Here is a 72,089-nt window from a genome sequence, read left to right as displayed (position 1 = left end):
CAAGGCACTTTACAGGACATATCCAGTATACATGCAGAAATATGTAATCTAGTCAATCCAATCCTGAAGATTTAAATTCACTCCCATACATTTCAATTCAACCAGGGTTGTAATGCAATGCAGTCAAATTCAGGTTTTATAGCCAGTTGGTACAAAGTTTTAACTTTGGAGAATTCCCTCATACTGAGCATGGATGTGGCAGTAGCGGAAAGGACTGACTCCCTATTAACAGGAAAAAGCCTCCATCAGACACCTTGCTTAGTCTGAGCAGACTTCTGCTGTGACGAACTAAGGGTTTTAAGAAGACAGAACAGACACACAAAAAACACAGACACATTGATTGGGGGGTACTTTGTATGTTAAAGAAACAATAAAATGTTTTAGAGGCAGCAGTAGCTCAGTTAGTGGCTTCCTCTGTGAGAGAAACACAGTTAAACAAACAGCCTCTTAGCCAGCAGTAAAATCTATGGGATCATAAACAGAGTACATAAAGTTAGTCACAGTAGTTATTCCTTCAATGGCTTTGTCTAGCAGAGAGGCAAGGTTAAACATGAGAAAGCCTGGCCCAACTGTATCATTTATAGAACGAGAACATAAAGTCATTGCAGCAATAAAACAAACAATAGTTCCCTCAAAGTCATATCAACAATCTATGGAGGGGCTTTGATTGGAACTAAGGGTTGGAATGTCAATGGACCAGCTAAACTCTTTCTAAACTCTGTCTATACTGCAGAACATGTCTTGGTCTGTCCAATATCTTGAGGCCCAATATTATTCATTTATTTATCATTTCTGAGTAAGACACCACGGCACTTAAACATTCATATGCTCTTGGCAATATTTTAACAGCTTTGGAAAGGAGCATCCCCTTCTTTGGACTGAAAAACATTACATTTGAATTAGAGGAGCTGATTCTGACATCTAGTAAACATCTATTCTGTTCTTAGAATACAGCATTCCACCAGACACAGGTACTAAAATGCCCTAAGAGCCCTGCCATTTATGGGACAATGTCTGTGTTAAACCTCTTTTGATCTTGTTGTAACAATTAGACATTCAATAGTGTTTAATGAAGACTACCAAGGACAATTGAACTTTCTTCAGTATTGCTGGAACTTGAGGTGCTCTATGTGGATCTATGAAAGAGCAACAAACCACCCTCCATTCTACTATTTTTGATCTGTTTATCCCCCCCTTGTCACGTTGTGGTTTTGGATCGGACCAAAGTGCAGACAAGAGCTCGGCAGGATCATCTTTGTAATTCAAAGATTTATTTTACAAGGTCAAAAACGTAGCAAAAACACTGCAGGAAACGAACCAGAGCCTAGATACAAAGCTTACAAAAAATCACTGCAGGTTTTTCAAGGCAAGGCGTGGCAAAAGATCCCAAGGCAAGGTAATGCAAAAAAACAAAGCATAATCATGGACAAGAACGAGGTGTGACGAACACAAGGAACCAGCACTGAACAAAGGCACAAAACCAACTAATATACTGAGGGATAACAAAGGGCAGGTAATCAGAGAAAACAGGGAACAGGTGTGACAAGGAGGCAGGGAAGCAGAAGGAACAGGTGAAACAAATACAAAGGCTGAGGATGGGCAAAGTAACTAATAAACAATAAACAGAAACACAGACCAAGCAAACCTATAGACAAAGATAAATAATCAAATGGGGAATAAGAAAACTAGAACAATCATGACTAAAGTAAACAGAGAAACTAGAGGGAACATATGAACAACAACAACAACCTGAGAACAAACAAAGAACCCATAAAGAAAACCTGAATACAAAAGTAAACAAACCTAACCACACTGACTGAATTAACTGGAAAGGAAACAGAAAATAAACTAGTAAACAAGAAGAGCGCAAAGGAACAAATAAAACACAATTAACCACAAAGATACTAAAGAGAAATAAAACTAGAGAATCCAGGGAAGACCAAGAACTATAATAATTACAATAATAATAATAATAATAATAATAATCCATACAAAGTAATAAGAAAACAACCATAAAAGAACTTAAGTAGTAAACACTAGGAGGCGGAAGAAGGAGAAAAGAAAAACATGATACAAAAACCAAAATATAAAAATCTAAGCAACAGGTAAACAAACACAAAGCCACAAACGGAGTCCAAAAATGTCACTCCGTGACAACCCTCATTTATTTTGATTATAGCACAACTACAAGAATAATATTTCAGCTGTGTCTGTAAAGCTATCCATTGCTTGAGGGTTTTACAGGACAGATTATTTTAGAGAAAGACATTTTAGCATTACTTCGGAATTAGAGAGCACTGTTCCCACTTTCTTTAACCTCTGAAATTCAACAGTCATGGACCTACTCAGAGAAGCAGAATGTCAATTCTATAATGAACAGGATAGTCGGAATGAATGATTCCATTATATGCAATTTATTGCAGAGAGTACATTAATATAAATAGCCCAAACAAAAATCACCAGTCCATGTAACAATTCTCCTTGCTATGTAGTACTTAGGTTCAAACTGGGGTCTGTGAGAGAGGGAAGTATGTTACTGCATTAGAGAATGTGGAGTAGATGGGAACGAAATTTAGACAAAACTAGTCAACCAGCTAAGACTGATAAAACATAAAGAACGATGATAGAGGAGGAGAGGGCAGTTGTAGAATGCATAGTGAAGCATAGTGCACTTTTCTCTCTCTAAGCTGCCTTGTCAAGAATGCTTGAATGGACCTTTTAAGGGACCCATATCCAACCAGAATCAAGCTGTTTTATTTATACTGGCAAAGGAGTTGAGCTGTAACCATAAATATATTTTCCATAGTAGTGTTCCTCAAAAGAAGGCTCTGGCCACAAGCAATGTAACATTTTGTGAAATCAAGAATGATCTTCTTTATGCTGTCACAACACACATCTAGAAAGAGATTCTGATCAACTTTGACATGTTTGTGGAAGTGTTGCATGTTTTGGATTCTTTGGTTTCATAAATGTATGCATAGTGGAAATGTTACAGTTTTAAATGGTAGGAAAATGTCAAAAAATGTGTATGTCTTTGAGGAAAACATTGCTTCGCCAGGCCTCTGTGAACAGCATGGATGAGCACCGCCATCTCATCCATCTTGTTGGAGGAGATGATACATTTTCTTTTATTTTCTATGACTGGATGATGGGTTTACATCTTTTCCTAAATAGGAATAATTCAAAGTCTTGGAACCACCTGAACCAGTTACCCTTCTGCACCAGAACCACCACAAAAGGAAGACCTAAGTGCCTTGGTGTGATCTGAATGTAGGTGTACCTACACTTAAGGAATCCCCTGGATCTCTTAAGAAGTGTGATTCTGACCCTGTGTCTGACAGTGAAATCTCAGCACAAACAGCTGATCAAATATCCAGAAAGTCACATGGAATCTGACAGGCTCTCAGTTCTGGTTCGGATTGTGTCCCGGAAATGGAAAAAGAGGATTTTACTTTACTACTACTACTTAACTCTGACAATAACCCTGAGCACAAGCCCAAAGTGTGGAGAAAAACTGAAACAATATCTTGTTGGAACAAAGGAGGCAAACATAAAATAGTGTATGATTCAAACAAAAACATTTATCTGTGTAAGGTTTATGATTGTTGATTTTAAATATTTATCAAAAAGTATAATTAAAATTCATAATTTAAAGAAATAAATTCTAACCAAAAATAATTTCTTACGAATAAAGATTAGAGATACACTCAGGTGGTGTGATTATTGGGCTCAGAGCACTTAATAACTACAATTAGTTAATTATCATTAATAATTATCAACCAAAACCATGGCAAATGTCACTGTGTTAACAGCTGTTTCACCGAATGGTGTGGAACACTAACCTTATTTTTACAGATAATCACTCTTACACAGAACAAACATAAACGTTGTCTTTTAATCTTTGTGAAAATGTATTAAACTAATAGTTCCTCTTCTAATCAACTATTCTGGTCTAACAACAGTCTTCTAATTAAGCATACACTATTCTACAAAAAGGGTACACTAATAATCAAAAATAAGGATATGTGTTAGAGGGTAGATGGAGATCAAACCAGCAGTTTATGGACAAATGAGAAGAACGCAACAATTTGGATCAACTTGGATAGTGGAACACAACCACTACACGGTGAAGCCTTTCTTCGTGGGTACATCTCGACAGTGGCTATCAGCTAGTAGAACGATAGGGCCATGCCCCTTAACCACTAACAGCTAATAAGCCCCAAATTTCGAACACAGGGTTGTAAAACTGAGGCGGGATCTCAGTGGAAAAACCCCAAGGGTAATAAAATGATGGAATGAACAATAGAGTGGCCATGCCACGAGGTCCAGACTGCAGTCTCTTTTGAATGGAAAACTTCCTAAGTTCAGCTTTAACTCATGGCTGATTGGCAGTCAGCAGGATGAACGCACCCAAACTTGAGCACAACCACTCTGGTGACGTCACAGCCTCGTTGCCTGTTGAGCTGTGACGTCAGTTGCAGCGGCAAATGCTGCAGTACAGTCGTTTACCTGACCAAAATGGCAGGGGTGACCCCCAACATCTGATAGGAATCTCACAGTTTGATCAGGCTGCTCTAATGCAGTCAGGCAAGACTATTTGACAGGTTCTGGTTCTGTTTCAAAAATGTCAACAAGCTATCACTTTAGACATAATAATACCAGACTCAGGCATTATTATAAGACATGTAATTGCTTTTTTGAGTGCAAAAACAGATTCAAATTCAAGGTTTAACAAAGTCAAAAATCATTATATATATTAAACAGAAACTCGTGAATTATTTAGAAGATTCTAAGGCTTTCAAATTAGCAACAAAAGATCATTCATTTTAGATTAACAAAATATTTCATTTGTCTTCCCTTAGGAGAGACCTTTTGCTCAGCAGTGAACAAAAAAAACAAAGCTACAGTTGTTCAGATATTTAGTTTGGCACTGCTTTAGCTATTCTCTGGATCTTCTTGTTTTGTATTTCGATGTCGTTAATGTCCGCTTTTTGATCGTCTACTGCCTAAATATAGGTATTACAGTGTTTATGACTGAAATCCCAAAAGTGATGTAGAAACAGATTTTTTTAATAACATGAAACAATAATATTTGTAAAAATATATATAAATCTGGAGTAGTGTTGCCTCAGCTGCAGTTTTCCTAATGCATATAACAAGGAAACAAGTTAACCCTAAGTTTGATTTTATGAAGGAAGCTTGTGTGAAAAGTAAACATAAATTACGTATTCATAATAAGGAAGCAATCATATTTGATTTGTTATTTTTTTAAAGAAACCATTTGGTGCCACAGTCATGGAAATTATATTAATTGATATTGATGCTATTCTTTGATTGTTAAATAATCACTGATGATATGCTGCTTCTGCATCAGCTCTTTAGCATTGGCACTGCTAGGCCCAGTCTATCAGCATCCACTTTCACACCACCTGCATACTCAGAAGTGTTTGAACATGGGGACAGAGTTTCTGCAGGATGCCATCACAGCTTTGCCCAAAAGAACACCACTGCAGCCTTGTCAGGTTCAGTTAGTCCTGATTTGTCTCTCTTCTCTCTCTCTCTCTCTGTCCTTTTTTTGGTCAGGTGAAAAAGCCTTGCTGTCTGCATCTGGAGTCCTAACACTCTCTGTCAGCTGACTGTCCCTGCGGTGACAGTGGAGATTCATCGTTCTGCTGATGGCCTGTCTGTGGTGGCACAGAGTTGCCAAGCCCAGCATTCTTGAAGGCCTACCATGGCCTGGAGGCACAGGAGGCAGGTAAACGTTAAGTGTGTCAAAGCAACGCTAATCTGTCTGTTCATGACACGAAGGCCAAATTAAAAAACGGCTCCCGTCTGGATCTGATTCCTGTGCCAATTCATCAAGAAAATTTATGAATATCCACTCACCATGGCGTGCACAAAAACAACAAAATCTTTTTGTTTTCCTTATTTCAGTTTTTCTAATTAATACGGCACGTCTTGGGCACACTCAAGGTAATTAACATTGTTTTTTTGCCAGCAACACACAACAGATGGTGATTGAAAATAGAGGGATGAGTCGCTCAATCAACCACCATTTGTCTGTAGCCATTAATTATCTTGCAAAGAATACATTCAGTCCCCAAAGTTGATCGTTTGGAGGGGAGGGGAAGAAGAATACTGTCCTTCTGTTCCTCATTACTCTTTAACAGCAAAAACTGCTGAAACTAGAATGCTGGATGGGGAGATTGTGATTTTAATAGTACTGTCATTATCTTTCCCCATAAGGTGGCATACGATAGAGGGCTTGTGGAAGAGAATAAAAAATGGAGCTTACAAAGACAGCAGATTCAGTCATTCAGAGGCAAGAAAACATCATCTGGTCAGATCCATCAAAGACCAGTTTCAGGAACAATAAGGACAGAAATGGGTAGTTTAATTCAAGATGGTTGGAAAGTACTGTTGGAAATGTTTATTTCGCCTGATGATCAAATTAAAGCTGGAATTTCATAGCAAAATATGTGAGGGAGCATAACAGGCTGTGTGACTTAACCAATCATCCCTAATAGGTACATGCAGTGTGCCTGCAGCTATTGCTGTAGCTTTTTCCTCCAGTTCTCTAAAAATCCTGCTGATGCTGTTCTCTTACTAGTTTAATTCTGCCTGGCAACAGATAAATACTACTCAGTAAACTTTCATAAAACAACAGCAACAAAAACTACAAGAGACATTCACAGAAAAAAAGGGATCCTTGAAGGGATACTAGGGCAACATCCCACCTTCAGTTCTATGTGTTTCTGTCATTGCCACCAGCACTCTTATTCAACATTTTTGCCACACTTTTGTCTTGTGATTACTCTTTGTGTCAGCCAACTTTAATTATTTTCATGGGAACTCTGATTAATTTTGATTCACTGCCAACTTCTGTCTTTTTAGAATTAGCTCAGTATATTTTATAGAAGGCCCACAATGTTTTATTTTCCCGAAGTATTCATTTACCATGTCTGTTTTCTGGTGAATGTTTCTACGTTAAAACAGGGCTTTTAGGTTCAGCAGACACTCAGTTGTAGCTCCTCCTGCTTTAGCAGTGTCGACCAAGTTCTCACTCAGCAGCGAGTAGTGTGAGATAATACTCCCATCGAGGAATCAAAAGCCAGGATTTTCACCACAAAAACTATAACCAATTCTGTCACACTGACAACATTTTATAACTTATGTAAAGTCACTGCATACTCCATGGCAAGGTATATTTGTATTGATTTCTGAAGGAATTTCGCAAACCTGGACTTGCATGTTCTGTCACTTTTAAGCAAGAGAAGAAGAAAGAAATCCAGTCTGTTATCAAAACCTACTCCTCTAACCACAAACTTGTAATCATTTCACAGCTTTTTCAATGTGATACTAAATTATTATCACTTCAAAATCAGCGGAAGTATTTGATAGTCACTGTTTTTTAACAAATAAAGTCAAGAGAACATAACACAAAATTAAAGCTGCAAGCAGCATTGTAGGCCCTCGCAGCTCAGCACTATTCGGCCTGTGCAGCGACCATGGGAGCCTGGCATAGCCGCCTGCACACCACCAACATGGCCGCCACTCAATTCCACATGTCACCACTAGGTGGCACTGTGAGAGACCTGTCATACAGTCTTTGGTCATGCAGAGCTCTGCTCCGGTGAGAAGCGTTCAAAATTTGGTCGAAATACGAACTTCCCGATAGAAGCTGCACTCACTTACTTGTTACTGGGCGGGGCTAAAATTAAGTCATCAATTGACTGTGCCAACATGTTTAACATTGATCCATGATGGCGTATACTACATTTGAAGAGGATCCGATGATGGACGAGGGAGATAGAGTACTTGAAATGTCCTAAGGGGCGCCGTTGATCCAAATTCCAATGTAATCCAATAGAGCTGTTTGGGGGCTGACAAAGATCAACCATATTTAGTTTGGAGTGAATCGGACTATGCATGTGTAATTTAGAGTCAAACGTATGGCCATGGCTGGGCATCAGACTTCGCCATGCTGCCACGGCGACACCTTCCCTCCAAACCAGTCAGTACTGGATTCTATCTTGGACCATCATGTTATCTGTCACTTGGGACAGTTTCACATTGATTAGGTTAAGGACACCAAATGGAACCCAATGGATTTTTAGTTTGAAACTGGAACATTGTGTCAATAAGTGTGGCTTATTGTCAAAGGTAGGTTTTCTGTTCTTGTCTAGTTTATATGCTAGCAAAACAGATAAAAAAAGAGGATGTTCTCATAAAACACTGACAAAAATATTTAAGTATTTTGCTTTCATGTAACTCTAAACTGCTTGGCCACCAAACCCCTGGCCATTTGCAGACTGCATTACTGGTTCCAATTTCTGGGATTCCACAGAAGCCACCAGGGCAGCTGAAGCTATGTGGCAAATTAAACAGATGCAAAACTCAGTAGTGACATATCAGTGTTTGTCCCACAGAGAGCCCATCCCCATCAGCCCTTATCATCTCCAAAACTACTGCTCACCTCCAACTGGAGAAGGGATAGCTGCTTATCTACTGGTTAACAACAACAAAGACAGACAACAGATAAAGGAAGCTTCCCTATCATGATGGAAAGAGAGGAAAAAAGATGAACAGGGAGCACAGAGATTTCCAGAGACAATTTCATTCTGTGGAAAGGGCAAGCAGAGGGAGACCTCCCGCTGTAATGCGGCATCCGAGCCGAAATGAAAGCCAGCCGCTCTCTTCTCTGGGGCTAAACAGCGGCCTTAATAAAAAACACAATCAGACCCCCAACCTTAAAGTTTAATGTACACTCTTTCCATATTTCGCTTTGCACCTGTAGAAAAAGGATGCGATCCTAGCTTCCAGGCGTGTGTGTGTGTGTGTGTGTGTGTGTGTGTGTGTGTGTGCGTGTGTAAGGGCTATTTAGGTCATAATGAAGCCCCATTGAATATCAAGCACACCATCGAGTTTCTATAGCCTTCTTCACCGCAATAATGAAATTGTTTCCCCCAAGTTAATTAACTTGCACACACATGATGTGGAGTCAAGTCACAAAGATTTTACTGTAGGGTTTTTACTTGAAGAGATAAATGAATCTTTAGTGAATTTCAAAAAGGTGAAACGTAAGTTTTTTTCTTTTAGAAAATAAATTTGGCATTTGTTAAAGTTGAGATTGTGTCAGCCAGCCTTTATTTAACTCTTTTGGCCAGGAGGAGCCCAGGATGAAGGGATTTATTGTGAATTCTCATTGGCAGAAGATCTTCTTTCATCGCTTTTAAATCTTCAGTTCAATAAATGTTCTCTTGGATTTAAATCCTTTAGATATGACCAACCTGATTGAATATCTGTATCAGACTAACCCTGGCATAATTTCTATTGATCCAGACTCCTGCTGGAGGTAGTATTTTCATTCTGAAATTCAGGTTTACTCTTAATGAGATTTTGAATATCTAAATAATAAAATACTGGGGTGTAATGATACTGGTAAACTAATGATTTAGTTCACCAAATGAGTCAGTACATGGTTTTGAGCTCACAAGAACAAGATTTTTGCAATAATTTTGGATAAACTATTCGTTTCTGTGTTTTTTCCACTAACTAAAAACTGTGAAACAGCTCTTTTAGCTTATCTCCAATTGGAAGCTATGTCATTGTCATAAGTGGCTAAAGATTAGCTACTCAACATCTTCTCACAGCACTTGCAAACAGTTTGTATTATGCCTTTCATTCTGTTAATATAAAAAATTTTTTCTACCAAATACCTGAAATGCTGCCACACAAGCAACTGAAAAATGGTGCGGGGTCGCTCAGTGCTTCTGCAACTGGGTGTTGTGAAGGAACCCAAAAAGCTGCCACAACAGGGCTACAGCTCAAGAATTACTTCCTTTATTACTTCAAAATAAGAGCTTTAAATATCAAAACACAGTGTTGCTAGCCTTGGCACTTTCAGGGCATGGGGGGCATTAGAGGGTAATGTTGTGTTGTTGGGGGTGGAAGAACAAGAACGGGAGGTCCAGAGGTTTTTTTTAGCTATGGGCTAGGACAGGGATTAACCTGATGCCAAGCAAGCTGCATCTGTTCTCTGTATTTGTACCTGCTAAAGAAAAATAAATATTCTAAATTTTATCTGACTGCTCTATACGACGTGCTTGTCAGTGGAGTGGGCCAGACACAAGTTTGTTACCAGCAAACGAGCCAAGACCAGCCAGAAGTCTGTTTCAGTAGAGTTAGGGGACATAGCTCTGGATAAAGGAATGGTAACATAGGCTCGTCAGGGATCGCTCTGCTAAAAGACAAAAAAAAAAAAGTGCAAGGGATCAATGAAAGACGGAGAAAGAACTCAAAGATGGCTGCAGCTCACGCCGCTGTTGCTGCTGGAGTATCAACGCACTTTGAGGGAAGGAGCCTAAGAGTAAGCTCAAATCCTTTTTCTAATGGATGTGGAACATAGTATATGGCATATGGACTATTATATAGCGCCATTCCAGTCATACAGACCACTCAAAGCGCTTTACACTAGAGCCGCATTCACTAACGCTCACACATTAATACACCGATACGCAGATTGGTATGCAACTTGAGATTAAGTGCCTTGCCCAGGGGCACATCAATATATGCCAGGAGAAAGCTGGAATGGAACCCACAACCTTCTGATTGCAAGACGACTACTCTTCCTACTGAGCCATAGTCACCTAATGGGGGCTTGTATGACCAAATGAGTAGCGATGGGTGTCGGGAAGACTGGTGGGTAATTGTTGAGTTAGTGTGGAGTTAACACCAACCATGGGTGAAGCTGCCGGATGCGCCCCACTATGGCAGCTCATCCCTTCGCTATCCGCGCACAGTAACCTTTTTACAACGCAGGTGAAACTGCAAGCGACAGCCTGTGGTGAGTCTTTGGCCCATTTCTACTGAGACCATAGTAATGCTGGAACTAAAGCATCCTTGTCCTGTGTGACTGCATGTTATTTGGACCATAAGACTGATAGCTGGGCTGTAGTTGCTGATGGCGGGCTCCCTGTCTCTCCACCCATGGCAACAAATTGTAAATGCTGTGTAGACAATGGCAGGAACAGTGATGATGGGTGTCAAGCATGTAATGAGAGGATCCCCATAATACAGCCAGGCTACTTTGATGGGGCAAGTTCATGGAAAGGCTTCCTTTATCAGTTCAAATGTTGTGTTAAGGCTAATCGCTTGACTGAAAAGACTAAAGCTGTCCAACTAAAGTTCTGCCTCACTGGTTCAGCGGGAGCGATTGTCCATAAAAACCACACATCCACTTATTGGAGCTATCAGCTGATTGTGGAGGTCGAAGCTGCCTATGGGCCCCAATTTGAGCATGCTGCAGCTATAGGCATCGATTTGCGGGAAAGAGAGAGGAAAGCTGGGGAAGCTTTGCATGTACTGAAGGATGACATCTATGAAAAAGGTTCTATCATTTATGCTGGCTGTACAGAAAGAGAGCTAGATCAGTGAGGAGATTTCTAACAATGCTTTAGCAGATCTTGATCTGATTGAAAAGCTGCTAGAGGAGCAACCATGCACTCTTGCCTCAGTGTATGGCATTGCCCAAAGACATTAAGCTACCAGGACAACCACCCTTGCAGTCAGCCAGTTGATGCGGCCCACCACACGCAATTCAGTGACTCAGGGGGCCAGGCTAGCAGTGCTACGTGAGGTCCCCGACCAGCTGGAGTGGGTGCCTCCTGAGAAGCATCAGCAGCAGCCTACTTTGAGTAAGAACAGACACTTAAACCTAAATAATGTTATATGTGATAATTGCTTTGCGATGGGTCAGAGAAACTGCCCTTCTCCACACCAGGCAAAAGCCAAGCTCACAAGCCCCAGAAAGCCACCAGCCCCTGACACTGTGGTTGTCTGTATTAAAAGTCGGAAAGAGGAGATGTGCATCCAAATCCTGGTCCATGGAGTAGGAATTTGTGCCCTCCTTGACTCCGGGGCCTGGAGAAATGTGCTTTAACTCCGTTCCTGCAGAGTGTAGACCGACCATCCGGCTACCAGTCGTACAAATGTTACACCAGACCAAAGAGTCTGCCCGTGCTGGGAGAGGTTGTTTTGCCGATACCACCCTGACAGGAACAGGAAAGTAGATGTAAACTTGATGTAAACCCAATATGATGTTAATCATAGCTGACATAGCTGAGAGCACCAATGTCATCCTGGGTCAACCCTTCTTGCAACAGTCACGTGCCTGTTTGGATTATGGATGTAAAGAAATAACCCTGTCGGGAGAGAAGATTTCCCAATTTGAAACTGACATTGAGTGCATGTTGTGAGAGTGGCCTGGACCACTGTGTTGGAGCCGGGACAGGAGTATGTGGTGCCTGGTAGGGGTGAATACCTTTCACATTTGAACTGATACGGTACCAGTGCTCAGTACATGAGAATCTGTATCAGTACTCAACGGTACCAGTTTTAGGCACTTTTGTGTGTGTTTATGTGGTAATGAATGTTAATTTGTTTTAATAATAAAATCTGAAAAATTTTCAGTTTAGCACATTTATTTCTCAATATATAAACTTTAATGAATTGTAAGGATTATGATTATTGATTAATTAATTTTCATTAAGAATTATAATTTAAAATCATAATTTAAAAAAAAAATTATTTCTTAACCAAAAATTATCACTTACGAATAGAAATCAGAGATGTCCTCTGGTGTTGTGATTATGGGCTCAAAGCTCTTTAATAATTACAAATTATTAACCAAACCACAAAATGTCACTGTCTATTCAACCACTTCACCGAAGGTGGGGGAACTTCGACCTTGTTTTGACAGATAAATCACTCTTGCATGAAATAAACACAAAAGCTTCTTTTAATTATATATATAAAGATTTATTGAAGCCAAATAATCTTGAAATACCATTATTGTGGTCCAAAAACCTTCACCTAACTAACAAGCACTATTCTACACAAAGGGAATAAAAATGACTACCTAACAATAATAATAAAAGAAAAACATATATGCGCATTTAGTGTCTATGAAGATCAAACCAGTAGTTTTATGGACAAAATGTGTAATTTGGGTTAAGTGGAAAAAGAAATCCTCCTGTTGTGTCGATGTCTCGATCGCAGCGATCAGCTGATAAAACGGTGGGGCCACGCCCCTTTAGCCACTACCAGCTGATCACCCCAAATCTTAACAAAGAGTCATAAGCTCTGAGGCGGGAACTCATTGGAAAATCTCCAGCAATAAAACTGGAACAAAGAATGGTCAGGCGAGGCCCAAACTGCAGTTGCTTTGAATGAAAAACTTTTAAAAGTCCAACTTCTAACTCCTGGCTGATTTGGGATCAGCCGGACAAACATTAACCACGCACAATTCAGCAGCGCTTGCGCACCAAATCAAAACACAGCTCGACATAAAACACTTCAATCAGTATTGCATGCAACAAGTTAATACCTGAGACTAACTACTGGTGATTCTAAACCACCTTCACTATGCCTCATCCTGCCCAGACCTCTAAATGCACTTATCCGGTTTAATATGAAAAGAACGAAATTACTTTGACGTTGATTTCTTCTCTCCACCGGTTGAGGAGGGATCAAGTCTGAAGAAAAAGGAGGGAGGGGGACCACGCATCCATCATCAAATTAAAGAAAAAAAAATGGTAATTTCTCATCTGTCCAGGAGGGGAAAAGATAAACCGTTAGTCGACTGCATTACACAAGGAGGGAAACTCATCTCTTTGGACATAGAACCTCTGTGGGTTTCCACCTGCGCCGGGTGTCGGCGTCGTCTTCAATCGGTGAATAAATCCTCTGATCTTCTTGTAGCAGACAGATTTCCAGCTTTCAAGCTCTTCCGGGAATGGTCTTGTGGAGCAAAGGTTCGCCTGCGAGCTTTTGTCTCTCCAGATATGCGCCTCCGTTGCGCTGTCCTGTGAGACAGGCGGGAAATGGCAATGAAACTCTGCATCTCAGCCGGTTTATGCTCCCAGTGACGTCAGAGCTGCGACGTCTGTTGAGCTGCGTGTTTCAAAATGTGCGACCAAAATGGATGGCCCAAACAGAATATATCAAAATAACATGCAGCCTTTAGAAAAATCTTGTGCTTAAGCAGCTGCTTCCTCAGATTAGAAGTATTCCCGCCGTAGGCCTTGCGCTTTGCGTCACAAATATTGTAGCAACCGTAAACTGCATTGCATTTCGAAAATACTTTTAAACACTTTCTTTCATACATGCTTGCTTTGTTTACTGATGTTATTACGCACTTGTGCATGCAATGCTGTGTTCATGTCCAGCATAGAAAGTCGCCCACTCTTCCACTCCCTCAGTGCCACAGTGATGCGTATAGGTACCGAAACATGGCACTGTTTGATTTTACGTGAATCAGTCATTGGAAGTACCAACGGAATTCAGTCAATACCTAAAAATATACCAAGTTTGGTACCCATCCCTAGTGCCTGGTCTCTCCCGTTCCTGCTAAGCTGCCAGCCAGGCTTTCATGTTAAGCCCTGCCAAAGCCTTCATTAAAAAGCATCACTTACCAGTGGATCATGCTGTTATTCGGCAGCAGCAGTCAGCCTGCCATCCCATCCAGATTCTCAACCCTGGCAAAATCCCTGTGAAGGTAAAGAAGGGGGCAGTGGCTGGAGTGCTTCAGCCAGTGCAGACGGTGGGGGAAGAGGAGCTCTGTGGACTTAGTAGCCTGTTGCATCGCTATGGTGAGGTGTACTCCAATGGCCCTAATGACTTGGGCCGCACTGGCATTGTGCAGCACTGGTGTTAACCTTAAAAGACCCACCTTCACATATAAGAGTCATAAAAAAAGAGAAAAATGAATATTATGGTGTTTTATTATTGCAAGATTTTGTAAGCACAAGATCTTCAGGATTACTTTTGGTCTATTTGCTGCCTTTCTGAAAAATGCCCTCTTTACCCGGTCTGGGAGTTTTGGTGGGTGGCCCTCTCTTGGCAGGTTTGTTGTGGTACCATGTGCCAAGATAATGGATTTGATGGTGCTCCAGGAAAACCTCAAAGATTTGAATATTTTTTATACCCCTCCCTGACTTGTATTTCTCAACAACTTTGTTCCTGACTTGTGTGGATAGCTGATTGCTCTAGTGGTGTTGCAGCCTCCGGGGCCTTTCAGAAAAGGTGTGTTTATGCTGACAGATCATATGACACTTGTGGACACAGGTGGACTTCATTTTACTAATTATGTGACTTTTGAGGATAAATGGTTGCACCAGAACCTTTTGGGGGCTTCATAGCAAAGGGAGAGGATACATATGTACATGTGATTTTTCAGTTTATCCATAAAAAAAAATGTTTGTATATATTTTTCCTCATTTTACTTCACCAACTGACACTATTTTGTGCAGACCTATCATATAAAGAAAATATTAAATATATTTAAACTACAGGCTGGAATGTAACAAAATATGGTAAAAAGCCAAGGGAAGTGAATACATTTTCAAACCAGGTTGGTTTAGACAGATGTTTAACCTTAATGAATGGAATAATCATTTGATAACATATTTTTGTTTTAACTGTATTTTGGATCTTCTAGATGTCAACACAACTGGAGATTTAGGCAGACATCACAGCAGTAAAATTTGATATTGCCTCCTTGATTATTTTCATCTTAGCATATACAACACTGTCCAAAACCAAGATGTAAATGTAAAGTAAGAGCATTCTATAAAGCAAAATATCAATATCTGCAAATGTTACATACGGCCATCAGTTCACAACCTGCCCACCCCCCTCAAAAACAAAGCAAGCACAAAACTGGATTGAAGTGTTTCTAATACAATCAAAAGAACATTATGGCATCAACAGAATAAAGATATCAGCCAACACATTCACAGATGGACAGTTTTTCAAACACATTTTCCCTTTATTGGCATGGTGAGGCTAATGAGAATTGCACATAAAAAATAAAAGTCACAAGAAAGTCGTACAATAGGTAGAACCACAAAGGCATTGGTAAGGACTTGGCAGAAGGCAACGTGAATAGGACACAAACAGGTAGCGACAACCCCTAACCCTTTCCCAGAAAACGCACACAAACATACCTTCAATCACACTTTTACACACACACACACACACACACACACACACACACACACACACACTTACCAATGAACATTATCGTCCTTCCAGAAGAAACATGATTACAAAACAAATGTTTAAGCAGTGGCAACAAACTCAACAGCTCCTATTATTAAAAAGCCCGCCAAAGTTTAAATTTGAACCTGGTGGTGTTATATTATATTGCTAATCTAAGCAATTTACAAAGCCTTTTTACTTTTTTTATTACAATGATTAAAGCCACATCTATGAAATGGGACACGACACCATTACCCAAACGCTATACATACAGCAAAAAAAAGTTTAACATTATCATAAAAAAGGTAAAGGGATTTTTTTTTACATCCTTCAATCAATTTTGGCCTTCTTGCATCAAAAAAATTAGCCGTTTCTTGCCTCTGCAGTCAAACTCTATGATCAGCTAAGCTTTTATAGCTGGTTCTCTCATTACTTGGCTCACGCTAAAAACAAGATATTAATTGAACCAGAAACTGCAAGGTTACCTTTCATGTCATGTTGACAGCGCTGTGATATCTGGACTTGGAGAAAGGAGGGTTGAGTTAATGGGGTAGCAGCATGTTAAATAGAGTTTCTTTTGGCTTTTAGAACATTTTTAAAAATCTGCCAGTTCAGACAGCTGACAGGAAAGTATTTAAAGACGTTTAGGCCTTAAACCAGCCGCTGTCCTGAAATAACCATGCAACATACAACAATCAGTGTTGACTGGGCACGTTTTTACACACATGGGGTGGAGTTAAAGAGTCGGTCACGTTTGCACAGATGTCACAAGGTAATGCGTGTGTCACAATCACAGAGACTCAGCTACATGTTGAAGAGGAGGGGGGCGGGGTAGTGGAAGAGTCCTAACTATACCAGCGACTGGGTAATGGGTCAAAGTCCAAAAAATCTCACAACATCAGGAGCTAAAATACAAAAAAAAATAAATTATAATTTATTGCTCTTTTCTTTAATTTTTATCATAATCGGCACTATCCTTTATCATCTTTTTATTAGAGTGAATAATATCAGTGGTATACATGTTTCACATCAAATACAAGATCTTTATAAAATTCAGGTAAAGTAAAATTGTAAACTTTAGTTTAGCATTCACATAATCAAGCATGAGCGGAGTGATGATGGCAATATTTCAGTTTTCACAACAAAATTCCTGCAAAATCATTTTTATTGCTTTATGTTATCTGTAACTTAGTGAAAACAAGCAAACAAAACAAAGTAGATGCTGGAGAAGAATGAGGGGCCTGACTCTCGGACTGAACAGCTTGATTGTTTCGGAAGGCATAGAAGGTAATAACATCTCCACCAAAGTTATTCATTGTACACCCTGTCTAGTGATTGCAAGTTAAATAACACAAATCAATTGACAAGAGACATAAATAGGAAACCAAACAATTATGAGGTACGCCATTGTAAAATGGAGTCCATAAATATCCTTTGATTCAAATATTAAAATAAATACATAAATATATCTGTGCTGATTGACTGTTTTCTCTCTTATTGATGGTAATCAAAGAGCCTTTAACAACAAAAAAACCCAAATATGTCATGTAAGTGATGATTAAAAATGTGGAACAATCATGAATAAAACACCATAAAATGTAATTTAAACTGGTTGTTTTAAGCAAAAACACTGATTGACAAACTTTATAAACACATAAAACTATACATGGTTCGCATTTTTTCCCCCCCAAAACAAAAGAACTTAAAAAAAGAACATTTGTTCACATGCTCTCACAAAATGAGCAATCAGACATGTCTATTTAACTTTTTTCTTTTTTACAATCATGTCATGTCTTCTAAACTTCATGTAGGTGTACAATATGTTTTACAGTATTGTAATTACTACAGATCAACATTCTGAATTAAGAAAATTTCTCTTCTTTTTTAAAAAAAAGGCTGCGTTTTACAGTGCATAGCTGTAACAAATAAAGAACTCTGATATGTATGTACATAAAATAAAAATAGTCTTTTTTTATAGCTTTTGTAAATACACAGCTACATTTCTCCTTTCAAATGTAGACAACAATGTTACTTTCTGATTTTTACCTTCAAGAATTATTTCCCTCACACTTCTCTTTGTAATGTAACACCAGATCCAAAATGCCAGATTTAAAAGAGTAAAGAGAAAAAAAATCAATAGTAAAAGAAACAAATCTGGCTCAACAAACTGCATGTTTATACTTCTTTAGAAAAAATGAATTGTGGGTATTGTAGTGCTTGAAGAAAAGGAAATCAAAAATTTTTTTTCTTCTTTCAACTGGTTTTACAGCAGTAGAGTGCATCCAACTGAGAGAGTTCACTGGCTTTCCCAGGGTGAAATGTTTCTTCCCAGCTCTTCAGCAGCTATGTTCATGTAAACTTTTATTTTTAATATATTCATTTATATCGATATAGGTCTATAGACTTATTCTCAGGTGCACTTTGACAGAGCATCAAACTTCTGGTGGTCTCGTCGTCGAAGGGGAGAGAAACAATGTTGAGGTATAAGAAGTTCCTCTTTGTGACACAGACATCTGGCTCCACTGAGCTGGTTACCTTTTCAGGCTGCACTGGGCTTCTCTCAGCAAACTGTCAAAATCCATGGAGTCATACTTGCTTTTTGTGGAAGTTGGATCAAAGTCGTCTGAATGGGAGTCTGAAAAGGAGGGGGCAAGAAGAAAGGTTGCGGTTAATGTTAAGTAGAAGAGTGAAACTAACAATTCACCTTTAGTTTTGAGCCTTCATCCGACAAAGTTTTTATTGAGTTGAGCTAGCATCTTATTATTCCCCTGTCCTTGGCATTATAGGAACTGAAGCAGTGCCAAACTTCCACAAAATATTAAACAGTAAGATGAAAACCTTACTAAATTGCAGGTTAATGACCAACCTACTACAACTCTATCTGGCCTAAAGGCTCAGACCAGTCCTCTGCTTATGCACTTTTCTAATTTATTTTAAAGACATACAGCTCAGGGTCAACCACACCTTTTGTCCCTTCCTCTTTCCATGTTTTAACCACAAACAAACAATTTCCCATCCATGTGATTAACTCTACATATTTTATTAGTTTATTTTTCTCTGTAGTTTAGTATTTTGATTAATTGTTGAGAGTAATAACCTTAAAAATGCTCACATAAACAAATATTATTTTCTAAAAATTTTGTATTACACCCTGCTTCCACAGATTAGAGCTAACTTACAGAATATGACTGATTTTGACCACTTACCCAAATGAAAGAAATATGAATGCATTCCTACTGTTAATATTTATTAGATTATCATATCCCAATATCCATTGGTCAGGGTAAAGGATTCAGTTTTGGTCCCCTCTGCAAAAAAAGATGTTTTCTCTTATTGTGGTTCTGATCCACATTTAGAGCAGTCGACTTTTGAAATGTGGCAATTATGATCCCTGATCCCATCAAACAACTCTGAACAGCCTCCTACCGGTAGTTTTTCTTTTATTGAAATCAAATAACTACATTTTCTTACAGTTGATCAAGAGCAGATTATAAAAAGTGACTTTAAATTATAAAAGCCGATAAAAGCAGGTATGACATGTCCCCAGTGCGGGTACGAATCAACACAGGATCGGTGTAAAACTACCCGTGGCAGATAAATCCTTACTAAAATCTACTACTATGGTCATAAAAAAGACTGGACTAAAAATTGGTGAAAAAGATAAAATGTTTAATGAAAACCTTGAAATGGGTCAGGAGCAAAAGAAGGTATAAAGAAATTAAGAAAGGTCAGTTAGCAAAAGCTCAGGTAGAAAAATGCAGCTGTTTGTTCTTTGTTTTATATGAAAACTCACTTGTCACAGTTGCTTCACTTATAAATATGTTGAAAAGCAGAACACATGTTGAATATCTAGTCAAAAAGCCTGGAACATTGGACTGAGGCAGCAGTATTAAACTGCGTCCCTCCCTCCGCCGGTCTCCTGTATGTCCTGTTTATCTTGATCGACCTGATAATATATAAAGAGGATCTTATCTGACCCAACAGACAGCTTCATAAATGGGGCCCCTACAGGGCCCAGCAGCACACTCGGCAAGCTTTGAGAAATGGGAATGACCGTGGCAGCTACAAGACACCAGACTTGATCTAATGCATTGGCCGAGGGCTGAATTGTGTCTCACCACACACCTTGAGGGATGAAAAATATCCAAGTGCTCAACTAAACACTAATGGACACTGTCGCAAAGACAAAAAAAAATTAATGGGAAGAAGTTTGGATACCACAGTATTAGAAAACGCTCCTCTCAATCTTTTAACCATGTGCCATCAATATGGGCAGACGAAAATAGTCTGTTCTTGACAATGAAGCAGTTGAATGAAGGCCATTTGAGTAGACTGATTAGTCAATTTCAGCATAATGCCTGTCCTTAAGGCTTTGGGATAAGCAGCTGTTTCTGTTTGTCATGTTCTCTTTAAAAAAGACTAATGGCTGGGAACCATTTATTTAGAAAAATGCTTCTTTTCTTCTTTTCTCAGTGACCTATTGACTGTCTTGAAGCATTGCAATTTAGATTTCTGCCCTCGTGTGTTGCTACTAAAATGTCAATACCTATCTTAGATTTCATCGTCAAATAAAAGGGATGGTCTTTTTGTGCAAACACCTAAAATAGCAGGTCACGTTTCAGATAAGGCTGAAACCAGATATTTAGGTAAGCTGAATAAAAAGAACAATTTTCTCAGTGTCTGACAATAAAACAGGCTAAACCGTTCCTGTTTTATAACCTGTTATTATTACAAAAAAATTTCTGTTTGCTAAATGCCAGAATAATGAAACAGATAATTTTTTTGAATTTTCTTCAAAGTTAGAAGTTTACATAGACTATGAATACTATTTCCTTAAACTGTTAAGGAAAGCCCCGATGACGTCATCATGGCTTTGTAAGCTTCTGATATCCTAATTTAGAACATATCAATTAAATGGAGGCATATCAGAGGATGGAATGTTAAACACACTGCTTCCTTGTGTGACATTCTGGAAAAATCACCTTAAATATCGGGAAGAGGACTGTGGACCTCCACATGCTTGGATCATCCTTGGGTACAATTTCCAGAGGTCTAAATCTGTCAAATTTCTCTGTGCACACCATTTTAGCAAAGAATAAACAGCATGACAATGTGTCAGTCACTACACTGTTCAGGTAGGAGACACCTTCTATTTCCCAGAGAGGAACGTTTTAGTGTGAAATGTGTTTATCAAGACCTGAACAATAGCTAAAGAACATGTCAGAATGTGTGCTGAAGACATCATCATCATTAATGTGAGAGCAAAGGTTACGTGACCTTCTACACTGTGTATGTAAATGTCTGGTTTCAATAGTATAACACCATCTTTAGTTGCTGCAGAACCATCAGAGGAACAAGAGACAACTTGACTTTTTTCACATGTCAAAAGTAGGGCAACATGCTAGAGGGAAAAAGAAAGCCTTGATTTCACTGATTGCTTGCATTATTTATCAAATGTGTCATCAAATGCATCAGTCAACCTTCTATATCCATTCCGGTTGAATCTGTGTTTGAGTGTTTGGATATGTTTACCCCAGGGAGTTAGATGAATATTTCTATACTGCTGTCTGCCATGAGTCCCACACAGCCAGTAAAGGAGGTAGGGTGTGCGTAGGCAGAAGTAGCTCGCTGCTGGAGTGGCTGCGTAAATGAACAGCCGTATCAAGGCTCTTACCTCCAACGGTGGAAAACAGGTGGACTTGAAAACTGCTGAGACCTTCTCTTACATCCATCCTTTTCACCTCAGCTCTTTTATAGTGTTTCTTTTACTTCAATACTTTCCCCTTAATTTGACTCTTTGAAAGTCCTAAAGGGATGCCCATGTTTGCGCATCTATCAGTGCTAGAAGCCACCAATGCTTTTAGGTGCAATCTTTGCTCTCTAACGTCAAGAAAGCAGAAGCATGCATCCCATCTCTGAGTGAGGGATGGAGCATGCCTCAATTTCCTTAAGATACCACAGCTACAAGCAGGGAGGAGATGGTGCTCCATTCTTGGCATGTTCCCAGACTGACCTTCGCCCTCACTTTACAATTTTAAGCCTTGAATGCCTTGTGGACAGGTTCAGAGCTGCGCAGGGAGTGGTATGCTTGGATTTGGAAGCATTATTTAATTATTATTTAACCCTTTACCTCGTTACTTTACAGACATATGAAAGGGTTTGGGCCCCCCCTGATCATTTTATTTATTTTTATTTTTAAATCTTTGGCTTTTTGGCTCAGCTAATTTAGTATGATATATCAAATAACTGAAGGATACAGTAATATTTCAGTAGTGAAATGAGGTTTATTGGATCGACAGAAAATGTGCAATATGCATGAAAACAAAATTTGACAGGTGCATACATTTGGGCACCCCTACAAAAAAATAAATAAATCAATATTTAGTAGATCCTCCTGTTGCAAAAATAACAGCCTCTAGACACTTCCTATAGCTTCTAATGAGTGTATGGATCCTAGATGAAGGTATTTTGGACCATTCCTCCTTACTAAACATTTCCAGTTCAGTTATGTTTTATGGTCACTGAGCGTGGCAGCCTGTTTTAAATCATCCCACAGATGTTCAATGATATTCAGGTCTATGGACTGGGATGGCCATCCATTGCAAAACATTGTACTTGTTCCTCTGCATGAATGACTAAGTAGATTTAGAGCAATGTTTTGGGCCGTCGTCTTGTTGAAAAATCCATCCCCGGCGTAACTTGAACTATGTGACTAATTCTTGAACAATATTCTCAAGAACCTGCTGATATTGAGTTATTCACTCGTACTCGTACTTGTCGTCTTCAGCTTCATCCGGGACCGGGTCTCAGGGGCAACAGATTCAGCAGAGACGCCCAGACGTCCCTCTCCCCAGACACCTCCTCCAGCTCCTCCGGGGGGAGCCCAAGGCGTTCCCAGGCCAGCTGAGAGACATAGTCCCTCCAGCGTGTCCTGGGCCGTCCCCTGGGCCTCCTCCCGGTGGGACGTGCCTGGAACACCTCCCAAGGAAGGCGTCCAGGAGGCATCCGGTATAGATGCCCAAGCCACCTCAACTGGCTCCTCTCGATGTGGAGGAGCAGCGGCTCTACTCCGAGCCCCTCCCGGATGGCCGAGCCCCTCACCCTATCTCTAAGGGAGTGCCCGGCCACCCTACGGAGGAAGCTCATTTCAGCCGCTTTTATCCGGGATCTTGTTCTTTCGGTCATGACCCAAAGTTCATGGCCATAGGTGAGGGTAGGAACGTAGACCGACCGGTAAATTGAGAGCTTTGCTTTTTGGCTCAGCTCTCTCTTCACCACAACGGACCGGCACAGCGCCCTCATTACTGCGGCAGCCGTACCGATCCATCTGTTGATCTCCCACTCCATTCTTCCCTCACTCGTGAACAAGACCCCGAGATACTTAAACTCCTCCACTTGAAGCAGGAACTCCCCTTCAACCTGAAGTGGACAAGCCACCCTTTTCCAGGATTTCTCAATCCCCTCCTTGAACTGTCACCTTTGAGTGCCCAAATGATCCTAGAGGCTATGTTGTCTGGGGCTTAAATGCCCCTGATAGGGTCTCCCATGGCAAACATGCAGGGGGAACCGTGAGGGACCGGTGCAAAGCGGATTGGATGGCAGACAAAGGTGGAGACCTCGGCGGCCTGATCCCCGGATGCTTATGCTGCCTCTAGGGACATGGAATGTCACCTCACAGGGGGGGAAGGAGTCTGAGCTTGTACGGGAGGTCGAGAGACATCCACTAGGACTAGTCGGGCTCACCTCCACGCACCACATGGGCTCTGGAACCCATCTCCTTGAGTTATTTATGCGGCCCTAAACTTTAACAAGATTCCCAGTACCGGCATCGGCCACACAGCCCCAAAGCATGATGGGACCTCCACCAAATTTTCAGTGGGCAGAAGGTGTTTCTTTTGGAATGCTGTGTTCTTTTGCCGCCATGCATAACGCCCCTTGTTATGACCAAACTACTCAATCTTTGTTACATCTGTCCACAGCACCTTATTGTAAAATGAAGCTAGCTTGTCCAATTGTGCTTTTGCAGACCTCACGCCACTCTGTTTGTGGTGTGTGTGCAGAAAAGGCTTCTGCCGCATCACTCTCCCGTATAGCTTCTCCTTGTGCAAGTTTGCAGAATTGTTGAACGATGCAAAGTGAAACCATCTGCAGCAAGATGATGTTGTAGGTCTTTGGAGGTGGTCTGTTTGTTGTCTGTTCCCATCATCCTTCTTCTCTGATATTTTTCTTGGTCTGCAATTCTGACCTTATCAAGGACTGTGCATGTTCCTTTTCATTATTATGTTTCTCACAGTGGAAACTGACAGCTGACATCTCTGAGATTGCTTTTTGTAAACAATCTTTGTTTTTAGGTCATTTGAGAGTTGTTTTGAGGCCCCCATGTTGGCACTCTTCAGAAGAGATGCAAAGAGGAGAACAAATTGGCCACCTGAAGTACTTTTCTCATAATTGAAAACACCTGTCTATGGCGTTCAAGGCTTAATAAGCTTACCAAACCAGTTTTGTGTTTCAATAAATCACTGCTAAGTAGTTAAAGGTATTCATATCAATAAAATGACAAATGTATGCATATTGTATATTGCGCTTTTTTTGTTAATCCAATAAACCTCATTTCACTACTAAATCATTGCCCATCAGTTATTTGACATATGAAACTGAAAAAGCTGATCCAAACGCCAAATATTTAAAAATAAAAATAATTAAAATTATCAGGGGTGCTTAAACCTTTTAATTTGACTGTACTTGTTATTTTACTGACACCCGTCCAGATGAACAAACAGGCTGCATAGCTGGCTGCAGATACCCCAAAAATGCTGCACTCACCCAAGTCTGCGTATTGTGATTTGCCAAGCTGCTTTTGTCCGTCGAAACACAACTCGAACTGAGGCTCATTCAACCTGCGTAGGGTGTGTCCATTCTCAAGGGCGGCAAAGGCGTCACAGGTGTAGCGGTACATGATGAAGCCAAAATTGTCCCTGTTCGAACAACAGAAAAAGGCAATGTCAGACGTTGCCGTAGGAGGAATGACTCCACAGAGGGCCTTGTCTTAGATGACGATCATGCTATTTATATGCAAAAGAGAATCAATAAAGGTGTTTCTTTGGTACAAAGATGAGTCAGGAGAAACGCTGGTATTGCAAAGCTCTGTCTGTGTCCCTTGCAATTAAGTTTAGGAATGCAACTGAGCGATTAAGTTTTTTTAGGAACTCAACAATAAATGTCACCCATTCAGCCAAAACTAATGCCAGACTACTGTTAAGATGCAAACCCACGTGAAGGGGAAAATCCTGGAGCCTTACCCATCATCCCTCAGGTTCACTGCACATTCTTCAATTTCCCCAAAGACTTCAAAGCGGCGCTTCAGCTCTGATCGGCTGCAGCCGGACCTCAGTCGCCCCACGTACACCACCCGTCTCTCTTCCTGCTCGTTAAAACAAAAAGACAGAGCCGGTGCAAAGAGATTAAAAGATGGTGGAGGTGCTGAAGGGAGGGGAACTATTTTTTTCTATTTCCCCCTTCTCTTTCTTCACCGGGCTTAAATGAATTGGTCTTGATCACTCCTGTGGATACCGCAGTTGACTCTGGGCCCCTTTTTTCGTTCCCCCTCTCCGTCTGTCTGTTTGCTACCTTATCTGATGGGAGTAGCAGTTCGGAAGCCCCTTCAATCTACCTTGACACTACAATTTCTCTTTTCTCTCCACAACTCATCAAACCGAGGCAGAATGATTTTTATCAAATGATGCCGTGTCTTATGTTTTGGGCTTGGTTCCTCTTTTGGTGAGTCTAAAAATAAAGCCACAGGGTGACTGAGTCATACATCAGAAAAGCCAGCTTTGTTAGAACACACAGAAATTCATTTTTGTTTTTTACTGGAAGGCTTTTACTATTACAAACATATTTGTACTAAAGTTAAAAGGAAGCATCAAAACTATCTTTTTGTGAGCAAATATAAATTTCCTTTTTTCTTTCAGATCTGAGCTGCCAATTTAGATTTTTAAGCAATTCCAAATCAGTCTATATGATGAGTTTCATGCTTTGAATTGAATTACAAAAACACATTAACTTTTCAATGATTTTCTAATTTAAGAGACATAACTCCAGACTGCAAAGAAGGGAAGTTTTTAAGTTTTGATGCATTGATCAGAGCCAATCAAAGGAAAAGTGGCCATAGATTGGTACAAACAGAGATTTCCCTGAACTGTGGAGTGTGCGGAGGGGGTCAACTAGAGTAATTTAGGAACAAACTGCAACAGGCAGCAGTTACTGCCTTTGATTAATTTTAATCAGTTTTAGTTTGCATTTCCTAATCAGTTAATTCCTATAGTCCATTAGTCGTATGATTTATTTATATATTTGCCATTACTGAGGGGAGTCCTGTTGCAATATTTAACACAGAAACATATATGCAAATCATCATATTAAACCCAAAGTTGACCTTTTATACTAATTAACTACAAATAAGGGTCCTGTTTTCTCCACAATGTTTAATGCTTAGTTTGAGACTAAAAACAAGCATTTGCTGAATTAGGAGGTTTGTTGCTGGCAGCTGATGAATAGTTGGTCTTTCTGTGATGGCGATGGCACCCTGTGGGCTGCTTGTGTTTTATATGTATATATATATATATATATATATATATATACATATATATATATATATAAGTGTATAAGTGTGTGTGCACGTCTTTCTAGCAGGCAAAGGCAGAACAAGTGGGATAGACTCTTAGAGACACTTTTTTCATCTCCGGCCACCCAAACCGTCTTTGACAGGCTGAGCTTGACGGTTTCGTGACTGTTTGTCTCTCCAATGCTGAAAAAACGCTGAGCACGCTAAGCCCGAGCTTGTGTTACTGTATCATTTTAATGTGGGTTTTATCAATGGGTGGTAGCTGTGTCAGCCTACTGGAAAGATGAATAATTCCCCACTGAGACAAGAAGAGAGGGGTAGATAAGGGAGAAATGCGATGTTCACTGAATCGTGATGAATTGTGAAATAGATACACACAAAAAAATGGGAAGGATCTTAAGAAATCAGTGGACAGTTTCCTTTATTTTTAATATCTCCTCCTATTCTCGCTGCTATTTTCACATCGTGCCCCGTGGTGTGATTAATAGAAGTCGACAGTGTTTCCAGACAACAGAGATGTTAAAAATACGCAACCCAGAGATAAAGAGGAAGGGGCTGTCGCCTGAATCATTCAGAAACTCAGTTTGAATGTATTCTTTTCAGTAGAGAGATGCTCTGGCACATAGCACAGAGCTGGAGGCTGTCTTATCCTCAGTAATGTGTGTCTGTGGGCTGTGCCACAGTACTCATTACATGTGCTCTTTTATCAATGTTGTTGCAGAAAGATGAAGTCAAGTCAAGCTTCAATAAAACCAGGATATGTGACTTTGGATGTGTCAGTTGACTCACTATTGCTTTTTGCCTTTGCTTCTCCCTCTGCTCGGCCCTTTCAAACTCCCGCTTCTCATAATCCAGGCGGTACTCCTCCCTCTTAAGCCTCTCGTGCTGGTACTCCTCATAGCTGTCGTACCTGTCCAGGAGAAAAAAGATGCGTGTGACATCCATCGATCACTGTCCTCCCCCTTGTTCTCCTCTACGTAAACAGCGGCGTTCCTGTCCATGCTTATGAGCAACAATCGCCAGTTTCTGCCAAGGACACATATGCCAATGGCGGAGATGTTTGTCGCAAAAAGAAGGGGACGGACATATTATGAAGATGTCTTTTTACTGTGGCTGAGAAGCCAAAGCCTCTACAGGATGGGCCCGCGGGAGCACAGGGCGAGCAGCGCAATCGGGGACCCAGGTAGCTGCAGCTGTCAGCACAACTTCACATGTCATTACTTTCTGCTTAGTTAGGGTTTCATCAAGAGGGAAAGCACTGCTTTCTCCCAACCACTCCAGACTAATACAAGACGTGTCCACTACGATTTCCACTCATAAGCGGCTCTTGGACTTGTCAGGTGTCATTAGGGACGTGGGTGCCAAATCAGTTCTGAGCCTGCATATGAATTCCTAACCCTCTGCAGTGGTTCTCGGCAAACTACAACTGCACTTAGTTGGAAATGTGTCAGCAAAAAGCTGGGAGGATATACTAATAAGGGTAGCATGAATGTGCACCGGTATGATCTGAACATCTTAAGGCACAAGGCAGTTGTATTAAACCCTTAGAAGTCAATACTTTCACTGCGGTAACAGCTTTGGGTCTTTTAGGGTATTCCTCTACCAGCTTTGCACCATAAGCATTATTCTTTGCAAAATAGTTTACGTTCAGTCAGATTAGACAGAGAACATACATTTTCAACTTTGACCAACTTCCCCTTCCCTGCTAAAGAAAAGTATCTCCGCAGTATGATGCTTCCACCACCATGTCTTATTGTGGAGATTGAGTGTTAGTGCAGTATGTGCACTCTAAATGCACAGAACAGATACGAGTTGCTGGCAGGAAAATAATTATTTTACTACCTAGAGATTTTCCCAGGAAATATGCGCACAATAAACATTTTTTCTTACTTAAACCAAACAACTAAGCTAAGGTTAAAATGTTTTTTAAACAATAGGACTATATAATTAATTTTAAACAAGTACCTTTGCCTGCGGCTGTGTGGAGACCGAGACTGAGGGTGGGGGCTTTTATGGATTCTGGAGCGGACAGCACTTAGATCAGAGCTATGATGAGACCTGGAGGGAAAGCCAGAGAAAAGAGGTAAACACCACATTTCTTTCTACTAAAAAACATTACTGTCTATTAAAATAAGAGCTGCTGACTTCTATAAAGCTTTGACATCTGCATCGATTCAATCATGCCAGCCTCGAAATGTTTCATTTGCTTTGAACTCTATTTAAAACACCACTTAGTCTTCATGTAACTCATGACCACATTAAATGTCAATCATTTATTGCTGATTCCATTTTTTTTTTTTGTACACCTGAGCTGGCTCAGACATGTGCCTACTATCTATGTTGTATGAGGTTCTGGTCAGTAGTTTAGACCCTGGTGGCCTGACTGTGGAGTTTCTCAGCCTTCTCTCCTTGAGCTCCTGGTGCTCAATTATTGAAGTGTTCCTGAAGGAGGAACAGCTAAATAATAGAAAGGGAGAAGTTTGGGACGCAAAGGTATGCTTCTTCAAAGAGAAGGTTAGTCAAAACAAGTTACAGCACCCTCTACTTATATCAGTTCCTATATTATTCTGTATTGTTATAATTCTATAATGTTCTAACAGGACATGCATAACTTTCATTTATATTCTAAAGTGCGGTCTGACCTGCACATACAGCTACAATTTCTTCAGAAAGTGGGCCACTCAATTCAGCTGAAGATTTTTCCTTTGTGCTTTTAGAACCTACAGGTAGCGTTGTTCTCCTACTTCATAAACTAAGTGCTTTGCATTTAACAGTATGATTCATTATTTGTAGTTATACTGGTGTGCTGCGCTGTGCTTACATCTCTTCTACATGGCTGTCGGTGTTAAAAGTAGAGATAAGCCCTGTCTGAGCAGGTCATGCCAAACACTGAGACAGACAGGACGCAACAGCGACCAATGCAAAACAACTTTACTAGAAATTTTGCATGGACATCAAAGCAGAGGGTACACTGAATGTGGGGAAACCTCAGATTTGTTCAGTCAAATCCAGAAACTACCAAATACTGTGACATTCCAGGTTTCAAAGTGGATTTATTTCTTACCGTCCTTGTTTTCTGCATTACATAAGGCCCAACGTACAAGGTTAAACAGAAGTATGAGCACATGGCATTTAAGTAAGATGTGTATTGATTTTTCAAGTTGAGGAAGTGGTGTCAAGAAAATAGTTACCAATCTAAACTTACAAATACCTACAATCAGAGAAATCATTAAAAGGTTCAAAATAACAAGAGTTGGGGAAGAAAACAAGGCTGGACGATGACCAGATCTCACTGACTCTTTAGCTTAGATTGTCAATAAATCTGGAGGACACAGTAAAACAATAAACACTAATGCAAGGGCACAGTTTTTCTACTGTTATTTGGCTGTTTTTTTAAACTCCAATCCTTTCTGTGTCAGATTTTGATCGAAAGCCTCGAGCGTATTACAGTATAATTTACAAGCCAGTTGGTGTAGAATGAAGAGCGCGGGCCTGAACAAGATAAAGTGATTCTAATGGCTCCGCGAAGTAAACTGACCTTTCGGTAATCATGCAAACAAAGTGAGTCACTGCAGCAGAGTCCGGCACTGTGAGCTACTCAATGAAGCACTGCTGACAATCTCAATTTATTCATATTATTCTCAATCACAAGTTTCTGCATCTGCTTTTGTACCAAAAAAACAACATAAAAGTCTCCCCTGCCATTGATCAAAGAGAAACATGGGTAACTTAGTTCTCGCAGAGGGTAAGGATGACAAGACTCTCTTCTGAGAGAGGATTTTGAGACTATATTCCCCCAGACTGGATTTGGCTTTTATCTATGATGATGTAAAAGAGGAAGGTTTTTGCCACGCAGTAAAAACAACAGCTGCTTCTTGAAACAGTAGACCTGGCATCAGACGGGAAAAGGAAACAATAATAAAAATAAATTCATGGAAAATGGGAGCAGGGGGAGTCAATGTGTAAGAAGGGTGTGTATACGAGACACAATCAAATAAAATTATCTGCCTAGAGATGAAAACCCATTCTGCTCAAAGGTCCAGAGCACCTTTCATGTTCTGATCACATCTAAGAGTTGCCTGCTATAAGGGATTAAGTTGGTTAGTGTGACACCAGTAGACAAGATGGTTGGAATCCGTTTAAGGATAAAAGCAGGAGGGAGCCACTAATGACTCATTCAGATGGGATGGGGGAATAAAAGCAACTTATTTTCTTCAAAGATGGAGCAGAGATTTAAAAAAGGCGTGAGTTCAAGGTTTTCCTGATGCTAAACAGGCCATTAAAATTTCTACCCTCAACAAATCCTGATTAAGAGTCTTTAAGGTCTGTCTTGCCTTGCACCAGCTTGGATAGGCGACAGGGACGGTGTTGCACTGCTAAGCCAGACCACCTACTCTCAAAAAGCACTATTTAACCGGGACATCTGAGGGTCAGGTAAAAATGTTTGTTTGTGTGGACTTATTTTTATTATTATTTTTTTCCATTTGAAGCCTCCTGGGCACCAAAGAGCTGTATGTCATGAAATTAAACTGGTGGTCAGAACCTGGTTTTATATCTCGGCTAAGGAGCTAAATAATTTATTGAAAAACTAAACACGTTCAGTCAACACAAAACTTGCATCATCAGTGGCCTGACACTAGAAAATGTCCCCAGACAGGAGTAAAACACTTTATAGTGGAGTTATGACCAATCTGATCCAATTTTAATATCAGGATTGCAGATGATATTATTTTTTATTAGCCATGCGCCACCCACAGAATCAGACTCCATGGTACATTGTTGGTGCAGGTCAAATTTTGGCTAATTTTACTTTGCAGTATGAATGAGCTAGTATGAGATTCTCTTTAATCTTAAATAAAAATACAATAGTTTTAATGAATCGCTGTATTTATACAAAAACGAAATCTGTAATCTTTCCTCAGGTAATTTTGTTTTTAATTCTCAAAAGAAACTACAATAAGTGATACAACAGTGATTCAAGGGTAAAGATAGTTCATAAGCCAGAACCCCTAAACATGGAAGAAAGTAAAAAAACTAAAAACGATGAAAAAGCAACAAATTTACAAGTGTTCAAGTCTAAGACCTAAATAAAGGTAATTAAAAGAACAGTATAGAAAATAAAACAACTTAATAATGATATAAATTGTGAGACTATTTAATGCTTTTTAAGTACCTGCAGATACCCTAGTTTTCTTAAAATTTGATTATGCCACACCACTACAATAAACAACTCGCAATGTGCAAGTAAAAGCATTCTGCATTAAAAACTGTCAGTATTTGTAGATATTTACTTTCAGATATCAAATTGACAAACAAAACATCCTGGATCTTGGAATGTCAACTTTGTACTGGTTAACCTGCAGAGCTATTTTCCATGCTCACAGCCCTGGATAAGGGCCGCCAGTACTTTTCCTTCAGCAAGTTAAAAAGACAAGTCTTCTAAATATTATTTTTACTTTTAAAAAGATTTCCTACAAAAAATGAAAAAACAACTTACCAAGAGGAGGGACGTCTGTCTGGTGAGCTGGATAGAGAGCGCCTGCAGTATCGTGATGAGGAGCTGCGGGAGCCGGAGTGGGACCGAGAGCGGGAGCGAGACCCACTGCCGGTCCAGCAGAACGGTCGGCCAGGTGACAGGAGAAGGGAAGACGGTGGGGAGACAGATCCTCGTGAAGGGGAGCAAGTGGATGGTGGGGAACAAGAGGGAGACTGGGGAGAGCAATCAAAGAGTAGGTCCAGAGGGGTGCCCTCCCATGGAAAGACGAAGCAACTCTCACAACCCTCGTTCAGCTCCAGCTCGTCATGGAAGGACAGAAACCCTGGGTGCAGGTAGCTGGAACCGGATAGCCTCTGGGGGTAAAAGTCATTCTCTCCCCCCTCAGGGGACTGGGGGGTTGTAGGCTTGTTTGGTTTACTGCTTTTATCTCTCTCCTGCTCACCCTGAGTATAGAGGGCTTGTAGGGGAGGGCCAAAGTGCTTGTTGAGTTCTGCTCTGATTTCCTGGTCACACAGGGGCTTCCGGTTGATGGGAGAAAGTTGCAGTTGGTCCCTAATAGCAGTTGCCCCCTGTGTGAGGATCTGTGTGGTTTGCGGAAGGGTACACTCCCCTAAGTCCCTGACATGGCAAGTGTCTCCATTCACAGGGACAAAATTCTGCTCTTTAGTCAAATGACTAAGTGAGGATAATGATGTAGAACAAGAAGATGATAAAAGCGATATTGACATGGCTGAGTCCATACATTCGATGAGCCTGTTCTCCACCTTGCCAGTGGAGGTTGCACCTGGGGTGAATGTCATTTCCATAGATGCAGCCATGGAAACAGTGGCTTTGCCCCCATCCTTCTTACCAGCAGCCAATGCCTGGCAATAGTCATGGTCGCTGTGGCCATCCCGCCCAGTGGCCCGCTTATTGTTGCCTGTGCTGAAGTGCCCCTCGAGGCCCCCCCCCAGCACACATTGAGCAATGGCGTAAGGGAGGGCGGTGGATGCTTTGCTTAGCTGCGCATAGAGCTCAGTCTGTTCGGGACCCTTTCTAGCAGGGCCCCCGGCTGAGGCACCTGGGGCCGGGGCCAAAGCGCCGGCACCCAACTCACTCAGCCTGGCTCTTTTGCACGTCAAGGCCGAGGAGCAACACGAGGACAACTTAGTTTTCAGAGATGCTTTGAAAGGATTCTCTTGACTGGCTTTGTGTGGGGGCGTGGTAGGTGGTGTCAGACCTGAGCGGGCAAGAAAGACAGACAGAGTGGTTGGGTGGGTGTAATGAAATGCAAATCAAATTATAATCCTCACAAGGCACCAAGAATCCCCCCACCTCCCTCCGTTCATCCTTCACTCATCTATAAACTCCCAGGTCAGTTTATGGACAGTGGACACAGATACATGTCTGATTAAAATATTCACTTTCACTTGGTCTAATCCTATTTTATTGCAATCTTGACAGATTAATGTAATGCTCGGTGTAACTTAATATGGATGTCTTGCCATTCTCCTTGTCTCCGACCTTGAAAATATCCATTTTCATGAAAAAAAAAAAACAATCCTCCCCAGAAGAAATTTAATGCATCTAATGGAAAATATAAAAAAGCCCATACAAAAGTCATAGAAGTCAAAATTATCCCTCAGTAAAATGATGTTACACATGTTTCAAGATTATCCTTCAACACAGTTTGGAGGACAATGAACATCTCTTTCTTTTATGCACAGTTTGGCATTCTTGGAGATGTCCAAATGGCAAGATGCTATGTCACTGAAGCAATTGAAGAAGTGATGGTTGGGTTGACATTCTTTTCTACTGCTTATACCCAACATTCCCCCATCACTCCTCTTTTCTTCCTACAGATTTACAACCAGGCAGATGGCAGTTATATGAGAAGTCCTGAGATGAGCCCACTTTATAGCTTTGTTACTGCACTCGCACAAACAGACACTGCCATCACTTTCATTCTCCTCATTCCCGCCTCCTTTTTTAGTCTCCTTCGTTCCCCAACTCAGTATTTTCCGTCTTCCTTGTGTCTGCCATCTTCCGCTGGATCAAACTCCATTTCCCTCCATTCTCTGTCATTCTTCATCTTCCCCTGTTTCTGTCTCACACAGAACAAATGTGCCCACACACACAGGCGCACTTGTCACTAACAGACTCTCAATGGAGTCAAACTCAGGCACTTTGAAACACCTACACTCTCTCCACCCCTCTTTGTTTGCCATTCCTATAACGCACGCCCTTCTTCCCCTGCCAGTGAATCCCTATCAAATAACAGCTATTAGCATCAAATCCTGTGTTAAAACATGCACCAGTCAGATGTCTTGGTAAAGAGAAGGTAGACACCAGAGACAAAAATGAGTATGTTTCTAAAGTAACATGCTGTGTTTGGGATGCATGAGCCAAGAAACTATCAACTCCTTCAATGTCTATATATAATTTAGGACTGCAAGCATCCATGCCCTTGATAGGTCTTTCATCCTACCCCTCTATTTTGTCCAATGGAGATTGGATTCATACATGATGATCTACATAATAAAATGTTTCCCCATTCTTCACTGCATAACAGTTCAAGCTCAGTCAGTTTGGAACAACAGAATCTGTAAACCTGGGTTGAATATTTATACAATTTAAAAAAAAACTTGCATCCGTTTTCTTCTACCGCCCAACTTTTTTTATCACTTAAAATGTCCCCCAAAATGCATTAAAGTTTGTGGTTTTGACTCAAAATATAAAACAGTTTCATGATTCTGAATGCTTATGCAAGACACTGTAGGGAGAACAGAGAGTGGGCTTTAGAGAATGCCTGAAAAACTTCTGGTTCACCAATGAAGCACCATCTGTCCAAACCAATTTCTGCATAGGATCATAAACCTGGAGCCATTAGCAATAAGGTGCCAGAAATAAATCAGAGTTAGACAAATATGTGCCTCTCAGTCAAACCTGCTACTGATGGATGATCTGTGGGACACAAACACCAATCATGCAGAGAGTGGCAAGGAAATTATAGAATAAGTGAGCGAGACCGGCGAGAAAGCCGTGAATCGCAAGGATACCACAGAGCTGACGCCAACTCCAGGCTTAAAGGGTTAATCCTGAAGTAAGCTAAGCAAATAGCAACAGAGAGAGAATCTCTGTGTCATTTGATACAGTAATAAAAAAAAACACGGCATAACGGAGTAAATAAATTAGCTTGGATGATATTAGACCTCAAAACTAAGGTCCTAGGGGGGCCTTACTGCTGTTTCCTGGCCTTCAGAGTAGCTCTCTGAGAAGGGTCAAGCAAACGGGGTGACTGCAAATGTTTTTATTTGATGTGCTACATACACATCACTACATAAACTTTTTTAGTAGTTCTATTAATATTTCATCAATGCATGGTTGTCCTTCTGTGAAAGTGGAAGCATGCAGTCATCTAACCTCCATTTGATTATCTGTGACACCACCATTATCTCTATTGTGGTGGAATGCTACTCTAAATCTGAACGGCACATGTAAGAGCTTACACTTGTGCTTCACTGGGATCTACATCCATCTGTCTCATACACCAGCTAATCTCTAACTATGAAACGGGTCTCAGTAACCCTGAGCTTTCCGGACTAATGACTTTTCCTGCTAATATTCAATCTGAAAATTTGCACGGGACTTTAAAAGAGAGTCAGGTGAAGGGCTTTATTTTAATTGTGGCTATGAAACATGTGTGGAATGCAATGACCATATGACCGTATTTGGCCACGGTTCAACAGATTTGCCCACGTGCAAAGAAATTTGAGGAAATATTAACTGAGCTTGATTGCTGCCAGAGCTTAAAGACTGCCGCTCTTTCCCTCCATTTAGCTCTCCACGGGTATCACATTTGACCCTGAAAGCTTATCTACACAAAAGGGTTAAACAACACTTTAACCAAGGCCAGAAACAAAGACCTCTTGGCGGCTTTAAATTACTGTCCCCTACAAGTAGATGGTCCAATGGACACACATGAGGTAAATACAAAGTTCACTTCCCCTGCTGGTAAACGAATACTCAGAGGATCAGTATTAGAGGCTAAAGGGCAGTCCTTTTTATTTTTACTGACGTTGGATAATTCATAATTAATTAATAATTAATCTCAAATAATTGTGTGGTTGTTACTAATATAGTTTTAACGACCAGATAAAGAAATGAATGACTCCCAGCTTGGCAGCATTACTTTGATTTCATCACAACTGAATGATGCCAAACAACGCTGCCAGCAATGAGACATAAATGTCCTCTAAAAGCACAAAAGAACCCTAGACATTGGAAATGACTCCCATATCAGCCTTTTCAACAGTCTGCTTGTTGAAGAAGACGGCTTAATATATTCCACATCCATTTCAATTTCCAACTTGGTGCTGTGTTTTGCTAAATAATTTACACCCCTTGAACCTTTTTGATATTTTGACATGTTACAGTCACAAACTTCAATATATTTAAAGGGACTTTATGTGACATACCGACACAGACTAGTACACTATTTGTGAGCTAAAAGGAAACTGATACACATTTCTTTAAACAAATGTTTTTAAACCTTGACATTCAACCTCATTAACCATTCTTGAACACTTTTTCTTCAGTTACACCCGCAAGTTCTCTGAGATACGTCTCTACCTGCTTTACAAATCTAGAGACTGGAATGTTTGCTTTTCTTTTCCTAATAGCTCAAGATCAGTCGGATTGGACAGAGAACATCTGTGAACATCAGTTTGCAAGTCTTGCCGCAGGTATTCAGTTTAAGATAGATCTTGACTTTGACTGGGTTATTCTAACACAAAAAGTTAAATTTGTGTCTCCTCTGACCAGATTGTTCTTCAACATGTTTGCTGTGCACATGGCTTGTGGCAAACTGACTTTCTTTGGCTGTCTTTCAGCAATGGCTTTCTTCTTGCCACTCTTGCACAACTAAAAGTTGTCCTATTGACAGATTCTCTAACTTGTGCTGTGGATCTCTTTATCTTATTCAAGTTATCCAAGTTTGCTGCTTCCCAGGTTAGTGATCTTCTTGCCTGGCCTGTCAGTTTAGGTTGACAGTCATGTCTTGGTAGGTTTGCAGCTGTGCTATACTCTTTCTATTTTGAGGAGAAGATTGAACAGTGCCCAACTTTCTCCCTGATCCGTCTGCTGTGCTCCTTGGTTTTCATGATATTGTTTGCTCACTAATGTTCTCTAACAAACCTCTCAGGCCTTTTACTGAGATTGAATTACACATTAGATTGAATTGTACTGGATATTGTCTCTGGGTACCAAAGTTAAGATGGCTAAATACAAATTCACGCCAAAGACTCCATATTTTTATCTATAAAAAGACATTTTGAAACCATATATCATTTTGTTTCCACTTTACAGTTATGCACTACTTTGTGTTGGTCTTTCACATGAAATCCCTATAAAACATGTTAAAGTTTATGGCTGTAATGTGACGTGATGTGAAAACTTTATTGGGTTATGAATAGTTTTGCAAAGCACTTTAGAACAGGACTGCTGTATTCAAAGCAATATTATAGCTTATAAACCCTTAAGATAAAAAAAAAAATTGGGACGGTAGATTTTTGCTAATAAATCATGCAGTAATTTGAGAGCCAGTCAATGCCTGTGCCTATAAAAAGACATTTATCTCTCACCTTGAACTTTAAACTGTGTCAGAGTGATCAAAGATACAGGGGAAAGCTAGAATTAACCCATACCTATCTAAAAGATACACAGTGAGAATTAATGCTCAAATCAGTTTTTTATTTATTTAATATTTTTAGGTAGATTGGTTTTAGGTGGGCAGAAAAGGTTGCTCACCTGGGGTTCCAGCAATCTCCACGCTTAATGTGCGTTCAATGGTTTTGTTCTCAAAGGGTGATCCTTTGTGGTCACTGGAAGACAAAAAACCCCCCAATAATTTAACACCACAGATGACAGACTTTGAAGCTTTCTGTGATCTAAGAAATGGAAATGAGTCACAAAACTGCCTCAGTTTGAATTCTAATTTATAGAACTTCTTTTGGCTTTGTCTTTGTGCTCTAGTTTGTTGCTGCTTTTTAGCCTAGAACAATGTGGAAAAACTTCACACACTTACTTTGGAGACTCTGGGGTCAAAGGAAGTGGCAAGGTGGTTGGTTTGGCTGCAGAACACAGAGGAGCATGGGTAATTATTGATTTAGGTATCACAATCATGGCAGAAGAGACAAGGTCCATATTCTGCAACATTTAATCTCAAATTGGTGATACAAATACAATTGTTACTATAAAGAACACCCATCGCTGCTTCTACTGATATTATACTTTTTAAACTGACCCCATTTTAACAGTTTACTCTCTTTGGACATATATCCATATATATTAATAAACTGTTTACTCTGTGAGGCAGGATGGAGTGATGGCGTCTACACACAAACATAACGCATTCGACAACAAACAAATCATAATGGAGTAAAAAGCATACAGAGACAATGCTACAAACAAAACACGTAACACTGAGTGAGCCCCTCCCTGGATAAGAAAAATAAAAGTCATGATCACATGCACCAACAGCAGAGGAGGGGAAAAACAGAAGAAAAGAAAGGAGAGTCAAGGAAGCTTGTGCAGTTGCCCGAGGCTTTGGCCGACTTGTGCTCCAGCTAAGAGAATGTGGCTTTGGTGGCACGAAGCTAAACGGCAGCGCCCCGATATTTGAGCCTAAATGTACATTTGCAGCACGCTCAGCTCAATCAGCCAAAGGTAGTTCAAGAACTGACTTTGTAAAAATAGGATGTACAGCAGCATGACAAGGCTCACCCCTTCTCCCATTTTTTTCTCCCTAAAATGCCTCCGGGACTAGCAAAAGCATTGGCGAGCAGGCTGTTTTACTGTCATTGGTGTGTGTCATCTGTTAGATTCAAATTAGACACCAGGTTAGTTGTGAAATCAAACTTGGAAGTGGTTAGAGCAGCAGAAGGAGAAGAAAGAGCAAGAGATCATAAGGCCAGAGGTGGGGGAAGGAGGGGGGATGCAGTCATGATTACCTAACAACAGGCTGCCCTGGTCATCGGGGTGCTCGCTGAGTGCCTGTCTGTGTGGGGGCCCTTGCCCTTGTATGATGCAGGGAGGGGAGGACTCTGCAATGCTAGTATCTGGGAGGAAAGGGCTGGGTGGGGCCTGAGAAACCACCACAGCAGGGCTGCCTATGACTTGGTTATCATTATCATCAACACCACCATCCCCTTTATCATCGTGGTCAACATCCTCCCCAAAGCCTCCCTGATTTGGCCACCCCGGCTCTTGTCCAAAGCCCAAATCTAGCCCTGGATCTGGCTGACTAACCCAGCTCTGTAGGCCTAAGGTAATGGATGAAAATGGGGGTCCTGAATCAGACTCTTCAGCCTGGTTTATAAAAGTAGAGATATCTCTGACCTCCTTCGGCTGTGCCTTGAACAAACGCTTTGCTGGGCTCTTAGACCTCTTACCTGCTGATTTGCTTCTAACACTACCTGAAGGGGTGATTGAGAGTGGGCGTAGAAGGGCCAGAAACTGAGTGGGCCTCTGTTTGGTGGTGAGCAGCTGGCTAAGTAAAGGGTGTCCCGGCTTCACGTCTCTTTTCTGAATTGTCACCGTGATGTGCCTGTGCGGCACACTGCTGGCACCGCCACTGCTGCTACAGCCTTGTCTGCCAAAGCCTTGCCTAGCCTGAGTGGTGCCTGCAGCCTCACGGCAATGCTCACAGCTGTGACTCACCTCTCGGGGAGGGAGGGAATAAGAGTGCATATACCTAATGAACCTAGCGGCGGCCAGGCGGCCAACATCGCCTGGCGGCCTTCCTTCTTCATTGGGCGGCCCGTGCTCCAGTTTGGGGCGGGCATGGCCGCAGGGGTCAGTTCTGCGACCAACAGTGACAGAGGCACCCTCTGAATCCTCAACCCCGTCATCGTGAGAGCAACGCTGCCACTTCCCAGCCCCATGACCAGCCACAATACACTCGCCTGCAGCCCGGCTCTCACCTCGCTGGTGATGCTGCTGCGGCGACTGCTGCTGCTGCTGTTGAGATGGCACAGCTGACTTCTTCTTGGAGGTGGTGGACGAAGAGGAGGAAGAAGTGGAAGACAGGGAAGAGAACGAGGAGGTGGATGAAGAGGATGGCGACGAAGACGACGATGAGGCACTGAGACCCAGGCTACTCTTGTCCCTGCCACTAGGACCCCCCCAGGCGTTCTTGGCATCGCTGGCTTTGGTGTGGAGCAGGATGTCATCAGTGGCTGTTAGGTATTTGAGAAGCTCAGTGCAAGGTCGCCTCACCGGGCGGTTCTGCTGGCTGGAGCCCCCTCTCGCTTTGTTGTTCCAGGGGCTCTCCGTCTGAGCAAAACAGGAATAAAGAAAGACAGTTACTAAGTTTGTCCATTGTTATTGTTACAGACTGTTGCTGACCCACATTTTACAGTGCCTTGCAAAAGTATTTACATTCCCTGATCTTTTTACCAATTTATCACGTCACAAACACAAACTACATTGTATTTAATTCAGGTTATTTGTGACAGACATGCACAAAGAGGCACATAATTGTGCAATGGAAGAAACATGCTATGCATTTGCGTTCAAAACCCAGAGTCAATCCTTTGCAGAACCAACCTTTGCTTCAGTTACAAATACAAGTCAGAAGATTCAGCCCCATTTTTTTATAGCTCCATTCATTTGCCAGCGTGACCAGCTTCCCTACACCTGAAGAAAAAAAAACAACATCCCTACAGTATGATGCTAATCACAACTATGGCAGAGATGATGTGTTCAGGGTGATGGAACACCCTAAACTTACTTTCTCTGTTTTATATTTATACTTTACTTGGTTTCTGTAAAGCACTTTGTGATTTTTATCTGTGAAGGGTGCTATATAAATACAGCGTATTATTATTGTTTATTATAACATGTTAGTTTTACACCAAGTTCAATTTTGGTCTTCTCTGACCAAAACGCTTTCTTCAGTATGTTTGCTGTGCTCCCTACATAGCTTGTTAAAAACTGTAAATTTGACCTCTTTAAATTTTCTTTAAAAATGTACCTTCTTCTCACTTTGTGTTGGTCTATCGCATAAAATCCCAGTAAAAAAAACTTTGAAGTCTAGGGATGTAATGTGTAAAAATGTTCAATGTGTATGAATACTTCTGTAACATAGTGTACGATCAGCACTCTATTTGGCAGAAAAGAGATGGGGCCACAGCGAGACTGACAAGTGACTTAAACAACTGGAGTGCAGTAGTGGCCCACAAGTCTCTAAGGTGATGGTGGGAGGCCTTTCTGCCCATCATCCTAATTGGTGCCCGCCTCCCAAGCATCACCACGCCACACCATGTCCTCCGGGAGTCCTCATCCACTCTGCTCCAGAAACAGATGACTCAAAGGCAATAGACTCAAATAAAGAAGTTTGACTCAGTCGATGTGCGATTATAGTCCACAGATCACACACAAATTAATCTGCAATTTGTTTACCACACAATATGAACTAATGAATATGTTTATTTTTTTTACTGTTTTGCACATTTTAAGCACAAAACATTTTAGATTTTAGATATATATTTTTTGATGTTTTTATTTGTTTGCGAAGTGAAAGCAAACAGATGCTATATGTTTTTCATTTGTTAGACTCAGACATGAAAGTGAAACCAACAAAAGCTAAATTAATTTTGTGTTTCATTCTCCTCCACAACATTATAATAATTCTGCTAATTAAAATAGACTCCAAATTAGCCCCGACTTTATAGTCAAACAAAAATAAAGTGCTTTGAGATCATCTAATGACTTAGATTTTTTTTTATCCTGTCGTCGCAAGACATCAGTCTCACAAGAGTGCCTGTAGTTTTTCTTTTCTTTTTTTAACAGGCACTATACCAAAGCGTATAAGTGTAAGAACTAATGAGTCAACAGCACTGATGCCTCGCCTGGAAAGCCCAACAGCAATCAGCTTGTTTTCATTATGAGCCTGGCCCCTTGGGATAGCAGGCTGCTAAACCAGTAGCCTAACATCTTCTAAAGTGGCCATCGAAACAGAAAATATGTGAAAGGGACAGAGAGAGAGCAAAATCCACGACAGGAACAAATATGTTGTGTACAAGTCTGGAAGAGAAAAACGGCAGCAAGCCGATACTTGGATTAGATGTGTGCGTGTTTGCATATGTGTGTATGTCCCCACCTTGACGACGGCAGGTGGTGGTCTGATCCGGTGGTTGCTGCTGGCTGCATGGTTCTGTGCCTTGCCACCTGTGTATTGATTATAGCTGATCTGGGAATTTGCCGGCGCCAGAAGGAGCTTCTTCAGCTGCAAATGGACCCAAACGAGACCAGAAAAAGGGAGAGGAAGGATAAAGAGAGAGACAGAGGCAGACAGCATTTTATGCAAATGACCATTTCCCTTTCAATTACACAGCCTGGGTCCAATAAATGTGCAATCAGTAGATTGATGTTATGTTGAACAAATAAAAAAAAGATAATGTTTATGACACATTTAAAAGCCCAGATAGTTGTAAGGAGTTTATAGCATTTGACATAACAACAACAGAGTACTTTTCCTTTCTCGCCCAGAAACTGCTCTAATGTGATTGAATAAACACACCTAGGCATTTAGCTAAAGGTCATCTGGAAGGGCACGAGCATGGAATAAGATGAACTATAACATAAAATAACATAACGTTTTTGGTCAAACACATAAAAAGCTGGTCATGAGTACAAATAACAGGACAGATATTATTTCTTCATATTGAGAGGTTTGTTATTTTTCCCAAGCAGAAGCAGGTTTGAGGATTATTTAGAAAAAGACAACATGGGACCAACGTCTGACTGCACTTATTTATCTAACTACTTCACTTCTGGGCCTGTAGCAGTGTCAGCCACTGTTAGCCCGAGTCATAGAGTGCATAATAGCCACCACAGTAGCATTATTATAAAATTAGCACTGAGTGGCAAACCCTCTAGCCCATTATTTGTTCTCTTCACAGCACATATGTACAGTGAACTACAGTGATCAGATCACTAAGTGCATTTTTAACAGCTGTCCTAAGAGACAAATAACCACTTTTGGTGACCAGACATTTTAAAATGTCCTACCTGGTGTCTGAAGTGTCCTAGCAAAATGTAAATAGTGTTACCAATGGAAGAAGGAATAAAGCCTGGAAATATAAACATTTGTATTTACTCTGTTTCCAGTACTTATCCTGACCTGGAAACAACTCAATCAAATTCCTAACATTCCCAGACTATTTCAGGGCTATGTAAGAACCCTGCTATTCAAAATAATATAATAGGGAAAAGTGCACTCCAGGATGAAAACAAGCTGAAGATGGTGTTACCAAAGAAGGCTCTGGGGTGTGAGGTGAGGCGTCTGGGGAGGAGGGACAGCTCCGGTCACTGGCATTGGTCACGTCCCCATCTGCCAGGGCCTCAAACGAAGGCAGTCCGTCCTCATCCACCGGGATGCTGTCCAGGGTCTCTGTAAGCACTGCCAGCAAGTTGGCCTCATTTTCTTCATCTATCTTCTTAGAAAAGGGGGAAAAGGAAGAAGGCAGGGACAAAACAGAAAAAGACAAGAAATATAGGGCATGTTAGTCAAGAGAAGTTGCATCTATTTCTTTCTTTAGAATGGGGTAAAGGCAGCGCTTGCATACACTTTGACTTTCATTGTTAATATCTTTTGCAACAGCTGCTTTATTCTGGCAGGATTCAGAGCAACAAATCTCCCTGCGTGCATGTAGTTCAAGTGTGTCCTCATATTTTAAACATGCAGCTTACTGGACCCAAATATTATGTCCAAAAGGAAAACCTTTACTGGGACTAACTGAAAGAAGACAGGGAGGTGGTTCTGCTACAGAGATTTTTAATGCAGTAAAGGAAAGAGCAGAAGTTGTCTCTACTCTTTCTAGAAAAACAGAATTGGACAACCACCAAGATGTGTGAAAGCAGTCGTCTAATACTAAACAAACAGGATATGTTTGAAATGTCTTGACAGTTGATATTCATTCAAGTAATTTATCACCAGTGTTTCTTGAAAAAGAAAGCTTGTTATTGCCACTCTGATCTACTTTGACCAGGGGTGTTTCCAGAATGTTTCCCAGATGGGGGACCCTGATAAACATGGGTGTCTCACCAAAACTGAAAGCCAACAGAATTTAAAGCTTTTTATAATATTACCATTATGAATGGGGGTCTGGGGAATTATCATTGATGAGTGCCTTGGTATAAAGAACAAAACAAATGACATAAGCATAAATAAGTAAATAAATAATTGAACAAGTAATTAAATAAATACATAAATGTTGCCACTAGAGAATAACAGAGAAATAGGCTGGATTTCTGAAAACTCAGAAATCCACTACATTCCTGATTAGTGAATCCACCATAACAAAGTGCTCCCAGGTCTTCCAAAATCACACACTCTTAAGTGTGGAAGTTGTCACTGCTGGAAGATTACTCAAAGTTAGCCACTTTGAGAATCAGTGTTTTTTTTTTTAAAAAGGCAAAGGAAGCACAATAGTTGTAAGAGGCTTTTAAAAATTAAGTGGACTTGGGGTCATTAATTCTGGGTGCTACAACAGAGAGCAAGACTTTGGGGTCTGCTGGTCATTTTGCTTGTTCGCCATTTTTTATCTTTGAAGTTTTATTGTTTTGTACCAGGCTGCTTTGGGTATGAAAAGGAGATGTATGCTTAAGGAAATCAGTTTGTACCTTTATTGGGCAGTTTAGTCAAACTGACCCCAAGCTGACATCAGTAACATATTACTGTGAACCTCTGTCTGTCTTGGGAAATGCTGGATTTGGACATGCTGGCCCCTTTTCAAAAATCTCTGAGGTAAGGTAAGGGGCCAAGGTTCTCAAACGTTTTCAAATACAGCTGCTACTTGGCCAAAAGCCTTTAGTAGTACACAGATTTAAAAGGTAACCAAAGAGCGAAAGAAAAAATATTTAAGCACAATGATATTCACATTAAACAGAAAGTACTAAAATAAGGAATTCAGTGGAGAATATTTGAGAAATACCAGTGTATACTAAAGCAAACAACCGTGAACTAAGAAGACAAGATCATGGCTACTTCATGCTGGACTTTGGATCTGTAAATTAAACCACATCCCAACAAATGTTCCAGCTGCAAGTTTGGAAAACCAGTGGAATTGCTAATTGTTGTGCTCAGTGATATGCTAACTACTGTTAGCAATACCAGCTAATAACAATTTAATTCAATTCAAATTTAAAAATACTCCCAAAGGGAAATTAAATGTTGCTGTAGTTCATCTGCAATAATGGTAAGAAGAAGAAGAATATTATGCAACAATGTTGTTTTTTGCATTTTATGTATTTAAACATCAAAGAAACAACAGTTATGCCAGAAAATATTTTACAGTACTATTTGTGTGAATGATTTAAGGACATACATACTGCCAGAAGTGCAAATAAACAGTTCACGATTTCTGTTATTACTACATTTTACACTCAAAATAGCCATGTTGGATTTTGAAATCGGTGTTGGAGAGAAACAATCCAACTTTCCTACTCTGAACTCGAGTTCAGGGGAATTTCTGTCTATTTTTTTAACTTGGAACAAGACAACTTTGACTTATTAGGGAAAATTTAAAGTGCAATGAACCACATTTCTCAATCAATCAGTTTCAATGGATATCATTTGTGTTTTGTTTATGTCTTTTTGGAAAAGCACAAAAACTGAAAAAGTCCCTGTCTTGTTGTATTACTCATTTACAATGTCTATCAGTTTGGTGACAGTTGAAAACCTTATAATTTGCTGAAGTAGTCCTTGTTATGGTTAAAAACTGGGAATGCACACAAAGACTGATATTTGCAGTAAGTAGTGCTAATCCCTTATATAAGATGCTAAAGACAGCTTAAAATGTCAATTCCAAATATTTTACATGAGTCTGTTTAAAATAAGTTAATCTCATGGTGGGATCCTGCTTGTCCTACTATAAATAATAATTACTGAAAGGCTAGAAATAAGCAATTTCAATGCTGTTAATTAGAGTTCTTAAAGTTAAATTCGAATAGGCTAAAACTGGTATTGACAGATTATAATAATGTCTGGCTTGCACTGGACCAAAGGAGTGGGGTGGACGGGGGTGGTGTTCGCTTAGAGATTCATATTGATGGCTACTGCTCCCCTACACCCATCCGCCCGGTGCAACTGACTTTAACATCTAACATCAGTTTAATTTTTCAGCTTAGATTGATGAACTGATTAATTTGAAACTGACTCTTATCAGAGTGCATGGAGACTAATAAAAACAAGAGAAAATGTGCAAATGCAGTTTCCGATTAAGAAGGACATGAGTGGAGCTTGTTTGAAAGTAGGGTCAGTGTGTTCACGTGCGTGCATTGCCCTGTGCTGTTTTTAACGAGTGCAAATTTCCGGGCCACAAAAGCCCGTGCGGGGGACCTCAAGAGGGTGGAAAGACACACAGTAATTTTGCCGTGGGACTTTCTGTTGTCAGCCGTACAGGAACAAATCCCTTTTTGCAGGATTATCGTCACTTGTGACGATTTGTAGCCATTGTTACGCCACGGGGAAAGGTTGGGCAGCAGCTTCTCAGACACAAAATTTCAACCTTACAAAGCTGCACTAATACAAAGGTACATGTACTAATAAGAAGCCAGGCTAAATTAGACACACATCTTTCCTGTTCTCTGAGCTACTCAAGATTATTATTCAGAAGCTCATTGAGCAAATCTTCTAACAACATAAACAGTCAGTTATTATTAAAAAATGATAGAGAGGACATATTTCACAGAGATAACACGGTATACTGGGGCCATGCTGCATTGGCAGGCTAATGCCTTGCAGGAAATTGCTCTGTATGAGGTGGCATGCTGTTTAATTACTTGCAAGAAGCTTTAAAATCCACTGTGCCGGAACGTAGTGCTACTGAAGCGCTCACCGTTTCTCCCGCTTCCCAAATCATTTCCTGAGCACTAAGCGAGCTGGTATTACCTGCTGATATGGCTCAGGCCTCGGCTTAGTCCAGACATCCTAGCGCGAGAAATAAAAATTTAGGATCATTTTAGATGATCACAAATGGGTCTTTGATGAGCCAGCCATCTGTTTAGCCCATACTCATCAACCATCCAATCAACTGTGTATTTAGGTGCAGCTTTATCCACCTCTTTCATCCTACTTAAACCTATAAATTTGCATTCTACAAAAGAAATTGCAGTCCCATCAAAGGCTTCGCTGCGTATCCTTCAGTATGTCATGCTTTAAGAAGGAGTTGGGTAATTTTTAGAGGTTGTGGCTGGCTCAAATGTTTCTTTGAGCTCAGTCCTGTTTGAAAAACCTCCACCAAATTTGCAGGCTCCCACAGGCGGCATGTATCCCCGAAAGATAACTCGGAAAGGACTCTCATATTCTGAGAGACACACTTGTAAAAAGCCTGAGTCGTGATGATCAGGCAGCAGCCCGCTCGCTTTTGCTCTCATGGAGGCACTTGCGGGGCAAAGTGGGGATTTGAGAAACTGGTGTAAGGAGCAAACCACAGTGATAGTTTCTACCCAAGAGAGAAAATGATCTAATACCTATGTCCAGGCGGGCAAGCTTTTCCATAGCAGCTTAGGGACCACAACGAACAGTTTCAAACCAAACTCCATCTGCCACCAATAACTAATCTGCTTCTTTCGCATTAGTTAAAAGAAGTTGTGTGCTGTTGGCCCTCAGTAAAATGACGGAATAACATGCTAACCAGCTGACATCCATTCATATTGATCACTACAGCAGCAGCTGCTGAGAGGAAAAGAGGAAAGGACAAACAAAGAGCGGAGAGGGAAAAATTGTCTCTGTGGAAGCACTTTCTTGGCCATCTCAGCTTAATGGAGCTTACAGAATTAAAGAGATCTTAACAATCCCGGGCTAATTGTGGGATCACTATATATTAACCCTGCTCCAATTCTAAAGGGTGCCATTTTGAGGTAGTTTTACTCCAAATGCCTCAATTAGCCATAAAACACCCTGGCAAGAGCTGGGAAAAAAACGTCAACCCCCTCCACCACCACCCAACATTCCCCATCAGAGAGAAAAGAAAGCCAACCCTAGTTTGTTCATTATTAGGTGAGACCCTTTTGTTATCTGGCAGGCTGTCTTTGAGATTGCCCTTGCCTTTTACTCTTTATTAGGTCCTACAGTGCAGCATTGTGTCTTAGGAGATACTATTCATACAGCTGATAACATAAGGTGAAGGTGATGTTTTGAATGCACACTCGCTTTCTGAACACTGAGATAAATAGCAAAATTACATTTACTTTTCATGCTTTTGGGGATTCCAAGCTCTGGAGCAAATTCAGAGTTTATCTACCATTTATGCATTAAAAAAGTGCAAAACGATACCAAATGTTGCTGAGTGCACACACCCTTTTGTTATCTTCGAGTGAGATGCAGAACATGTGACAGATATGGCTATGATGGGACAGTAAAGAATCTCCCTGATGTTTATCGTCACTTCTTCAGTTATGCATTGCCTTGGCAAAGTCTATATACTTCTTTTTTTTACATTTTGGTCTTGCTACAACTTCAGTATGTTTTTTGGGGAATTTTGTGTGATAGACCCAAAGAAAGAAACCACATGGTAACTCTGAAGGAGCTGTAGAGATCCACAGCTCAGATGGGAGAATCTGTTCAAATGATAACTAAAAGCCATGTACTCTATAAATTAATGCCTTTATGAAAGATTTGAAAAAAGAAAGCTGTTGTTGAAAGTAAACCCATTCACAGTCTGCCTTACGACACAGAAAACTGACACTACATCATCATCATGCTGTGGGGATGTTTCCATTCAGGGACAGGACAGTTGGGCAGTTGATGGTAAATGGACGGAACCAGGGGCAGACTGGGACAATAATCCAGGCCTGGAATTTGATACCATACGAGCTTTGTGTCTTAAGAGATACTAAGACACCACCAGCGAATTAACACAAACCACCAGTACTGAGATAAATTGAGCACAATTTCAATGAACGTCTGCACACGTCATCAACTATATATCTATTTCTGGTGTGGTGGAATATTATGTACTCAAATCACAGAAACTGAATTTATGTTTGGTTATAGTATGCCATTTATAAACCCTTTTAAACCCACTAGGAATATGACAGTCAATCATGGTATTATACAACAAATGATTTGGAATTATTCTTTGATATGTCTGATTGGATAAATCCAAATCCTTGGAGTGAGGACGGGAAAAATAATCAAATGGCTTATCTTGACTTTCATGACTTTCGCTGTCCTTGTCTTTCCCCATCACTATCTCTTTCTTCTTTAGTACTTCTGACTGCTCTTCAAAATTAAATTAACATTTTAAATAATCTACGCTTATAAAGTTAATTGTATACAGATCGTCATGAGTGAGGCACAAAGTATTATAAAAGTGTACCCCGCTGGTGTGTTTTGTGCTCTTAAATTGTACCTGAAGGTTCCTGCTCTGACTCCTTACTGCTGCTGTCCACCACCTCCATGACAGCAGGAGCTCTTGCAGCACTAGTGCTGCTCACTGTACTGACACTGCTTTTTTATCACCTTTGTAAAGAAAATTCAAAATCCACCCATTATCTCATCTATTCTAATTCACTAATTGACTATTTTTATGCATTGGCTATATTCATTTAACAACAAATATTTTCTTAAATTGAATGGGATTTTACATGGTTAAATAAAAGTTTAAATACAATAACGGTTTTCAAAATTTATATTATTTATTAGTTGAGTTTATGAAGGGAACACTAAATCTGAATTCACATTTTAGAATTAAACAAATGTTTTTTCGAGATCTTTTTCGTTAAACATATTTTAAAATTTGCTGTACCTTTAAAATGTTTTATTAAGTCAATTGTTGCCCCCTTGGTTCCTCAAAGTGGAATTAACCTCCCTATTAAGCTAGTTATGTTGGATTGGCTATGCCAGCGTTTTCACTCTTCACAACTAGTGTTTAGTCTTATCTGCTCCCTTTCCAAAATTGTTAATTTAGCGCATTTTGCAGCATCAGTGGTCAGTGACTTTTTCCTGTTTAGCCTCTCCCTTTCTGCTTCTCCTTTCCTTTTCAACTGTCTCTCTTGCTCTATTTTCCATAGTCTGCTGGGGTCGGGAGCGCAACCTAGTTGTCTTTGCACTGCTGTGTCAGACAGCCTCAGAAAAAGTAAGGAGAGTGTTAGGGGGGGTGTCTGTCTTTTTCCTATCGCTACTGCAGGCCTGCTACTGCAGGCCACCCGAAAATGTCCCAGTGCTCCTGATGGCCAGTCCGCCCCTGGACAGAACCAAATACAAGGGAATACAAGAAGAACTGTTGAGAGGTTGCAAAATACTTGATTTTAGGTTAAAAGTTCAATTTCTGCAGAGCAATGACCGTAAACATAGAGCCAAAACAACAGTGGGCACTGTACATTTTTAATTAGCCGCAAATTTGTGCAACAGGGATAAATTCATGCCTTGCAAACGACCTTGCTTTCCATGCTCTTAGTTCTATTTCAGCTGCTTCTTGTTACTTCAGATTTCAAAAATTAAAAGGTTAAACAACAAGCAAGACCTTCCAATTAGAGCACAATCAAAAATTCTGGGGAGGGGGGTCATATATGTGTATGGCTAGTAGGGCACAAGTATCAAGTCATCACATCTTTACTCTGCCAAGAAAAGCAGCCCTGGATTTGATAAACAAATAATGTCATTCTGTGTTATTACCCTCAGCCCCCTGATTTCAGAGGAAATAAATCAACGTCAGACGTGCTGTTAAAGCGTTAGTCAGGCCTGACACGTCGGCCGGTCACACAGGCACAACATATGGTAGTGAGGAAGGAGGGAGGAGATGGAAGGAGGGAGGGAGGGGGTGAGGTATGGCATGATGCGTGGCGGGGAGACAAATCATGGCAGCCGCCAGAGACGTCTGGTCATTTAGCATGAGCTTACTGAGATGGAAAGAGGGTGATTATGGCCTATACAGAGCGATGAAACCATACATAACACTGTTAAGTTTTCCTCTGAGTGTGTGTGTGTGTGTGTGTGTGCGCGCGTGTGTGTGTGTGTGTGTGGGGTGTGGTGAGAACTGTGAATGGCTCACAAGATGTAGCAGTGTCCTGAAGGCTCTAGGCAGTTTCTTTGTGACGCTAAAGCCAATAGAGAATCTCATTATTTAAAAATAATTTCCTAAATAAATGATCCTATGGATGGGATCTACATGTTCTGGACACACCAGTCACAGCACTCTAAGGAAAACGGGTGTATTTGCATTGACAGAATGGATAACCTTCATGGAAATAGTCACTGGCTTTCAAGTGATGGTGTTTAGATGTAGATCTTCCCCAGAATAAATCTTTAATGCAACTAATGCTACCTTTAACCTGCTGCTGAGTACTTCTGTGTTTAACTGTGTCTCTTTTCTGGCCAAAGCTATTGACATATAACTATTATTTCAGTTAAATTTGTGTGTTCTCTTTGTTTTCCCTACCCATAGAAAGTACTGCTTCCTCAGTGTACTACATGCTCATTTAGTAGGAGTCAATGACTTTATGCAGTCTGCTGGATTTCCTTTTAACCAAATTAAATAATAAAGGGAATTTGACTAGATTGTTTGGAATGTGTGTGACTTGGAATCAGTCTATATGATCCGAATGAAGACTTTCTTTTTTTTTTTATTGTAAAGTGCCTTAGAACGACATACGTAATGTGGAGCTATATACATAAACTGAATTGAATTATTTGAATGAATTGGATGAATTTGAAACGACTTTGCAATTCGTTTGATTCTATATAACTGATTATGAATGATGTATTTTTAGATTACATCTGTGGTGAAATGGTTCTATGTAAAAAAAATGAAATTTTATTTGAAGTTTCAACAGTTTCACATCGATTTTGTGGATTGAAGACTGCATAAAAAGCCAGGTGCACATCTGTTTAGAAGTTGATGCAGGCGATAAATCATTGGGGTGTTGACTAGAATTGTCAATGAGGACTGGGACATGTGGGTGCAGAGATTTCCTGTGGGAACCATTTGGGATTGTTACAGCATGGTGAGATGAGCTGACAGGGGAAAAGACAGCAGAAAATGATGTGAGAGTGAGCCAAGGGGAGAAGGAGAACTGTTGTCGCGCTTGCTGACACAGGTCACATCCAATTGAGACGCCTACTCAAGGGATGTTGGCAATGCTGTTCTCTCAAGTTTTCATTTAACCAGTGACAAACCACCTGAAGTCCCCCACCAATATACTGAGATCTGGAAATCACATAAGCCTTTTCTGTCTGACAAAAATGGTCCAGTTGTTTGGGTGGCTTTTCACAGACAGAACTAAAGAGATAAGAAACTATGGAAGTAGATTAGGGGGGTATGTATAGATCTATACAAGATGATCTAACTTCTGCCCAAACACAGAATAAAATGCCTGCAGTTGTCTTCAAAGGAAGATGTTATCAGACAGTTTATCAAAATAACTGATAAGCTCACAGGTTGTTGTGTGTCCTAGTAAAAGCTCCCTACCTAGACTCCTTACCCAAGATGCTGTTGTTTTCCTCCTCCAGCCGTTTAACAGATGGTTCAAGCAACCATTTGCTAACAACAACCCAATCACACAGCATCATAATGACTGGACACGCACTCCTTTGTTTTGGTAGCCACTTCCCAATTGGCTTGGCATGAGGAAACCCTGATTGCTGTGATTGCTCCGACTGTGCCTCGCTCTGACGGCCACAGCAGGAGGGGGGGAGAAAAAGCAGAGATTTGGAGGCTCAAATAAAGAATATTCAGCTAGATGCAGAGTTGGGATGAGGAATGGTGCTTCCCTCTGCTTTTTCTCCCACATTTTCTAATGGCATGCAAATAGCTATTTGCCTAGGTCGGCAGCTCTGAGTGTGCACTTCTAAGCAAGGGGCCTTTGAACCGACTGTTACACTGCTGATAATATGTCGGGAGAACACAGGGAGGGGGACAGATTAAGCTCAGAGAGGAACCGACGAAAAATAGAACAGAAAGAGCACAGAGACTGTTTCTGCTGTCCTTCTTTTTGCCACATTTAGTGGCCGCAATGGCAGTCTGTCATTAGCAGCCAAGTGTAGCTATCCATAAAACAATTACACATGGACACACACAGAGAAAGGCTGGTCATTTTGGTTTTGACATTTACATAGATCTCCTACCGGACTAAAATGGAACAGAATTTCTCGCTATTATCTGCTGCTGACACCACTTCCACACACACATACGTATGAGATACCTTCACAATGCGGCTCCTGACCTTTCAGGCCCTGCCAAGCTCATCGAGGGTTTGTGGTGTTTCATTTGTCAAAGTAATGTCTTTCTCGGAGCATTGCCAATGCTAGGAAAACCCGGATGAAGTGGACAAGATGTAGTGGTCGATGGTTTTTCAGACAATAGACACATAAAGGGCTCTTTCTGCATCACCATTTCAATCAACACTTTTACCAGCTTGTACACTTGACTCTGGAACTAGCTACACACATTTAGGTCAGTTAAACAGCTTTTTATTCAATTTATTCTCATTGAATTTGTCCCTTGTTGCTTCTGGATTCAGAGAGGAGACATCCGTGACACTTTTTCTTGCACATCTTCAAATACCATCTCTTTCCTGGATGTTCGTGGATGAACAAAGAGAGGGCTTCACAAGAACTTTGGGCAAAAGGGATGCACACATTGTTAAAAGGAGAAAAATATAAAATCAAAGTAACTGTAGGCATAAGTCAATGCAATCCCTGCTTGACTACATGAGGCAGGGATTCTATAAGAACGAATTAAGTATTTCTCTATAACAGCAATACTGAGCGGTGAGAGCTGCGTTCAATCGTAATTGGGGATATATTTGGATATTTTTTCTTTAGGATCAAAAGGTTTGTTTTTTACAGCTTCCATCTTGCAGGGCATACACAGCACACCTGCACACACTACAGGACTATGAAACGATTGAAAATGTAGAATGATCAGTGACTGTCGGCCACTTGATAACAAGCGTCATACACTCAAACTCCCTTCCACAATAAGCACTGAGTTATTACTGAACAAAGCCTGGTCTTCTGGAAGGAGCTAATCAACAAGTCATTTCAGAGATTTCCTAATTTGAGCAGTACTGATTGGGTTTTACAGATGCAGCTGTTGTATCACAGATAAATAACTTCATAGGTTCACAACAGACATTATGGTCGACACTTGAATGATGGTAACCAGGAACCAAGATATATATAGTAGTTTAAAAAATATGGTCTCATAAGAATTACAGTTTTTTTTTATTTTCTTCCAACAATTTAAAGCCCTTTAGTTTCATCTCTTAATAAGATACAAGAGGAACAGCCAGAACAAAGATTAATGCAACACTGCCCCTCCCCTCCTGTTGCAGTGTATCAGCTGCCCAAAAGGAGCTCTCTGATTCCTTTATATTTCTTCTCATTGTCCTCATTACAAACTCCATGTTTGCTCTTACATATAAAAAAAATGCATCTATTTCAGAATTTTTTCCAGTTGCAAAAAGCAACCTAAAGATACACCATCCATAGCTCTTTTTATGGTAACACTGTTCAAAAAGTACATTTGGTAAGCTAAAACCTGGATTGCAAGCTATTTTAAATAAATTCAACCAATTTTGTTTTAAAGCCTTGCATTAATGTGAAACCACAGTATATTTATGTCATACCGTGAGAATCTCACGCTGACCGATGCCTACTTTACAAACGTTTATGATCTTCCAAAAAACAACCATCTGGAGCCGCTAGGGCATTTGTATACCAGACTTGTTCTGTTTGTTTATTTCCTCGGATAGCTAGTCCTTAAAAAAAGCCAAGTCTCGGTTCACTTGCAAGTGAACTCTGACATGGTTGGCTTACAGTGGGGAATGCAAATGGACTATCCAGTGAACCAAGGAGAAGAAGTGAACCTCTTGCATTTGTCCCGTGGATAACGCAACATTGGGGTTCTTATGAAAACCAGGTCAGGAATGATTGAATTATTAAAGTAAAAAAATTTCCATTTTCATTGTGAACAAGCTAGATGAAGGGCATGAAACCTTCTTCAGTCTTTCTTTTTTCTTCTATCTGATCAGTACTCTTTTTGGGCAATACGCCCCCAACGAAGCAGTTGTTGTAATCGTGAAACAATGACCAGGCAGTTTGGTCCTCTTCCAAAAGTGCAACGTGAAAGTGAACCAAATTTAATTAATTTATGAAAATTCTCAGCATTCCCTGCCCAGTGTGAAAGCACCTTTAGTCCTTGCAGGGTCACAGGGGGCTGCTGCCTATCTCCAACAGTCAATGGGCAAGAGGTGGGGTACACCCTATATATGTCATATTGAAGGACAATTTAGAAAGGCCAGTTTATCTACCCTATTTGAAATGGGGGAAGAAGCAAAGGTTGAGAGAACCCATGCATTCACTAAATAACATAGAAACTCCATGCAAAAAGATGCAATGCTAATAACTGGTTCACAGTACAGTATTCTGGAAACTAAAAGTATAATAAAAATCACAAACAAAACAGCTATATGTTTAGGATCCAACTTGTTTCCACATCTGTAAGACTTGCATTGCACTGACAACCCTTCTCTACTGTTATATTATATATATTAATGTTTTCATAAATGAATACTTTGCGTTTCAAAGCAAAAGTAATGTTTTCGCTCTCTGGTGTGAGAAACTGCCCATGAAAGCTTTCACTTTAAACTTCAGGAGCTACTGATTAGGGGCAAGTGAGTCATCCAAGCATCGACTTGCTCATGCAGCAGCAGAGCCTAAGAGAGCCTCTTGAACTATTTGAGGCTGGTGCAGACTTAAATGCTTCAGGAGAGGGGGTGAGGGGATAAGCTGGAGATAGAGGCATACAGTGCACATCATGAAGCTTAGCTAGAATAAAGTTTTTTTTTTCTCAAACATACTCTCAGCAGGGGAAATTAGTCAAACGGGTGCACAGTCCTGTAATGTAATAAGCATAGGCCCTGCAAGTTGACCCTAAAAAGTAGAAATTGATTATTTAGCATGCATTCCACTGATAGCTTTCTCCAACTGCACCCACACATGATAATCAAATACTTTCCATGATGTAGGGATTTTTAGGGAATTATTTTAGTCTTAACTAAAACACCACAGTTAGAGATGCACCGATATGACACTGTCACATACCCAAACAAATATCACAGGGCCAACTCCATCCTCCCGCCCCCACAGCACATATACAATGCTGTATATAGCATCCCTAACCACAATATGTCTTGTCAAAGGAAAGTATGTCTCTTAAAGAGCTATATAGTTTCTGCCAGCATGGGGCTTCATTTGGTGAAGTTGGTGTTAGCTATTGTTCTGGGACTTACATATGAAGGTGAGTGCTTGACACCCTGCACCTTCTTGAGACTCCTATTTTGAAGTAAGAAAGGATGTAGTACTTTAGTAGCCCTGCTGGGTTGACAGAGTCAGCTAACAAATAGTTATTGCTCGGCTGGGTGGCAGCAATCTTGAATTATGGAGATAAATGACAAATGTGCTCAAATCCTGCATACAATTAGATTAAATTGAATATAATTTAATAGTCTTTTTATTGCCCCTTATTTCCACTGATTGATAGATATTTATTTTTCAAAATTACTTTAAATCATTAGTTGTCAAAGCAGGTAGAAAATGCCCCCAAGTGGGTCCCCATACAGGTACAAGACACATAGTTGATCCAAAACATCCCGTGGAAGACGGCTCCTTCTCTCAGCTGAAAAGTTGGGTATTAAAACACCAAAACTGCAAAAGTATCAATTGCAAGCACATTTGGAAGCACCATTGGTATACTGCCACTCGCCACCCATTAGCCACTTATGATGCTTCAGTTAGCCTCTGCTTCATGATTTCGTATCGCAGCTAAACTAAAGTGATATTTCAAATTTTTTTAAGAACCTGGTCATTATGTGATTATCTACAGTTGAATATCTAAAAGCATTAGGCTGATCAAACCTGAACTTGATTAGAGATCATTGTTTACACAATTTATATTTATGAAAACACAAAAACTAAACATTTTTTATAGTTTTTTTTGGCATTAGAAACACTTCTTTTAATATAGCAAAAAATGCAACAGTGAGACGTTGACCGGTATATTTTACACTGATTACCGGTTGATTAAAAACTGTTTGTAAATTGTAAATTTAGTATATTTGTAAAAACAAAGAAATGGGAATTATTAGTTTTCCTCCCAAAATTGCTATCATTTCATTTGAGCAATGATCGGAATATTTTTTATCATCTTGGCTCATGAGTTGGATCCATCTTTAACTCCCTACTCTGTTATAATAAAAGGTTTCTGGAAAATGTGTTTTAAAATTCTCAGAATATGGTAAGTACTTAAAAAGCCTGGTTGCTGCTGGTTAATTACTGCCACTGAATACACAAAAAACTGGGATTGATCTGTGTTTTACTGGAAGAGAACTGTATTAAGAACTGAACTCTCTCACAGAGAGATCCACTTAACCCTCTCCTTGCCTCACTGTATAATCTCACTGGACTGTCATTGTTTTCAGAAGACTAGTTACCTGTTTCACTTTGGCATTTTTACACCTCTCTGCCACTTTTCTTTTTAGCTGTGCATTTTATCTTTAATATGACACCACCCATCTTTTCATTGCATTGGGAGCACTACATGACAGCATTCCAGGAATTGTGTTTTTACCGTCCTACTCTAGTATAAACTAGTATAAACTATTTAATAATCTAGGGAGGTTGGTCTTACTACATGGCGTCGTCACAACGTGTGTGTGTGTGTGTGTGTGTGTGTGTGTGTGTGTGTGTGTGTGCTAAGCATTAATCGTGCTGCGGTGGTGGTGGTGGTGAGGAAGGGGGGATTATTGGCTTAGTGTTTTGGCCAGGTTAAATTGAAACAGGCCTGAAAGGCTCTTAGTGGAGATTACTCTAGGTACTAAAAATAATAATTTTGGCCTACCACCCATCCACACACCCACCCATCCAACCACACACACAAATGTGTCTAGCCAAAGAAGCATCTGATCTTTGTATCAGTTACGTAAAGACACACATGATAAACGCAGAAGTTGGCAGCTCCGGTGTGATAACAGGGAATGGTATTCACCGAGGGGGGCATGGGATCAGCTGGGGCAGCAACACCAAACATGCATCAATCAGCAGCAGAGGCCCATTGGGATCAAGAGTGTGAGGGAACAAAACAGGCAGCCAAACAGCAACCGTCAGACCCAGAGATGTTTCCTTGCTCTTTTTCCAAACATTCCCCAGGGGGATGTTTTTTTATTTATTTTTTTGGCCACATCCAACTCTCTGTTTACTATCTTCTTATTTTTTTCCCTCCAATGCTCTCTTCTTCCTTCCAGCCGTTCTTTCCAGAAGCGACATTTGTGGGCCAGAATATATTTGTTCAGCCACTGCTACTCCAAACTTCCCATCAGCCAAGAACAAATGCTTTGCCTCAGGAGTGGGAAGACAGAGAGAATGGAAGGGAGAAGGGAGCCCACAGTGGGTTGGAAGCTCTTGTTGTGGAGTGGATCTGACAGACGCTCCGAGATGACACGGGCTTGGACAGCCCATATCTTGCATCCCTCGCTAATATACATCTGCGCCCATTTGTCTACACTTCCTTCTCATTTGTGCATCACAAAACAGCATGGCTCCTCGTCTGAAAACCGGGTCTGACAGTGATGGAGGATTTCTTCCATCAGACAGTGCAAACAATGCATCAGCGCAGTAAAAAACTGCAGGGAACCTGAGATCAAGAAAGCATGGTGTATTCTAATAAGACTCACTTGAGAAAATCATATTATACAGTTGAATATTATAATTCATACATCCTTTTGCTGGAGCGGTGAACTGGTGCGGGTGGCACACTCAAATGTCAGCATAAATTTGCAAAATGAATGCGAGCGGCATGCAGCAGGGGAGTAGAAGTGGGGACAGAAAGGGGTTTCTGCCAGTTGCATGTGTGTTTTTAGGACTATGTGTGTCTTTCTGCTCACAGGAGTATATCTCCAACAAGTGTTTGAGCTAATATATGCTTGCATGTCTCAACAAAACAGCCAAGGATGCTTGAGGAAAAATGTTCATCCCAGCATGTTCTACCTAAGCTGGCAAACTCAAGCCGTGCTGTTTACTGGGACAGTTCCGTTAAAATTACCTGTAGTAGAAAACTCTCTATGCATCTTCATTTTGCGTAAATCCAGATTTCTTTAAAACCAGTAGCTAAACCTAATGCTTAATGTTTATATGAACATGATTTTATGTACCTTTGAACTGTCATAATTTTGCTTTTTCACTACCAATGATCTTGTATGAAACATGCACTGACAACAGAACACGTAAAGCATTTCCAGCATGTCCATTTCATTCATGTGATTTTGCTTGATTTAAGCCATTTATAGTATCTTTGGTTGTGTTTAGGGTCGTTGTTCTGCTGTTAAGTGAAAGTCTCTGCAACCTTTAACTGTTTTTTTTCTAGTGTTGCTCTGTATTTAACTCCATTCATCTTCCCCATAACATCTTTCCCTGTCGCTGCTGGTTAAACGCCTTCACACAGCATAATGCTGCCACCACCATGTTTCACGGTAGGGATATTGTGTTCAGATATGGTTCAGATATGCAATGCTAGTTTTCTCCCACACACAGCCTTTTTCATGCAGGTCAAAAACTTAAGTTTGACCTCATCTAACAAGAGCATTTTTTTCCACATGCATCCTGTGTCTCATAGATGCCTTGTGGAAAACCAAGAATAAAACTTGGAGTTTTTGCCACTCTATTACACGCCACAGATTTTTGCATGACTAGTTGTCCTGTCAAGAGATCTCCCACTTGAGCTGTGGATAACTGCAGCTCCTCAAAATTATCATGGGCCCTTTGGCTGCTTCTCTAAATAAATTATTCCCCTGCCCAGCCTGTACTGTTTTGGTTGTCTTGGTAGGTCTGCAGTTGCATCATACTCTCTCCATTTTCAGATAACAAACTGAACATGCTCTGTACGATTTTTTTAAGATAGAGATATTGTTTAATAAACTAAAGTTGCTTTACACTTCTCTTAAACTTGATGACTGGCTTGTTTGGGTGTGTCAACCAGCTTTTCACATCAAGAGACTGAAATCCTTGGCCATCGTTCTTTGCAAGACGCTCAGTCAGATTAGATTGAAACCATCTCTAAACATCAGTTTTGTTGTCTTTCTGCAAATTCTCAATCAGATTTAGGTATGGACTAATCTGAAGTCACACAAAAGGAAGACACCAAGAGAGTTATCGGCTGTATTATAACCTCTTAACAGAATCTCACTTAAAATTCTGAACCCCTTTGAGCTCATGAGCATCTGGGCAATAATGCACAACTAAACCGAGACAAAGCTTCATAATGCTGTTTGAAGGCTGATTCCATTCCACCGTATCCTGAGAACGATATAAAAGAACACACACACCAACATGTGTGCGCTCACATGTTTACACTCACAGCATGTCAATATCACAGTAATGCTTTAAGCTTTGGCATCTTATTTTACTACTTCCTAAGCTTACAACCTTTACTTCCAATCCACAGGCTTTGGGTTTGGTTGGCTTACATCCAAGCTTCTCCTTGTCCATGTAACTTCTTCCCTACCCATCTGTCCCTGTGCCGTTTTGTGTTTTCCTCTCTTTCACTTCTCTCTTTCTTCCTGCTCTCGTCCCTGTGCTCCACCTGTCCATCTATCATCGAAGTACCTCACAAAAGGAACATGTGGTAAGGCAGAAAGCATGTCAAAAGATAAGCCCAGAGACAGTTTTCCTTCCAAATCACACATGCCGACTCAGAGCCAACAACAGCTGTAAATGTCGTCATCTGCGTATGTGGGATGCAGTCGCCACCGGTAGGCGTCCATTGTCGGAATCCAAAAAAGCCCGAACCATGGTGTTAGCACATTTCCATTAATCAAACAGTTGAGGCTGGAAATGAAACCCAAGTTGTGACCTGTGGTTCAAAAAGACGTTGGGTCACACTGCTGGTACTGTTATCTTTGGCAGTTCACGGGGAACTTGTTGGACCAGCTAGCCCCTTAACAACTGCAGCCAGAAATAGACCATCGCGGTCGGCTCATTTTGAAGAGGTGTCAAATACGCCTGGGCTGGGAGCAATAGCTGCTGTGTGTGTTTGTGTGTGTGTTTGTGTGTTAAAAGGGGTGTGGCAAATCGTTCCCCACATTTTGTGTCAGGGACAGTTGGGACCATGGCAGGGAATGAAGCAAAAGGCCAGCCAGAGGACAGCTTGTGATCTGAGGACACGTGCTGCTTTCGGAACACAACCACACATATACACAGATAGGAACATGTACGAAGAGATGCATTTCAGCTGCTTTACATTATGATGCAGAAAATGTCCATTGCCCCATTCACAAAGTTTTTTGGTGTTATTTTGGGGGTCTAACTTTTCAAACCTTCTTTATTCATTTATTACAATGCCACATCAAACCACAAGCTGAATAAAAGACCCAAGTGCAATAGAAAACAGCAGGTGTTTGTCTTTCCCACAAAGCTGCAAGTCATTTCAACAGCTGACTGACTGAACCGGTGAATGCAGGTTCACACATCCAAGGAGCAGGTTGTTTTGATGGGGGTATTTAAAAGAGGGGGCCTCAGTGTGACAGCTGCATCCAGCTGTTACACATGTCGCTCCAGCCTTGATAATCTGCTACCTGCTGGAACGCTACAGTGCATTATGCATGCCAGAGAGGTGGAGATTAAATGCAAGCAAAGTAAAGAACCCTCTAGCAGTTATTTTGTAATCTGGACATTTATTAGCACTTTCTATAAATCTTTAACTTCTCCATGGATGTTTCTCTCCTCTGTGCAGAGGCCAATGTGGAGGAGGTGCAAGAAGTGCAGCTGCTGCCCCAGCCTTCTGATTCCTGCCAAGCATCAAACTTTCCTCCGTCAGATTAAATTGGATTAGCTGGCCCTGCTGTACGATTAACTCAAAGCTTCATATGGTGACTAGTAACTCTCCAAGTATGTGAGAAAAAAAAGGAAAAAGGTCAAATAAATGTGTTACTTAATTTGAAACAGGTATCGCAGCCTAAACACAGTGCTTTGCAAAAATATTTTTTCACATTCTGTCTTGTTACAACCTCAAACACTAATGTATTTTAATGGGATTTTTGTTATAAACCACAACAAAGTAGCATTTAGTATAAGTATTCAGCCCCCTCAAGTTAATACTTTGTGGAACCATCTTTCGCTACAATTAACATTTGCAAGTCTTTTGTGGTATGTCTCTCACAGTTTTGCACATCTAAAGATGGAAATTTTTGCACTTTCTTTTTTGGAAAATAGCTCAGAATGGATGGAGAGCTCCCGTGAACATGATTTTTTATATCGTGTCACAAATTCTCAACTAAAGTTAGCTCTGGATCTCATTTGGTAAATTTTACACATAGATGTGCTTTAATCTAAACCTGGCTGTATGTTTAGAGTCATTGTCCCGCTGGTTGGTGAAACTTTGTCTCAAGTCTTTTCTGGCCTCTAGTCTTCTTCTTAGACCACCTTGTATTTAGCTCGAACCATCTTCTTATCAACCAGCTTCCAGGCTGAAGAAAATCACCCTCACTGCACGATGCTGCCACCACCATGTTTTACTGTGGGAATGAGGTGTTTAGGGTGATGTACACTTTTAGTTTTCCTTCTCACATTTTATTTTGCATGTAAGCCAAAATATGCGATTTAGGTCTAATCTAACCAGAACACATTCTTCCACATATTTGCTGTGTTCCTTAGATAGCTTGTGGTAAAACTGCAAAAAGGGCATCCTTTAACTTTCTTTCTACAATGGCTTTCTCCATAAAGGCCAGATTTGTGGAGTGCATTACTGATAATTGTCCTGTTAAAAGATTCTCCCACCTGAGTTGTGGATCTCACCAGCTCCAGAGCTACCATGGGGCTCTTGGCTGCTTCTCTTAATACTGCACTAAGTGGAGCCTGTCCGTTTATGTGGATGGCCATGTCTTGGTAAATTTGCAGTAGCAGATATAATTTCATAATCTGACCCTGCTTTGTACATCTCCACAATTTTATCTCTCTTAGACCCCAGTGAGATGACTAAGGCAATTGGTTGCACTGGATTTGAATTTGAAGAATCGGACTAAACGGAGGCGGAAAAAAACAAAGATAATTTTCTCTGACATTTTTTGTAAAAATAAATTCTAAATCACGTATCATGTTCCTTTAACGTCATATGCTCTAATCTGTGATGGTCCATCTCATACAATTCTAACATATACATAATACATAACATTTTGTGTCTATGACAAAACATGAATAGTAGAAGGGGCGGACTGAAACCTTTTCATGGCCTCCAGATTTTACAATAGTTTTTTTAGACTGCTTAGGGTGTGAAATACGCGGCCTGCTCGCTGCAACTTGCTCTCTTTAAGTGGAGCCACAAACACATGTGCTGGTGCGTGGGAGCATGTGCACACACAGGTGCACGGATATAGGCTCCCATTCGGACTGCATGCTCAGAGCAAGTTTCTCTCATCAGGGGATGCAAAGTTCCATTGTGTGTTAACATGAAACACATACTCGCACAGGCACATGCATACTCTCTTGTTGGTATTTTTATCCATCTCTAGAGTCACTCTGTGGCTGCTAGCCATATTACTCTACAGACTACAGAGGAGCCATGGTCACACCAGCTAGTACTTCAGACCCCCCCACCCCTTCCTTTGTGTGGGTGTTAGTATGTTTGGGATAGTCTAAAGCAGGAGAATGCAAGGTGATATATAGAGCCAAACATGGAAAGGATTAAGTATGTTATCAACTGCTGCCTGCAAGACCACTGAGGACATGCGTTCACATTCACACAGAAACAAAACACACAACAGAGACCCTGGAAACGTAACCACATGACAGGGCAATAGGAACGCACGTGCACTGGCTCCTCACGCTGGGCTTTTCCTCCTGAGGCGAGGCTAAAGCATCCAATCTCAGTCTTTCTTGTCTATCTCTGGCACTGATAAAGGTTTATAATGAACTGGGGACTAGAACTCAGTCCCCAAGACTGATGGTTTTATGGCCCCGGCCAGATCATTACCCTCTGTGGACTTTGGTTTGCCACCGGGCGAGAACATCAAGAAAGCCAGAAGGAGAGAAAAGGGGGCAAAGATTAAAGTTTTACAGTCCAGCCTTTAAGGAGTGTTTTGCAACACCCTCCATTCCTATGTCCACGGTTTACTACGGACACAGTCTCTCAGATCTGTGCCGCATTACTGAGTTCAAGCTGAAATAAACGCAGAATGTTTTGATAAGGCAGCCTACTGTCACAGCTGGAAGCCAAGCTAGGGGACAAAGGTCCTCCTGTGCTTTATCGTCATTTTCCTTATCTTTTGTACTCCAATGTAAAATTTTGTTTGTAAACTGGTAACAGTTGTTGAACAATTTGTTTGGGTTCCATTATTACCTGTGTGTGTGTGGGGTGGGGTGGGGGGTGGGGTGGGGTGTTAATCCATGAAGCACGAAGCAAATACGCTTCATGTATTCTTCCTGCAGCTGTAGCAACTTCTTCAGAGTAAAATGATGGAGCAGGAACGATACTAAAATGCCCCAATATTTCTCATCTGTTCATCTCAAGAACTGCTATCCAGTTGCTATCAGGATGTGACTTTGTGTGATGAAGTGAGTGTAAGCTGGATATGAGCCCTGGATATGAAGGTGAGGTTTGTATACTTGATATCATATTACGCATTATGCATTTTGTCTGAGATTCCAATGTCTAAGAAAGGAAGTAGTTGTTTACTTGGCATCCTTGTGTTAATGGAGTTGGCTAAAAGAAAATATTCAGTAACAAAAGCATCAAACACACTTTCACCACTTTAAAATTTTTTTGTCTTGCAGAATTTTTAGACATTCAGTTTGAAAAGATACATTTTTTGCAAGGATTCTGAAAGTACCACAACTCGTCAACCAATGGCAGCTAACAAAGCTAAAGTTAGCATCTTCTTCAAAAGTAATAGTTCTTTGGTTGCCCTGTTCTCAAGATAGAACTGACTACTAGACACTTGTCACTGGGTTAATGGACAAAACTGGGCAAGAAAAGCATCAAAGAAGCCACCAACACTTTCAAACTCCGTTTGTATTAATATTTTTGGTACTTAGAGGAAAAATAAATGATGACACACAAGATATGGAGAGTATATAAGAAAAGTAAGAATACCACAGCTGGCTAACAATTAGCTAATGATGGGGAAGTTAGCATCTTCTTTGAATGTATTAGTCCTTGAGCTGTCCTGTTGTTTTTACAGAGTCAAATTAATAGACTGTTTGACGACAACATTCAGTTACAAAAGTTTCTAAGAAGCCTCCTCCACTTGAAAATCATTTCAGTGCAGCATTTTGGGGACTTAAGTATACCAATTTTGCTAGCCAAGAGTGACTACCAATGCCAAAGATAACATCTGCTACGTAACTTCCTATTGGCTCAAACCTGCAAGACCTATTTGCAGGATTTAAGGGCTCTGTAGTTCATTTCATGGCTTGTAATTCAAAATCTAAAACACTTCAACTGATCAAACCTGAACTAGTTTACTCTACATTGAAAGGAGATCCTTTAAAACAGTTTGTTATGTTGTAAAGGCTATTTTCATTAACTAAGAAAGCATCAAAACTGGAATGAATACAAGTCAAATCTGCAATGCTTACATATTGGGCAAGTTTCCACAAATTAGGATTTGTGGAAACTTAGGGATTCAAAAATCTTGTCATTGTGAAAACAATATAATGTATAATGTATAATATTTATATGGTACAGCAAATTGAACGCTCTGTAAGCTCAACTTACCTCGAAAAGATTAGATGCTTCATTCCCATATTGAGAGGAAATTATCTCTGATTGGTCACTGTACCATTTAAGGCCACCCAGAAAGCTGTCCGCATCCAAGTCGCTGACATCAAGCTCTGAGAGGTCAAGTTCGGGGAGGTCTGGGCAAAGGGGCTGGTCTTCACCAACCAAGGCAGCACACTGGAGAAAGACAGAAACAATAAAGATGTCTAGGCAGGAGGAAAACCCAGAGTATTTGAGACAACCCGGGAAACAACTGGACTATATTGACAGAAGAAAAAAAGTCTTCTAACACATGGGTTCTTAGAATTGACTTAATAGATAGAGTGTAAGTTATTGCACAAAAATACAATTCATCCCACTCAAGTTTGTTTTATTCACTACTTCCCTACATCTGCCTCTTTTAGGTGCTCTTAAAATCTATAATTAATCAATAACTTTTCCTACCATTATCTCATTTGTTATTAACAGGCCTGCTATGACAGTGCTGCAGTTTTTTTTTTGTTTTTTTTCTGGAAACTGCAAACCTGTTTCCATTTAGCTTCACTGACGACAGTACACTCCGTACACTGTTATTGGAGAGGCCATGGCCTCCAGGCTACTAAACGCTGCCTGTTGACATTTTGTTATTCACCAGCCTCTTTTATGTAATCTAGCCAATGTGTATACTGTTTGTAGCAGCTGCTCCTGCTTCCTGGGCACACAAATCATCAAGTCTGGCCCTGGCTGCAGATTGGAGCAGGACAGGTGCCTTGGTAAGTGGAAAAAAGGGGAGGCTGGCTCTTTTTTTGCAGAAATATAAACCCTGATTTTAGCCAAAGTCAGAAAGACTATTCTAATATTACATAGTCTGGGAAACTGATTAGGAACCCTCAAATGGCGAATCCAAGCCTGGAAAATCCTGTGATCCCGTTTATTATTTAGATCAAACGCATTAGGCGTTTATGAACGCCACAGGGAGGCGTTAAGATATAAACCAGATATACATCCCCAGGCGAAGCGGTAATGGGCGTTTGCCCTCTGAAGAGAGGGAGTCGGGTTCGCATCAGGGGTAAAAACTGAGACAGGGAGATGCTGTGCAATATAGAAAAGCCCGTCCAGATCTTGATGTAACAGTTTGCATTTCCATTGGATTTTCCAACAGTCGGGACTGTGATCCGAATACTGTCACGGTGCACAATGCATCACAGAGGTGCGAAATAATTCACTGCGCCACCACCATTCACCACCTTGACATGATTTAGTCAGACAAAACACAAAATCGCAACCACACTGTTCAAATATTCAGAGAGTGGACGTCCTGTACTCGAGTTATCTCACGCATGTCTTGGTAAACTAATGAAATAGCGCCGCCAGCCAGCCGATCAGGATGCACCAGCGCTCCAGCGATTTTTACGCACGCACCACGCATGAAAACACCTGCTCGGAAGATTATTAGAGGAAGTAGGCAGCCGCCTTGTTTGGAGAACAAGCTTTTTACATGGAAACATTCCACGCAATCGATGGAAAATAAGTTGTTTTTTTTTAGAGAAGGCTGTACACTGTCGCAGTCCAAGCCAGAAACTCTCCTGAAGAATACCTAAATTAGTCACGCAATTTTTACTGATATTTACCCTGGAAGCCCACAGTAATACAAAAAAATTAGAAGCCATGCTGCACTTATAATGGCAAAAATAAGAATTATAAAGCAAGCAGCCAGATGCCAGCAAATCGGGGAATTGGTATTTGACTAATAAATATCCCTTTATCATCGGGTTTTACTTAAGCCAGGCGATGCACGAGAATAAACGGAGCTCAAATAAACAGGAAAAAGAAAGACTGTTATTAAATATCAAATCATCAATTCTGGCTCTGGATGCTGTCGTTAAAAACGATGATGCTCCTGCCAGATCGCGTTGCTTCACTGGTTTGGAAAAAAAACCAAAAAACTATCCCAACAGCAAGGCACAGTGTGTAAGATTATCACCCGCTAGAGGATTGCATCTGTCAAACGAGAAATACCTGACTCTGAGACATTTCAGTCATTTCGGCATGAATAAGACCCCCTTCTCTTTACACCCGGAGCGCGTTCCGTCCGCGGCTGGAAAGGGATTCTTCCCCAGCTCTGCAAGCGCAGATCCTGTACGGAGGTAAAAGCGGTGATCCTGAAAAAAAGACCCTTCGTACGCGCCTGACAGCGACTACATGTTTAACTGAGGTGGAAAACAAGACTCCGCATGCCAAATATTCCCTTGCTGTAAATCCCTTGCATCCTCAACTGCCGCGTCCAGACGCGCGCTACACCGGCACCAGTGGAAGAAGATGAAGAGTAGGAGGAGAGACTTGTCCATCGTTCCAGGTGTTAAAAAAACTCCAGAGGGCTAGAATGACGAAAAAAGGACGATAAAAAAAAAGATGCGCTCACCTCTAATTCTGTCCACACCGAGTCCTGGTTACACCTGTCCCACGCCATCCAGAATCACTGAATGACGCTCCGGCAAACAAAAACCAAAAAGGAAAAAAAAAGGGGTAAAAAATAAAATCAAGTAAAATAGAAATCCACACACGTTTCCCACTCGCTCTCACACAGGCAACTGCTGCCCCTCGCCGAGAATGAACCGAGGGCACCTGTCTTACAACTGCTTTCCATCACATGACAAAGCTATTAAAAGTAGGCAGGGGAGTGACTCCGCGTCCACTCCACTCGCCGGTGACGCGCGGCCAGCGGGCGGAGTCTGGCAGCGCAACATAGTAAAATCCCGCTGGTGCGCTGCAAAAAATGTCCACCTGAAAACCAGTTCATGATCTGTTCGAAACAAAATCTTTTATCAGTACATGCCAAACAACAAATTTCCAGAAATATGACCAGTTGATAAGACACCAGTGATACACGGCTCAGTTGCGAATTATTATTATTATTATTGTCATTACTGCCTACTGTTTTTAAAGGTATTGGATCGATTGATATTTGGTAAATCTGTTGTATTTAGGCTAAAACAGTGGTGGCAGCAGCATTTTTGTTTTAAACTTGTATATCGATACCTAAAAAAGTAAAAACATAGTACCTGTAGTATCCCAAAAAATATTTCTTCTTTCTAACAAATTAATATTATTGTTGTTATTTTTTTTATATTGCTGTTGTTACTTTAGCCTTCTATTTTCAGAAGGATTAGATCAGCTAGGTTTAGGTAAATTAGTTGTATTTTGGTGTGTTTGGGATGTGAAACATGGTGGCAGCAGTATACATTAGAGATGCTTTTAAAAAAAAAAAAAAAACCGTCAACAATATTAAGAAAAATGTTTTGCCTTTTTAATTTAAAACGACAAAAACTTTGGGGGCAGTTTCAGACATGGCACCCTAAATTTAAATTCATTAACTTCAGCATTGTTATAACCTGTTTTACCACCTGAGTAACTTATGTGCATTAAATGGATCCATGAATCTAATTTTTAATTAAGACAACGTTCTGTGTTTTTTATTGTATTTGTCTTAAATTAATCTGACAAAAAAACTGGAGTTTTAATCTTGGGGCTCAGAATATTCAGTTAGTGCTTAGTGTTCTTAGTTATGGTTACTGCTTTCATTCCCTTCTTTATTCTAGCAAAGTTGGTGGAAAGGTAACTTCATAGGACCCAATTTTAAAACACAAAAAAAATAAACATCCAAAGTATCTGTTTTACCATTTATGTCTTCATAGCTAAGTTCAATACTTTAAAAGATTTAAGTTTTCCTCGGTTCTTGGCCCATTTTCAAATGTAATCATAAACATTTCCTGATTTTTATTTGTTTTAGACAAGAGATTACTCATTTTTCCCTTTTGATCTTCTGAAAAATGACAAATTCAGAATATCTGATGATCTTAGGAATTTTCCTCTCTTTGAGCTATTTCCAAACTACCTATAGCAATCTCTTTAAATTTAAATGCCAATGTTTGGGGTGCAGAGGATCAAATCAGATAATTCAGTTGTTTCTAGGTAAGATTTCGTTGTCTACAGGGAGACGCGTGCCAGTACGGACATTGTATGCAGTGAAAACACGATGTGTATAGGCAACACCACCACCTCAGTGATTAAAAACAGAAGCTTTGTGGATATTTCAAACAGAGGTGGTTTCCTGTTAGGAAGTGAACTCACAGGTAGCCGGAATAATGCTCTCAATCCTGCTGCCGTCTTTGTGCCATTTAAGGCTTTTTCTGAGCAATTTAATAATTGTACGATGAGTTTTTAAACCAGTAGAGCTTATTTAAAATAATGTCTGTCATTGTTTCTGTATGGACTGTGTTTTTCAAGAAATACCCAAGCTATATTCAAACAATACATTTCTATAATAAGAGACTCACTCCAAGGAATATGAGAACCCCAATCCAATTTTTACTCTTGTAAGCCTATTAAGTCCACCTGAGCATGCAAAAGAGCAATTGTCTCCCTAAATTGGTGAACCACATACAGTAAGTCTCATTAAACACTAAATTGAACAGAAGCCCATAAAGAGGTTTTGTGACTGGAAATGTGAATTGTTCGGCTTGTGCGAGAGCCAGTCATTGTGCTGTAAAGGTGTTATGTTTATGGACACCTCAGGGCATTTGTAGCATTAAATCTCTACATCTGCCGAGTGCCCAGAGATATGCCACCCAGAAGCCGAGGCAAAAAAAAACAAACAAAAAAACTGAACGGAGCAGGTGGCGTGTGCAGTGACCTCACAGAGTCCAGATGGACCAGGGCTGCAAAGATAGCAATATATGGGCGACATGGACATCACATGGGCTACATGGTAGGTGGCTTTGTGACTGCAGCAGAGATAAAACACTAAATAACACAATGTTGAGGTTAATCTTTGATGAAAAACACCGCTAGCAATCTCCCTCTGGAAGTGGAGTATGCATGCAGGTAAAGCAGCTGCAACTTCACGGTAGCATTGTGATGACAGAAATGCGAAGAGGAGGGGGGGGATTTGGCAGCAATTATCTGCCCATAAATGATTTATCTCTGGCTCTCTAAGCTGCATGTAAGCCATAGTTTTACAACTTATCTGACCGTCCTCTTCATACCAATTAAGACAACAGAAGCTAAAGATACATATTATGTTAAGATTCCCTCCTTTAAACGGGCTTCTTTTTCCATCAAAAAATTTTTCCTGCTGTAGGGTACTTTTTCATGTATTCAGAGGCAGAGATTTGTAGATATAGGTGTCATTTTTAAAAGGAAAAAGTGTGTGTATGGGGGGCGGGGATATACAGCCTGAATCGAAATGCAAATGTTCTGATCTAAACCCTGCTCAGACTGTACAAGTCCTTCTAAAAATATTAGCATATTGTGATAAAGTTCGTTATTTTCCATAATGTCATGATGAAAATTTAACATTCATATATTTTAGATTCATTGCACACTAACTGAAATATTTCAGGTCTTTTATTGTCTTAATACGGATGATTTTGGCATACAGCTCATGAAAACCCAAAATTCCTATCTCACAAAATTAGCATATCATTAAAAGGATCTCTAAACGAGCTATGAACCTAATCATCTGAATCAACGAGTTAACTCTAAACACCTGCAAAAGATTCCTGAGGCCTTTAAAACTCCCAGCCTGGTTCATCACTCAAAACCCCAATCATGGGTAAGACTGCCGACCTGACTGCTGTCCAGAAGGCCACTATTGACACCCTCAAGCAAGAGGGTAAGACACAGAAAGAAATTTCTGAACGAATAGGCTGTTCCCAGAGTGCTGTATCAAGGCACCTCAGTGGGAAGTCTGTGGGAAGGAAAAAGTGTGGCAGAAAACGCTGCACAACGAGAAGAGGTGACCGGACCCTGAGGAAGATTGTGGAGAAGGGCCGATTCCAGACTTTGGGGGACCTGCGGAAGCAGTGGTCTGAGTCTGGAGTAGAAACATCCAAAGCCACCGTGCACAGGCGTGTGCAGGAAATGGGCTACAGGTGCCGCATTCCCCAGGTCAAGCCACTTTTGAACCAGAAACAGCAGCAGAAGCACCTGACCTGGGCTACAGAGAAGCAGCACTGGACTGTTGCTCAGTGGTCCAAAGTACTTTTTTCAGATGAAAGCAAATTCTGCATGTCATTCGGAAATCAAGGTGCCAGAGTCTGGAGGAAGACTGGGGAGAAGGAAATGCCAAAATGCCAGAAGTTCAGTGTCAAGTACCCACAGTCAGTGATGGTCTGGGGTGCCGTGTCAGCTG

The 72,089-nt window shown here is 40.6% G+C and overlaps 1 protein-coding gene across 5 annotated transcripts; it reads right to left on the bottom strand.

Moving 5' to 3' along the window:
* Positions 1 to 15,803: 15,803 nt before the first annotated feature.
* ppargc1a (peroxisome proliferator-activated receptor gamma, coactivator 1 alpha) lies at positions 15,804 to 68,534 on the bottom strand. Of its 5 annotated transcripts, none has more exons than XM_047385983.1 (13): positions 68,319 to 68,533; positions 65,915 to 66,094; positions 43,457 to 43,642; positions 42,304 to 42,429; positions 40,124 to 40,475; positions 38,227 to 38,272; positions 37,950 to 38,023; positions 32,163 to 33,381; positions 28,631 to 28,723; positions 27,455 to 27,575; positions 25,341 to 25,462; positions 24,865 to 25,016; positions 15,804 to 18,676 (listed from the first exon to the last, which is right to left on the bottom strand). In XM_047385983.1, the coding sequence occupies exons 1-13, from the start codon at positions 68,364 to 68,366 to the stop codon at positions 18,573 to 18,575; spliced, it is 2,823 nt and encodes a 940-aa protein (XP_047241939.1). In that variant the 5' UTR covers positions 68,367 to 68,533; the 3' UTR covers positions 15,804 to 18,572. The 5 variants fall into 5 exon arrangements, with proteins under 5 accessions (XP_047241939.1, XP_047241940.1, XP_047241936.1 ...); XM_047385984.1 differs by having other exon boundaries at positions 43,457 to 43,639; XM_047385980.1 differs by lacking the exon at positions 38,227 to 38,272 and having other exon boundaries at positions 39,895 to 40,475; positions 68,319 to 68,534.
* Positions 68,535 to 72,089: the final 3,555 nt, after the last annotated feature.

This window comes from Girardinichthys multiradiatus, chromosome 14 (assembly GCF_021462225.1).
Source record: "Girardinichthys multiradiatus isolate DD_20200921_A chromosome 14, DD_fGirMul_XY1, whole genome shotgun sequence".
NCBI lineage: Eukaryota > Metazoa > Chordata > Actinopteri > Cyprinodontiformes > Goodeidae > Girardinichthys > Girardinichthys multiradiatus.
Note: the sequence above shows the minus strand (reverse complement) of the source record. Positions and strands in the feature narration are given on the sequence as shown.

What these genes read in the sequence shown, in the direction of transcription:
- ppargc1a (XM_047385980.1), bottom strand. Translation starts at nt 68,366, where the DNA reads ATGGCGTGGGACAGGTGTAACCAGGACTCGGTGTGGACAGAATTAGAG. An exon ending in GGAGATTGCTGGAACCCCAG is followed by an intron (nt 33,382 to 37,949) that starts GTGAGCAACCTT and finishes TTGCCCGCTCAG; the next exon opens with GTCTGACACCACCTACCACG. An exon ending in AGCAAAGGCAAAAAGCAATA is followed by an intron (nt 25,463 to 27,454) that starts GTGAGTCAACTG and finishes TTTAACGAGCAG; the next exon opens with GAAGAGAGACGGGTGGTGTA.